This window comes from Corvus moneduloides, unplaced genomic scaffold (genome assembly GCF_009650955.1).
Source record: "Corvus moneduloides isolate bCorMon1 unplaced genomic scaffold, bCorMon1.pri scaffold_98_arrow_ctg1, whole genome shotgun sequence".
In the NCBI taxonomy this organism is placed as follows: domain Eukaryota; kingdom Metazoa; phylum Chordata; class Aves; order Passeriformes; family Corvidae; genus Corvus; species Corvus moneduloides.
Window position 1 is genome coordinate 181,793 of NW_022436939.1, and position 67,252 is coordinate 249,044.

At 53.6% G+C, this 67,252-nt stretch overlaps 7 protein-coding genes across 27 annotated transcripts in view; 4 read left to right on the forward strand and 3 right to left on the reverse strand.

The window, feature by feature from the left end:
- The first annotated feature begins 4,988 nt into the window (after positions 1-4,988).
- On the forward strand, positions 4,989-6,366 carry LOC116439085 (circumsporozoite protein-like). Its single transcript, XM_032098153.1, has one exon. The coding sequence runs from the start codon at positions 4,989-4,991 to the stop codon at positions 5,955-5,957; it is 969 nt and encodes a 322-aa protein (XP_031954044.1). The 3' UTR covers positions 5,958-6,366.
- On the reverse strand, positions 6,358-9,804 carry CENPA (centromere protein A). Its single transcript, XM_032098176.1, has 5 exons — positions 9,731-9,804; positions 9,446-9,588; positions 8,820-8,911; positions 7,592-7,669; positions 6,358-6,955 (listed from the first exon to the last, which is right to left on the reverse strand). Exons 2-5 carry the CDS (start codon positions 9,519-9,521, stop codon positions 6,821-6,823), a joined length of 381 nt encoding a protein of 126 aa, XP_031954067.1. The 5' UTR covers positions 9,522-9,588; positions 9,731-9,804; the 3' UTR covers positions 6,358-6,820.
- A 92-nt stretch (positions 9,805-9,896) lies between these two features.
- LOC116439087 (basic salivary proline-rich protein 1-like) lies at positions 9,897-20,976 on the reverse strand. Of its 13 annotated transcripts, XR_004238047.1 has the most exons (8): positions 20,916-20,975; positions 20,762-20,805; positions 19,584-20,383; positions 19,184-19,250; positions 19,042-19,090; positions 16,539-16,711; positions 13,727-15,316; positions 13,103-13,577 (listed from the first exon to the last, which is right to left on the reverse strand). XR_004238047.1 is itself a non-coding variant. In XM_032098169.1 (7 exons), coding segments are annotated over exons 1-7 (1,185 nt in total). In that variant the 5' UTR covers positions 20,925-20,976; the 3' UTR covers positions 9,903-9,980. The 13 variants fall into 13 exon arrangements, 11 of the variants coding, with proteins under 11 accessions (XP_031954060.1, XP_031954058.1, XP_031954056.1 ...); XR_004238046.1 differs by lacking the exons at positions 13,103-13,577; positions 13,727-15,316; positions 19,184-19,250 and adding exons at positions 9,897-9,981; positions 11,659-12,276 and having other exon boundaries at positions 20,916-20,976; XM_032098169.1 differs by lacking the exons at positions 13,103-13,577; positions 13,727-15,316; positions 19,184-19,250 and adding exons at positions 9,903-9,981; positions 12,168-12,276 and having other exon boundaries at positions 20,916-20,976.
- On the forward strand, positions 19,835-45,140 carry LOC116439086 (IgGFc-binding protein-like). Of its 9 annotated transcripts, XM_032098154.1 has the most exons (23): positions 19,835-19,922; positions 21,647-21,769; positions 22,665-22,726; positions 23,876-23,920; positions 27,182-28,390; positions 28,469-28,803; positions 29,026-29,596; positions 29,954-30,558; positions 30,926-31,496; positions 32,150-32,730; positions 33,109-33,676; positions 33,904-34,097; positions 34,804-34,945; positions 35,470-35,801; positions 36,485-37,064; positions 37,520-38,118; positions 38,538-39,102; positions 39,602-40,194; positions 40,791-41,283; positions 41,799-41,998; positions 42,964-43,338; positions 43,822-44,103; positions 44,995-45,140. In XM_032098154.1, the coding sequence occupies exons 2-23, from the start codon at positions 21,753-21,755 to the stop codon at positions 44,995-44,997; spliced, it is 8,922 nt and encodes a 2,973-aa protein (XP_031954045.1). In that variant the 5' UTR covers positions 19,835-19,922; positions 21,647-21,752; the 3' UTR covers positions 44,998-45,140. The 9 variants fall into 9 exon arrangements, with proteins under 9 accessions (XP_031954045.1, XP_031954051.1, XP_031954046.1 ...); XM_032098160.1 differs by lacking the exon at positions 27,182-28,390 and having other exon boundaries at positions 19,847-19,922; XM_032098155.1 differs by lacking the exon at positions 22,665-22,726 and having other exon boundaries at positions 19,847-19,922.
- Positions 45,141-59,439: 14,299 nt separating this feature from the next.
- NOP10 (NOP10 ribonucleoprotein) lies at positions 59,440-60,381 on the forward strand. Its single transcript, XM_032098180.1, has 2 exons — positions 59,440-59,549; positions 59,805-60,381. Exons 1-2 carry the CDS (start codon positions 59,496-59,498, stop codon positions 59,943-59,945), a joined length of 195 nt encoding a protein of 64 aa, XP_031954071.1. The 5' UTR covers positions 59,440-59,495; the 3' UTR covers positions 59,946-60,381.
- Positions 60,382-62,239: 1,858 nt separating this feature from the next.
- Positions 62,240-66,612, forward strand: LOC116439090 (FXYD domain-containing ion transport regulator 3-like). Its single transcript, XM_032098179.1, has 7 exons — positions 62,240-62,287; positions 63,233-63,289; positions 63,495-63,524; positions 64,187-64,210; positions 64,344-64,418; positions 66,072-66,115; positions 66,448-66,612. Exons 2-7 carry the CDS (start codon positions 63,250-63,252, stop codon positions 66,604-66,606), a joined length of 372 nt encoding a protein of 123 aa, XP_031954070.1. The 5' UTR covers positions 62,240-62,287; positions 63,233-63,249; the 3' UTR covers positions 66,607-66,612.
- LOC116439089 (leucine-rich repeat LGI family member 4-like) overlaps positions 66,519-67,252 on the reverse strand; it is a 9,165-nt gene continuing 8,431 nt past the window's right edge. The window contains exons 6-7 of the mRNA XM_032098177.1: positions 66,993-67,252; positions 66,519-66,892 (exon numbers count right to left, since the gene is read on the reverse strand). The exon at positions 66,993-67,252 is cut by the window's right edge and continues 1,263 nt beyond it. The gene's annotated coding sequence lies outside the window, so the exon portion shown is untranslated. The remainder of the gene's footprint in view (positions 66,893-66,992) is intronic.

Sequence of the window (67,252 nt, forward strand, 5' to 3'; positions counted from 1 at the left end):
CTTCAGTGGAGGTGTGCTGGTATCATTACTGATATAATTCCTGGAATGAAAAAACAATACAAATCTCGGCAGCATTAGCCTGGACAGATTACCCCTTAGTGGCTCAAGTTGTTTAATCGTTCAGACTAATGACAAAAGTCCTTTATCCCACACAGAATCTCTCGGTTCCATCTCTTTAAATGCAGTTGAGTTGAATAGTGAATATTTCTTTGGTCTTTCATGATGTTAGGCCTTGACATTCCTCAAGAGGAGTCTCAACTTCTAGTTCATGAAGTGCTTGCCCACTGCTGTTGCTGCTTCCTCCCATTTTCAGGGGTGTCTCCTGCAATTTGAGTTGTCCTCCATGGGTAGGGTGCTCTCCTAATTTGAGTTATCAGTTCCGCGAAGTTTAGCACAGCAGTGATTGTAGGTGTGGAATTGGCATTCAACTGTCTGTAATAAACTGTAAGCCACAACTGTCTGTTCAGCTCTTTCATGAGCCAGATCCTGAGATTGGTCTAAGCATGGTGCTAATAACACCACAGTTTTGGGTTCAATCTCTGTATTGCCAATTCACTTAAGAGCTGGACTTGATGATCCTTGTGGGTCCCTTTCAACTCAGAATATTCTGTGATCTGTGACATAATGGCAATGCCAACAGCAAACGTTGGCTAAACACTGGCAACCTCTATGAGACTGGAATGTGTTAAAATGATCACTGGCCACTATCCCAGACAGGAGAAATAGGAGTGTGACTGAGTGATAGTACCTTTTTTCCTCTAAATCTGTCACCACCCCATCAATGCTCAAGCACATGGGTGCTTGTATTGTGGCTGTTAGGTTTGCAGTATTGGGTACCTCAACTGGTAGTGGGGCCAAATCGGCCAGAACTTAAGAAATTCCACTTCTCCCTGCAGCAAAAATCCAGCACTGGAATACACTAGCAGTCCTTGGATCAGGGAGTGCAGGTGCCATGTGAGTGAGCGCAGTCTCTGGACTCCTTTTAGGGTTCAGGTTAATGTTCAGACATCAACACTGACACACTACCGTCAGGCAGACAACAGATTTGTTCGTTCAGAACATCAAAACCCCAAATATTTTCATTGTGATGTTTGATTGCAAAGCAAGTAGCCAATATCCACTTCTCATCCAGGAGCCATAAATTACCTTAGCAGCTTGGCAGATAACATTTGCTCCGTTTACTTCAGTGATTTTAACTCTTGGCATCTGAGTCATACACCCAGCTTCTTGGCATCCTGCTTTGTTAGTACTGAGTGTTGTGCTCCTGTATCTATTAGAAACGTAATTAATTGTTGACAAGAACCAACTGGAATCTGGATGTATGGGTCATTAGTATGTATGTATTGATAGGGTTCCACTTGTTGGATTTCAGTCTCACTTGGCCTGTGCCTGGAATGCTTTTGCAAATCAGCCACCTGAATGGACTCTGTACAACACAGGGTGAATTGGTAGCTTACTTAAGCATCACCTCTGCCTTTTCATCTTTTCTCCTTTTATTCCTGTAACTGTTTCTGCAACTGTTCAATTCTCAATAACAGAGAATTCAGCTGCTTTCTTCCTATTCCCTCTCTCAGATCGTTTCTCTCTTCTATAGTTTTCCCTATTCAAATTCTCGAATAATTGTCTTTCCTTACAGTTTGCTGAAGCAAGTAGGGTCCTAAGATGATCTTTCTCAGTCACAAGTTTATCAGCTTGGATTCTGAGTTTCTCTCCTGTCTCCATCTCAGAAGCAAGCGATGACTTTGATACCTCTTTTTCTGCATCAGTCTTATTTTTAGTGAGCCTCCTTAAATGTTTGCAGCCGCCAACCCCCAGCTCACTTACTGAGGATGGCGAAAGTTGTTTCTAAGACTCCAATTAACAATGGGGCCATAGTAATGATAGGTCGGTCTCTCAGGATCTCCAGCTCCCACATCAACATCTTTATCCTGCCTGTGAAAAGGGAGTGCAACTTTCCTTTTCCCCAGGCACTGTACTACATTCTCCAGAACAGCACTGGATAATTTATCACTTTCTGAGAAATTCCTTTCTGCAAGCCTTTTGCTCACAACCGCACTCCATCAGACACTGGGACCTTGCTGCTCCCTTTTGGGCAGTCCACTTCCTTGCTGCGATTCCAATCTCCTGATTGTTGTTCTGTTTACTAGTCGTTCAGTGAAACCCATCCTTCTGCCATAGCTAATTAGCCCCTAAGATCTCTCTCCCCACATTAAGGGTCTTTTCCCTTGCCTTCCTCTCTGCGGGGTTAATACTTGCCTCAAGCAATCCTGTAATTCTGCCACAGTGTTTTATCACATCCAGCAAACCTCTAACTATGGGAGCCACATACTTGGATAACCAGTGACGTAGGTGAGGTCTGTCCTGGAACATCTGTCATTCATCAGTTGCTTTCTGTTGCATCAGTTGCATCATGCTGCTTTCTGTACACTCTCTGTCCCATGATCTATGGTCGGGTCTCAATCCTAAGCAAATCACCCCTCTCTGATAGATCCAACCTCCTACCCAACAGGCAGCACTCTGAGTTAAAGACCACAGTTTTCTCTGGTCACCCACCACTAAAAATACTTCTGGCCCCCAGAAGCCTTGGGCCTCTGCCTCTGACAAATGATTCAATCAACCCCTGCCAGAGATACTCTCTAAACATATCCAGTTTCTGATTCCCATGAAAGTCTGCTATACTTTTCCTGGAACTTTGCTGTCTTGGCTGCTGTGTACCACACTGTTTTAGTAACAGTTTGCAGACCATGACCATCATCAAAGGTTTCATCTTTAATTAGGGGTCGTAATGTGATTTCCTCATCATCAGATGTACTGCTGCTAATAGGGTTGTTAGAGTGGGCTTTAGTCAAAGCAATTTTCCATCCCGTCCACAATTTGAGTTGTTAACTTTCTTTGAAGGTTCAGTAACAAAAGTATTCCCGACCAAGCTCAGCACCAGCACATCTGGGGAAAAAAGGGCTGAGGGGACCCCAAAGCTGGGGATATCCCAAACAAGGTGGTGGGGGGGGGGGGGTTGGGCAGGGATTTTAGGGAGGATATTTGGGGTCCCTGAGGTTTGGGGGGCTCAGAGGGTACCCCAGGGATGGCAGGGATCACAGAATCACACAGAATCACAGAATCACCGGGTTGGAAGAGACTTTCAAGTTCACCGAGTCCAACCCATGCCCTAACACCACCTCAACTAAACCATGGCACTGAGTGCCACATCCAGTCTTTTTTTAAACACATCCAGGGATAGTGACTCCACCACCTCCCCGGGCAGATGATTCCAGAACTTTATCACTCTTTCAGTTAAAAACTTCTTCCTAATATCCAACCTATATTTCCCTTGGCGCAGCTCCAGACTGTGTCTTCTTGTGCTATCAGTTGTTGCCTGGAAAAAGAGACCAACCCCAACCTGACTACAGCCACCTTTCAGGAAGCAGTAGAGAGTGATAAGGTCACCTCTGAGCCTCCTCTCCTCCAGGATAAACAACCCCAGCTCCCTCAGCCGCTCCTCACAGCACTTGTGTTCCAGACCCCTCACCAGCCTTGTTGCCCTTCTCCAGCCCCTCAATGTCCTTCCGAAATTGGGGGCCCAGAACTGGACACAGCACTCGAGGTGCGGCCTCAGCAGTGCCCAGTACAGGGGAAGAATCCCTGCCCTGGTCCTGCTGGCCACTCCATTCCTGATCCAGGCCAGGAGCCGTTGGCCTTCTTGGCCACATGGGCACACTGCTGCCTCATGTCCAGCCTGCTGTCCATCAGTGCCCCCAGGTCCCTTTCTGCCTGGCCGCTTTCCAGCCACTCTGTCCCCAGCCTGTAGCGCTGCAGGGGTTGTTGTGGCCAAAGTGCAGGACCTGGCACTTGGTCTTGTTGAACCTCCCATGGTTGGATTTGGGCCCTGGATCCAGCCTGTGCAGGTCCCTGTGCAGAGCCCTCCTACCCTCCAGCAGATCCACACTCGCACCCAGCTTGGTGTCATCTGCAGATTTGCTGGTGGTGGACTCAATGCCCTCATCCAGATCATCAATGAAAATATTAAACAAAACTGGCCCAGCACAGACCCCTGAGGGACACCACTGGTGACTGGCCACCAACTGGATGCAGCACCGTTCACCAGCACTCTCTGGGCCCGGCCATCCAGACAGTTCTTAACCCAGCAAAGAGTGCTCCTGTCCAAACCATGGGCTGCAGCTTTTCCAGGAGTATGCTGTGGGAGACAGTGTCAAAGGCCTTGCTGAAGTCCAAACAGACAACGTCCACAGCCTTTACTGCACCCACCAGGCAGGTCACCTGGTCATAGAAGGAGATCAGGTTGGTCGAACACGACCTACCCCTCCTAAACCCACGCTGGCTGGGTCTGATCCCCCGGCCATTCTGTAGGTGCTGTGTGATGGCACTCAAAATAAACTGTTCCATTACCTTGTCAGGTACCAAGGTCAGACTGACTGGCCTGTAATTCCCAGGATCTCCTTCCTACCCTTCTTGCAAATGGCTGTCACACTGGCCAGCTTCCAGTCAGCTGGAACCTCACCAGTGAGCCAGGACTGTTGGTAAACGATGGAGAGCAGCTTTGCAAGCTCATCTGCCAGCTCCCTCATCACCCTGGCATGGATCCCATCTGGTCCCATAGATTTATGAACACCCAAGTGGCTCAGCAGTTCTATGACTGCCTCCTCCTGGATAACAGGGACCGTCCTGCTCCCTGACACCATCTACCAGCCCAGGAGGACAGTTGTCCTGAGGACAAGCTGTCCTTTTGATAAAGACTGAGGCAAAGAAGGGGGTTAAACACCTCTGCCTTCTCCTCATCTGTAATCACTAAATTCCCTTCTGCATCCAGTAGTGAACTGAGCTTGTTTTTACCCTTTCTTTTGCCATTAATGTATTTGTAAAATAATTTTTTATTATCCTTCAGGATGGGCAGGTTTGAGGGGATTTGGGGTTCCAGGGTAGGTTTTGTGAGTTTGTGGAGGGTTCTGAAGTTCGGGAGGGGTCTCCAAGGCATGAGGAAGTGGGGGGATTTGGGGTTCCAGGGCAGAGCTGGGGCTGGGAGGGTCCGTTCTGGGGTCCTTCCTGCACCCCTCAGGCGCAGCACCGGCCGGGCTGCAGCGCCCCCTGCCGGTGCAGCGCCCCCGCGGGCCCCGCCCCCGCTCAGCAGCGCCGCGAGCGGCAGCAGCGGGAACAGCAGCGGCATCAGCAGCGACACCGGGAACAGCAGCGGGAACAGCAGCGGCAGCGGGAACGGCAGCGGGAACAGCAGCGGGAACAGCAGCGGGAACAGCAGCGGGAACAGCACCAGGAACAGCGGCGGGAACAGCGGCGGGAACAGCAGCGGGAACAGCAGCGGCAACAGCAGCGGCAGCGGGAACGGCAGCGGGAACAGCAGCGGGAACAGCAGCGGGAACAGCAGCGGGAACAGAAGCGGCAACAGCAGCGGCAGCGGGAACAGCAGCGGGAACAGCAGCGGGAACAGCACCAGGAACAGCGGCGGGAACAGCAGCGGGAACAGAAGCGGCAACAGCAGCGGCAGCGGGAACGGCAGCGGGAACAGCAGCGGGAACAGCAGCGGGAACAGCACCAGGAACAGCGGCGGGAACAGCGGCGGGAACAGCAGCGGCAACAGCAGCGGCAGCGGGAACGGCAGCGGGAACAGCAGCGGGAACAGCAGCGGGAACAGCACCAGGAACAGCAGCGGCAACAGCAGCGGCAACAGCAGCGGGAACAGCACCAGGAACAGCAGCGGCAACAGCAGCGGCAACAGCGGCGGGAACAGCAGCGGCAGCGGGAACGGCAGCGGGAACAGCAGCGGGAACAGCAGCGGGAACAGCAGCGGGAACAGCAGCGGCAGCGGGAACGGCAGCGGGAACAGCAGCGGGAACAGCAGCCGCACCAGCAGCCTGGCAGTGCCCAGAGCCCCCGCTAGCCGCGCTCCCTGCAACCCTCTAAGGGGGCCCCTCAGCCCTGCCCCATAGAGGGGACCCTGTTGAAGCCCCACCCCCAGAACTCCGCCCATGGGTGGGTGCAACCTCAGGGGCTGCTCCGCTGTTAATGGTGGGTTCTAAGCCCCACCCCCCGCAGGCAGCCCTACCCACTTTCAAACCACCCCTAAGCGCCGCCCCAAAAGCCGTGACCCCGCTCATAAAGCGAACCCCCTAAGCGCTGCCGCCTAGGTGACCCACCCCCCCCACCACTATAAATGGGACCCCTTAGGCTCCAAGACCTTCCTGGTCCCCATCCTGGGGGGATGCCCTCACCCAAAATACCCCCAGAGCCCCCCTCCCTGTGAGTTCTTCTCCCCTCCAGAGTCCCCTGCTGGGGTGCCTCACCCCCAAATCCCTTCCATCCTCCCTGTCAACAGCACTAAGGGGTTAAAAAATTTAATTAGTTCATTTATTGGGGTGTGGCAGAACTGGGAGGGTCCCCAATAGGGTGGAGGTCCCAGGTAGGTTCCCCTGGGGGTGGCATTCTGGTGAGGGGGTCCCAGGGGGATCATGGGTTGGGGTCCTCAATAATCTGACGGGTGCTGGAGTAAGGAATGGGACCTCCACCCTGGGATGGGTCCCTGGAGGGGTTGTTGGGCATCCTGAGGTGGGGGTCCAATAGGGGGGAGTCTGTGGAGTGGGCCGCCATGGGGGGTCTTGGGGAGGGGGATCCCAAAACTTATTAGGCATGTAAGGACAGGGCCCCAGCGTGGGGGACTTCATGGGGGTTGCCAGCATGATGGTCCCATAGGAGCTCCCAGTAAGATTAGGGACGTGAGATTGTCAGGAGAGAGCGCCAGGGTACAGGGGTCCCAGGGAGTGGGTCTCTGTACAGGGGTTCAGGGGGTCCCCCTTCAGATGCCCCCCCCCTCGAGGCCCCGCAGGCGCCGGGCCAGCTGCAGATCCTTGGGGAACAGGGTGACTCGGCGGGCATGCAGCGAGCACAGGTACGCGTCCTCCAGCAGCCGCACAGTGAAGGCCTCTGCTGCCTGCATCCCAAAACCTGAGATGGTTCCCCAAAACCCCCAGCATGCCCCAACCCCCACAGCTCCCCTGGGGGCAGCGACCCCCCAAAACACACCCCCAGAGGGCAGGATCCCTCCAAACCCACCCACGGTGGACTGGGGGGACCGAAACACCCTGTGCTTCTAAATGTGTGAGGGGGGACCAACACCCAGTGACCCACCCCCATTCCCCAACAGATCCTGGGGATAAGGGACCCCCCCCAGCACCCAGAGGTCTCCCAGAGACCCTCTCAACATCCAAGGAACTCTGTCCCAGAACCCATAGGTCCCCCCAGCCCATGGAGACCGTCCTAGACTCCCCCTCAGCACACATCAGACCCCCCTGGCAAACCTCTCAGCCCCATCCAAGCACCCAGAGACCTTCCTGGACTTCCCCAGCCCCCCAGAGGCACCCCCAGCACCCCCAGACCCTCCTGCAGCACCCACAGAACCCCTTCCCCCAACGCCCATGGAAACCTTCTCAGCACCCATGAGATCCCCCACAGCCCCCTGGGACCCCTCCCCACCCCCTTAAGCTCCCTGGACACCCCTGCAGCACCCAGAGGACTCCTCCAGCTCCTCTGTGGCCCCTTCCACCACGCCTGGGCCCCTGACCCCTACCTCCTGCAGTGCCAGCAGGGCCATGCGCTGCCAGCGGTAATCGACCCCCCGGGTGAAGAGCAGGCAGAGCTCCCGCACCTGGGGCAGGGAGGGGGTCACATGGAGGCATTGGGGTCACAGGGAGTGGGGGGACATGGGGACAACATGGAGGGAATATGGGGGACATGAGGACACCCCAGGCTGGGGCCACCACCCTGGCAACACCCTGGAGACATGGGGACACTGTCCTGGGGACATCCCCAGGACCTGGGGACACCCTTGTTGTCACCCTGGCAACACTTTGGGGACACCCCAGGGACAGGAACACCTGGGGATATCCTGGGGACTGGGGATGATGGGGACACCCTGCATAGACCCCAGGTGCGGGGCAGGGGGAAGCACCACATTGGGAACATCTTGGGAACACCCTTGGGCATGGGAACATGGGGACACTCCCCTGAGGACACCCCGATGGGACAGGGGGGACAGTGCCAGCACGGGGGAAGGGGCACAGGGAACACACAATCCATGCAGCCCCTGAGGGTGGGGGGACACAAGGATGTCTGGAAGGACAAAACGACATTGGGGGACATGCAAGGATGTTGGGGGAGGACAGGGCCACCGTGTCATGAGGATGGGGGGGACAAGGACATGGGGAGGGCTGGAACAGGGTTGACGGGGGGCCCTGGGGGAAGGGGGTGGTCCTGAGGGGCCCCAGAGGGTGATACGGGGCTCTGGGAACCTGGTAGGTCTGGAGGGGGTTGGACAGTCCCAGTGGGTGTTTGGGGCAGGGTCCAAGGGTAGACTGGAGGGTTCCAGGTTGGATTTCAGGGGTCCCAGGTCAGATTTGGGGGTTGGATTTGAAGGGGTTGTTTGAGGGGTCCCAGTGGGTAATTGGGGGAGTCCTGTGAGGAGCTGAAGGGTCCCAGGGCGGGTTTGAAGGCTCTGGGAGAGGTTGCAGGGTCCAAGAGGGTTGATCTGGGGTCTCCCAGGGTGGATTTGGGGATCCCAGGAGAGGGGATCCAGAGGGGTTTGGGAGACCCCAGATAATGGGAGGTCCTGGGGTGGATTTAGGGGGGTCATGGAGGGATTTGGGGGTCCCAAAGTAGATTTTATGGGTATCTGAGAGAATCTGTGGGGTCCCAGGGGAGCCCATGGGGGATGTTGGGAAGGTTCTGTGGGGGAAATGGGGGTGTCCGGGGATTTTGGGGCGCAGGAGTTTTCATTCTGGGATGTGGGGGGTTCTCACCAGGCGGGCGAAGGGGCCAGGGCGCAGCAGCAGGCGGGTGCTGCTCTGGTACCTGCGGATCTCCTGCAGTGCTCGCTGACCCGGGCGGCGCCCTGGGGGACATTAGATGGGGGTCTGTGGGGGCTTTAGGGGATCTATTTGGCCTAGAGGGGCACAGGTGGGGGCCTCTGAGGGAACATGGGGGGTATAGGAGATCTATAGGGCCTGTGAGGACACAGAGGGCTATAGGGGATCTGTGGGGGTCTATAGGAGCTGGGGGGACAGGGGAAAGCTGTGGGGGGTATAAGGGATCTATAAGGTCTGGGGGGACATCGGGGGTATGAGGGATCTATAGGGGCTACAGGGGATGGCCGATAATGGGGAGCTATCGGGGACAGGGAGTATGGGGGGGTTATAGGGAATAGGGTATAGGGGAGAGGGAGTGTGGGGTGACTATAGGTGACGGAGGCCTATAGGGGTATATAGGGCACAGGTTGCGGGCGGGGGAGAATAACGGGGGGAGGGTCCCTAAGGGCAGTTCTATAGTGGGGTCCATAGGAGTGCTCTGGAGGGGGGCCTAAAAGGGGGCTCGATGTGGGAGGTCCATAGCGGGTGTCTATAAGGGGAGTCCCCCACCCCTCACTCACTGCGTGCCCGCGGCCGGGGCGATGGGGGGGCTGGGGGGCGGCCGCGCCGTCGGGGGGTGGGCTTGGGGCGGGGCATGGCGAGGCCGAGCCCAACGCGGAGTCAGGGCAAGTCCAGGCGTCCGGCGGGGCTGGAGGGGACCCGGCTGGCGGGGAAGGGGGGAGTCAGGGCGGACCCAGGTGTCCGGGGCCCCCCCGCCACTCCCGGATCCCCCCCAGCCCCCCCCTCCCGCTCCCCGGCCGTGACGTCACGCTCGGGACCCGCCGCCGCCGCCGCGCGGTTCAAACCTCCCGCCGCGCCGCGCTGCTCGTGACGTCACTTCCTCCCGCGCTGCCCGCGACCGCTCTGCGCCGCCGGACTCCGCGACTCGATGGTTCTCATTAGCATAAATCTGCATGGCTCCGCCCCGGGCACCCCGCGCCTTGGCGCTCCCAGGGTAGTCTCAGTTACCGTCCCAGTGTGACCCCAGTATGGTCCGTGTAATCGTCCCAGTGTGATCCCAGTCACTCCCAGCATGGTTCCCGTTGCTCCCGGTCATCTGCATGGTTCCAGTTACTCCCAGAATGATCCCAGTTTCATCCCAGTATGATTCCAGTGCCCCCCAATATGATCCTAGTGCTTTCCAGTCACTCCCAGTGTGAGTCCAGTATGATCACAACAACTCACAGTCACACCCTCCAATGGTCCCAGTCAATTCCTGTCACTACTAGAATGATCCCACTATGATCCCAGTCACTCCCACTATGATACCAGTTGGCCCCAGTGCGGTTCCAGACACTCCCAGTATGAACCCAGCATGGTTCCAGTTGTCCCCTGTATGATCCTAGTTGCCCCAGCTGTGATCCCAGTATCCCAACATGGTTCCAGCATCTTCCATCTGCTTCCAGTGTGTCTTCCGTTGGCTCCCAATATGGTCCCAGTAGCTCCCTGTGCCTCCCAGTACCCGGTCGGGGTCAGTTGAGGGTTACAAGTGTCCATGAAATCCATTAGGAGAAGCAGATTGGGGGGTTAGTGAACCCATGGTGACCCAGGTGGGCTTTGGGGTGTCTTGGGGACATTGCCTTACAGACTGCCCAGTTTACCCCCAGTTTTCCCAGTGGGCCATCACACCCCCCATTTGACACCATCGAACCTCCCAGTTTCCAACACTAGACATCCCAGTTGTCCCCCCAGATCTTCCAGTTCCTCCCAGTCCTCCCAGTGGGCCACCACACACCCATTTCACTGAATCACTGAGGCTGGAAAATCCCTCCAAGACTGAGTCCAACCTCTGACCAACTTCCACTTTATGATTTGACCATCACACTGAGTGCCATGTCTAGTTGTTCCTTGAACACCTCCAGGGATGGGTACTCGACCACCTCCCTGGGCAGCCTCTTCCAATGCCTGACAACCCTTTCCTTGAGGAAATTCCTCCTGATGTCCAACCTGAACCTCCCCTGCCACAGCTTCAGGCCATTTCCTCTTGTCCTGTCCCTGTTCCCTGGGAGCAGAGCCCGACCCCCCCGGCTGCCCCCTCCTGTCAGGGAGTTGTGCAGAGCCAGAAGGGCCCCCCTGAGCCTCCTTTGCTCCAGGCTCAGCCCCTTTCCCAGCTCCCTCAGCCGCTCCGGGTGCTCCAGCCCCTTCCCAGCTCCATTTCCTTCCCTGGATATGCTTCAGCCTCTCAATGTCTCTCTTGCAGTGAGGGGCCAGAACAGGACACAGGACTCGAGGTGGGGCCTCTAATCACTGCCCTGGTCTTGCTGACCACACTACGGCTGATACAGGCCAGGTGCCAATGGCCTTCTTCCCAACCGGGCTGGCTCAAATCCAGCTGGCTGCCAACCAGCAGCCCCAAATTCCTTCCTGATGAGCAGCTCTCAAGCCATTCCTTCCCCAGCCTGGAGCGTTCCATGGGGTTGTCATGACCCAGCACTTGGCCTTGTTGACCCTCACACCATTATCCTTGGCCCATTGATCCAGCCTGTCCTGATCCCTCTGCAGAGCTTCCTGCCCTCCAGCAGATCCACACTTCCACCCAAGCTGGTGTGATCTGTGAACATCCTGAGGGTGCCCTCAATCCCCTTATCCAGGTCACAGATGAAGATGTTGAACAGGACCAGCCCCAACACTGAGCCTTGGGGAACCCCAGCAGTGCCCAGCCCCACCTGGTTGTGGCCCCATTCCCACCCGTCCTTGGCCTGGCCACCATCCAGGTGTTCCCAGTGAGAAGCACCTGTCCCAGCTGGGAGCCACAGGTGCTCCAAGAGATGCAAGGAGATAGAGGCAGTGCCAAAGTCTTTGCTGAGCTTCAGGCAGACACACCCACACATGTCCAACACCCATCAGGGCCACCTGGGCACAGCAGGAGATCAGGTGAGTCAGGAAAGGCAGGACCTGCCTTTCCCAAGCCCTGGCTGTTCCCAATGCCCTGGTTTTCCTGTCCGTGCCATGGGTTCCCCCCAGGGGATCTGTTCCAGGGCCATCTCGGCACAAAGACTTGGAGTTCCCTGGATCCTTCTGGCCCTGGTCTCAGTGGCTGCCAATCACCTCCAGTACGGTTCCAGTCATTCCCCGTATGATCCTAGTCATTCCCAGTATGATACCACTAGGATCCCAGCATGGTCCCAGTTCCTCCCATTCACCCCCAGTGTGATTCCCCTTACTCCCTGTCACGCCCCAGCATGGTTCCAGTTGTCCCCTGTATGATCCTGGTTACCCCAGTAGTGATCCCAATACCCCCACCATGGTTCCAGTATCTTCCAGTTGCTCCCAGCATAGTCCCAGTAGCTCCCAGTGCCTCCCTGTGGCCAGTGGGGGTCAGTTGAGGGTTGCAGATATCCACAAAATCCATCTGGGGGAAAAGTACACACAAGTGATGTGGGGGGATATGGAGGGACATGGAGGCACTGTCCTGCTGTCACCAAAACTGCAGGAAAAACAAAAACATTTTTAGTGTTAGAGAATGAAGATATTACTTTACTCTGGCCAGGATGTTGTTCTGGCCACAATGTGCAACAGAAATAATTTCATCCACACATTGCCTGGGTTGTGCAGAGAAAATCCTTCCATCACACGTGGCTCTTTACTAGATTTTTCACATACTTACACAATAAAAACCCAGAGAAATTCGTTGGTTCATTGTTCATTGGTCCCAAGTTACACAGTTAGTGTAACAGTCTTAGTATTGGTTTTCTATTGGTTATTGATCAGTTTGCCTTCAATGCTAATTAGGTCCTCATTCTTTGTTCTCTTATTGACCTTTCCCCAGACCAGGTGTCTCTGACACATCAGGAAAGATGTTTGTTAATGGTCACTTATCTCTTGTGCATCCTCTGGCAGCTCCCAGTCCATTGAGATGTCAAGCTCATCAGGCCTTGCCCAGGGAAGAGTCTCTTGAAAAGAAACTTCCATTCCCTTCCCCCGGGCAAAGACGAACAAAACCCCTGACTAAAGTTAATTTAAAATTTTACAAGTTGTATCATTTCTAACACCGCCCCTCCCCATGGACACGGTACCCTCATTGCCACCCCTGAACATGTCCCCATGTTCCCCCATCTCCCTCATGTACACACGTGTCCCCAGTGTCCCTCATGTCCCACCTGTCCCCCCATGTATCCCCCAATGTCCTCATGTCTCCCATGTGTTCCCAATGTCCCCTGTGTGTCCCCCACATCTCCACCCTACCCCCACACCTCCCAATGTCCATGCCCTGTGGCAGGAGGTGCCTGGACTCTTCCTGGCCAGCTGGGACATTCCTCTAGTGGCCCCATGTTCCTCTGGGAGACAAAAAAATAGAGGGAGGGAAGACCCTGAATACAGGGGGGGACCCCAACAGTGTGGCAAACAGGATGGGGCAAGAGCATACTTCCTCCCCTTCATTTTTGGGACCCTGCCAATGGGACAGAGGACACTATCCCCCTTCATGGAATGAGACCCCACCCAGGGATCTGGGCCCCTCTGCATGGGATTGGGACCCCCCTGCTCCAGTTAATGGCCTTGAGGCCCCCACATGTAACTGGTTTACCTTCTTGGAACTGAAATCCTCTCCATGGGATTGGGACACACACCCCCTCCTTCCATGGCATTGGGGGACACACACCCCCTCCTACCATGGCATTGGGGGACCCATCACTGGACTGGACACCACCCTTCCTGTAAGATTGAGCACCCCCTGAAAGTGGGACATCCTCCCCATGTGACTGGGCACAGAGCTCCATCAGCCCCTGCTCCCCCTCACCAGGGACCCCCAGGGACCCCCTGGAGCTGAGGGTGGCACTAATCAAGGTGGCCACCAAACCCACCTGTGTGGACAGGGGGCCACAGGGAGGCCAAGGCCCCACCTGGGGCAGCCTCAGGGCTGGGGGCCCAAAGAGGGACCCCAGGGCTGGGAATCTGCTAACAGAGGAATGGAGAAGAACGCATTGGCAATGCAATGGTGGCACTTGGACTCCAGCTCACACTGAAGTTCCAGCATGTCCAGCATGGCAGCACTCAGTGACAGTGTGACTTTGTTCAGGCCATGACAGTCCACTGTCAGTGTCCACTCTCCGCTGGACTCAGGCATGGGCCATGTGGGGCTACTGATGGGCGAGCGAGTCCTGCTGAGCACGCCCAGCCCTCCAGTTCATCGATCATCTCATGGATGGGGTCCTGAAGTCCCAGTCGGTGCCATGTTGCCAATGGGACACTTGTGCTGGCCATTGGTACCTGCTGTTCTTCAACCCTCAGAAGTCCCACAGCAGAAGGGTCCTCCGAAAGACCAAGCAAGGGATTCAGCTGTCTTAATTTCTTCTGTCTAATTCCACAGCAGCTCTCCCAAAGCCCAGTGATGTCCTTTTGGGTCCTTGAAATACCTCTATGAGGTGATCTATGCCAAGGATACACGGAGCGTCTAGGCCAATCACAGTGGAGTGTTTTTGCCCTTCATTCCCAGTCAGGAGCACTTCAGCTTCCAGTACAGCCCCTGTTGGGATCCCCCGTCATCCCAGAAACAGAGATGGATTCTGCCCCTACATATCTTGACGGCACCAGTGTCAAGTAAAGCCTTGTGCTCCTGGGGCCCTGCTGTGCCAGGCCATGGATCCACACAGTCCAAGAGATCCCGCTGTCCTTTTTCCACACCTGGCTGGAGCCAGGACCCCTCTAGTTCTGGTCACAGTACTCATTGGTCAGTGCTTGTAAACATGACCTGGAGGTCCCTTCAGGAGGATCAGAGGTAACATCAGCCCTTCAATTCTGCCTGAGGACTTGCCCACTGGAAACTGGAGTGCCATTTTTCCTTGAGGAATTTTCTGTGGTGGTTAATTTTTCCTGTCAATTCACATACCCGTGCTGCCAAGGCAGAGGTGGGTTTTCCATCCCACCTCTTCATGTCTTCACCATGGTCAGGCAGGTAAAACCACAGGTAACCTCGTGGTGTGCCTCCTCTCTCTTGGGCAGGAGGCACTTGTTCCCCATAGACTCTGGTCTGTACTGGTGGGGCATGGGGCACTTCTTTAAATTGCTGGAGGTCCTTTCCACAGACAAGATGCAGGTTCATAGGTGGAAGCGGTACTTTCTTCACATTGCCAGAGTTTGGTAACCAAATTATCTACTCTTTGTTCTCCTCCTTTCCACAACATCACTGCCAATGAGTTGGTATATGGCGATGGCAGCTCAGTAGGAACTTCCACCACATGGTTTGTGTACACTGAACCTCATCTGGATCTACAGGGGACTGTAGGTCTGGACACAATCCTGTGCCATGTGCGCCAGGATGATTCTGCCTGAGCAGCGAGGTTGGACCAGATGACCTACTAGTCTCTTCCAATCTAACTGATTTTGTGATTCTGTGCAGGAACAACTCACAAGTGATGATGGAATATGGACAACTGGTGGAAAGGAAATTCTGCCTGTCACAGGGAGGAGCGATGGCACAGGGAGCAGGACAGAGCAACAGAGAATAGAGGAAAAGGAGCATGAGATAAGCAGGGAGGAAGGCAGGAAGAAGGTTCCCCACTGGACTCCGTAAAATTTCATCACAGAACTGATCTGATTGCCTTTCACAACAAGACAATTCCTAGATGGACGAGGGGAGTGAAGTGGGTGCAGGCTCCCTTGGCAGCCCTTTGGAAGGACTCAGGAGGTGGGAGAGGTGGGCAGGGAGGAGCCTCACTTGTCCTGCCACATCCCACAGGGCTGGGAGACAAAAAAAACAGCTGAGAGCAATCCAACTGCTCCCAGTTCTGTTTCCTCCCAACTCAAACCCAGAGCAAAATTCCATCCATCCCTTCAGGGACACAAATTAGGTTTCACCTCCCCAACCCCAAACATTCCAGGGTGAGGAGATTGTGCAAGACCAGGACATTTTGTTGGCTGATCTCCAGAGGCCCTTAATTGCAACTATTCTTTAACTGCCCAAAACACAGGCAAGGGCCTCAGGCCACATTTTGGGTAGTTTTGCTCAGCTTCTAAAGTTTCCTCATACTTTTCCTTTGCCATTTCAGAATCCACACTTAGAGAAAAATGAGGTCTCAGGACCTGCTGGATGTCCCCAGATTCCATCCCCGAAACCCTGCAGCAGCTGCCAGGAGAGAACCTGCCATGGCTGAGTAAAAACACTTTATTTTTAATAAAAAACATACAAAAAATGCTGCTTTTATCTCTAAACCCTCCAAGTCTTGCCTGCCACACCCGTATCACTCTAGAACAGGGGATTTATAAATCTTAAAATCCTTAAGAAAAATAACATTCAGTTTAATTTAATTTTGGTGCAATCAAGACTCTGGTCATGTGGGATTTGGTGATGGTCACTGGGAATAGCTCAGCAGAGGGAAAATTGTGAGCAAAGGAAGGGTAAATTCTGCATAATTGAAGTCTTGAGAGCAAAGTCCCTGCCTTGCAGATGTGCTGCAAGGGAGCCTAAATAAGTATCATCATCATCATCATCATCACCATCAGCTCTTTATTTATAAAAGGTGAAACACTGACCTCTTGCATAACACAGCCCAGATGAATTATGGAAAGTAAACCAACATTTTAAAGCAGCAAATCCATGTTCCAGAGAATTCCCTGACACAGGAGGAAATCCATGATTTACTCTTAAATTCACTTTCTGGTTAAAACCAAACCCACCTGATCTCCCGTCTGAGTTCACCTGACACCAGCTAGAGCTTGGGAAATGTTTCTTGCTCTGCTGATGCCTCCTTTGGTGCCAAGTCCCTTTCACTGCTGTTGTCTCTCCTCCCCGAGCAGATCCCCAGGTGAGGAGGTGCTGCAGGTGCCAGAGCAGAGATTCCCCTGCAGCCCTGGAGAAGAACAGAGTGAGGCAGATGCTGCCTCTGTGCCCCAAGTGCCTCCACCTGAGGGACTCACCCCATGGAAAGGGACCTGGAGCAGCTCCTGAGGGACTGACACCCCTCCAACCCATTTCCCCCAGGAGCTTTTTCATCAGGTTTTCTCTTCCTGTCTCTTCCTGAAGCGTGAGTGATGGAGCAGCCTGGAGGGGGGCGCCCGGGGTCAGCCAAGGTCACCCACCCCAAACCTCCACCAGTTTTAGCATGCCAGGCTGGTTTGGGTTGGAAGGGACTTCAAAGGTCATCTCAATGCACCCCCTGCCATGGGCAGGGACACCTTCCACCATCCCAAGTTGCTCCAAGCCCTGTCCAACCTGGCCTTGGACACTTCCAGGGATGGAGCAGCCACAGCTTCTCTGGGCACCCTGTGCCAGGGTGTCACCACACTCACAGGGAGGAATTTCTTCCCAATAACCCATCTAACCTTGCCCTCTGGCAGGTGAAAACCCTCACCCTCCATCCTGTCCCCTACCTACATACATATCAGCCCAAAAACTGGCTCAGGCAGTCCCTGCCTAGCTGTGGCCATCTGGGGTAGCCCCTTTTGGGGGGCTCGGGGGAGTGCTGGGCATTTGGGCAGATCTATGGGTTGTTTCAGGGGGTCTCAGGGGGTTTTAGAGGGAGTTTGGGAGGGCCCTGACGGTTTATAGGGTGTGCGGGGGGGGGGGTCTCTGGGGTATTTTGAGGGGACTCCAAGGGTATTTGGGGTCTAGTGGGGAGTTTGGGGGAGTATGTAGGGGATGGTGGGGGTCTCTGGGGTTTTGGGGGGCGGGGCTATAGAATGTATACTGCAGGTCCCCAAAGTCCTCTCAACCTCTCCTTCACGTGGCAGGATTTGATCTCCACCTGTCCAGGAAGCTCACCACAGATTGTTCCCGACTCCCATGAAATTTTTTATGTACGCAACACGCAGGAATGCTTTTCCTGCAATTTCCCCGGCTCCAAGAGGGACCATGGGAGCGGCACGAAGAGGTGGGGGGCTTGTCCATCCCCCACATGGGCAACTGCAGTTTTAATTCAAATTTTAATTAAAGGCTGAACTGTTGCCGATACTGCGATAGGGTCAGGCTCTTTCTCACACCGCTGTCATCGCACCGATTCCCCGGGCGCTTGACGGGCCCTTGGAGGGCAGTTGGGGGTGCTTGCGGGATCACTTAAGGGTCTGGAGGGTCACTTAGGGGTCGGGGAGGCAACTGGAGTGCACTTGGGGGTCCGAGGGGACATATAGAGGGCATTTTGGGGGCCAGTAAGGGACCGGGGGCGGGCAGGCTTAGGGATCGCGGAGGGCACTTGAGGATCAGGAGGGGGACATCTGGGGGCACTTACGGCTCAGGGAAGCACTTGGGGGCACTCCCGGCCCCGACCGGGCTCTCGGGGGCCGCGGAGCATGACGGGAACCGCGGAGCATGACGGGAACCGCAGTCCCGGCTCTACAGGCGCGTTACGGCGCCCCGAGGCATTTCGGGACTTGTAGTCCGGGAAGTGAGTAAACTGGCGCGGAACCGGGGCACCGCCCCCAACGCCGCGTTCTCGGGCGCCGATTGGCTCAGAGCGAGGACGGGCGGGCGCGACGGCCAATGGAAGGCGGCAGGGCCCGAGGGATTTGGGGGCTGTTTCTGACGCCCCCCATGACCCCCCACAGCCCCCTCGGGGGCAGGGGGACACCAGAACCCCCCGGCGCCACGTTGGCCGTGAAGGTGAAGAAGCCAGGTGAGCCGCCCCACACGGGTTTGGGGCTTCCCCTGCCCGATACGCCCAGCAACCCCCCCAGACGCCACAGTGTCCGCCCCTCGTCCCCACAAAGCCCCCAGCCCTTTCCTGGGCCTCCCAAAACATCCCACAGACCCCAGGACAGTTAAAGACTCCCCCCCTCCCCACCCCCCCAAAGCCCAAGGGTCCCCCCAAACTCCTTCCTGGACCCCCAACAACTTCCACAGACATCCCCCAACCCCATAGAGCTCTTCTGGACCCCCTATAGACACCCAGTGCCCCTCCCAACCACTCCCGATTTCCGGCGCTCCCCATACACCCCCAAACCCCTTTGGGCAGCCTCAGAGCCCCTGCAAACACCCCACACACCCTCCTGGACCCCCTAGAGACGTCCAGCACCCGACCAACACCCTCTTTTGAGCCCCCAGAATCCCCCAAATGCTCTTGGGGCCATATGGGGGGAGAGGGGATTGGGGGCAACGCCAAAGGTGGGGGAGGAAAGGGAGGGGATTTTGGGGGTCTGCCCACCTCCCTGGTGCAATTTTGGGGTGTCATTGCTTTATTGAACCCACCATGGGTTGGGGGCGCCCTGGTGGGGGTTCCAGGAGGGTCTCGATGGCCCTGAGGGGAGAAGGGAGAACAAATGGGGGGTTAGGGGGACCTGGCGGAGGCGCAGGGGCAGACCCCTAAAACTTGGGGATGGGAGCGTCCTACCGAAGCCGTCCCCTTATGGCTCGGCGGTGGCATCGCAGCATCCAGAGGAGGGGGTCCCCCAAACAGCCTGGGGGGCCTGCGTGTCACAGGGGGTGGCAGTACCACAAGTGTTCCCCCAGCCCCACAAGTGACTTCCTGACCCAGAAGTGCCTCCCCAACCCACAAGTGGTGCCTCAGTCCCTCAAGCGACCCCCATGCCCACGAGTGTCCCCCCAGCCCCTCAAGTGAACCCCTGACCCAGAACTGCCCCCCCCCCCAGCCCCGCAAGTGCCCTGCAGCCCCACAAGTGACTGCCCTGGCCTACAAGTGCCCTGCAGTCCCAAGAAGTATCCCCGTGGCCCCCAGATGACCCCCACCCACAGACGCCCCCCGGCCCGCGCGGGCTCCTCTGCTCTCTCACCCAGCGGCCGCTGCAGCGGCGCCCCCTGCAGGGCATCACGGGCACTGCTCCTGAGTGGCTGCGGCGCCTCACGGGGCTCACGTGACCTCAAGCCCGGCCCCCCCCGGCGCAGGGGCTCAGGAAGCGCCTCCCTTGCGGGCCGCAGGGCATCCTGGGAGTCACGTGGCCGCAAAGGTGACGCACACCGCAGAGCCTCGAGGCAGTCAGGTGACCCCCAACATGGCTCCTGCCGCAAAGGCTCATGGGACTCTCGCTTCCCACAGGGTGGCGCCCCCTGGTGCAGAGATGCCCAGCAGCTGCGGCTGACTGGCGACAGGGCCTCGCGGGAGTCACGTGACTGTGAGTACAGCGCCCCCTGCCGAGCACCCAGAGGGCCGCTCCCCGTTGCCCAGAGGGCCCCGCGGGAGCCGGGCGGCCTCCAGCAGGGCTCCCGCCGCAAGGGCTCCTGGGAGCCGGCCTGCGCTGAAGGCGCCCCCTGGCGCAGGGGCTTGCAGAGGTGCCTCCTGATTGGCCAGTGACCCCCGGGGGGATCACGTGGCCCCCAGGGCACGGCCCCCTGCAGGGCCCCGGGGGGGTCATGTGACCTCCCCCGTGGCACCCCCTGCAGGGCGCCCTGGGGAGCGGCAGAGCCCGGCAGGGCCCTGCCCGCCGAGGGCGCGTCCAGCGCCGGCTCCTCCCTTTGGCACCGCCTCAAGCGCCACTGGACGAGGGGGTCGCCGAGGGTGGATCTGGACGGGGCGGAGCCAAACGGAGGCTTCGCCCTTTCTGGCCCGCGGGGGCGGGTGCTGAGCAGGGCCTGGCTGGAGGGGGCGGAGAGGGTTGGGGAGGAGGGAGGACCCCCGAAATGCTGGCCCTGCACTGCCCCCCGCGGGGCTGGTGGTCCCGGACGGCATTTCAGGGCCTGCGGGGGCGCGCTTACGGGCAGAATGGGGGGCCTGGGGCACCGCTTGGGATCGGGTGGGGTAGTTGGGGGTCCCCGGGGCACTCTTGGGGATCACCTGGGGCAGGGGAGGGAACTGGGAGGCACTTAGGGGGTCTGGGGCGGTATTTGGGGGTCTGGGTAGCCCTTGGAGTCCGGGGCAACACTTAGGGAACGAGGGAGCAGATTGGGGTCCCCAGGGTCACCTGGGCGCACTTGGGGATCTCGAGGGGCACTCGAGGCCCGGCTGCTCTCCCACCTCCTTTGCACCAGCCGCTCCGTTCGCTGCTCCAGACTGAGCGTCTGCGGGGGGGATGCGGGGAGTGACGCGGGGCCCCCTCGAACCCCCCAAATTCCCCCCCGGGATCCCCCACGTCCCCGCCTCGGTCCCCTCCGGACCCCTCAGGCCTCACCCGCTCCATCGCCCGCGCTCTCGCTTGGCTCCGCCCCAGCGCTGCGAGCTCGGGCGCTGATTGGTTGAGGACGGGGACGGGCGGGCGCTGCGGCCAATGGGAGGCGGGGGAAGGGGAAGGCGGGAAGCGGCGGCGCCGAGCGCGGCGGGAGAGGGGTGGGGTCCCTGAGAGGGCTTTGGGGTTCCTGGAGAGGGTGTGGGGATTCCCTGGAGGGGTTTGGGGGCTCTGGAGGGACTGAGGGAGTCCCTGGAGTATAAATGGGGGGAACCTTGGAGGGGTTTGCGGGTCAGGGGGCACAGAGGGATGCCCAGGGAGGTTTGGGGCTCACTGAGATGGTTTTGAGGGTCCCAGGGAGGTTGTTGGGGATCCCCAGGAGAGGGTTTGGGGGGGGACGGCGGCTGGTGTGGTTGTGGGCGTCTTAGAGGGGATTTGGCGGTCGAAGGGGTCCCCATGTGGTTTGAGAGGTCCTGGGTGGGGAGCCCCTCTCTGAAAGTGGCAGAGAGCTGGGATCCCACTGACAGAGACCCCCAGTCTCCCCCACAGACCCCCCCACATCTCCTCTAGAAACCCCAAACCTTCCCAGGGACCCCCAAGCCCCGACAGGACTCTCTCAGCTCAGCTCCCCTTAGATCCGTAAGCCCGTCCAAGGGAATCATACCAAAATTGGTTGGAAAAGAAACTTTCTAACACAATTTGCAGCATTAGAAAGCAGGCATTCTTTATCCGCGCAGGACACACTGAGGGATTTCTCCTTTAATCTGATGTGTGCGGTGAAACTACAACAGGGTATGGTCCTGGAGGAACCACGAAGGGGTCTCTGGTGGTCATATTCACTGAATGCTTCCATATTACAGGTGACCTTTCCTTGAACTTTTTCTGTGGCCATGCGCAGTTGCTTCTTGTTACATAACTTGCCAAAACCCCACTGTATTCCTCATTAACTATTTGTCCACTGGTTCCAGCTATGCTTGTGATCCTGTGTGCATACCTTTACATCCTTTCATCTTTTTTGCAGTTAGTCTTTAAGCTCCATCCAGCACCTTCAGGGGAACTGAAAATTTCTCTTCTCCGTGTCATTTATCAGGAACCCCAAAACCCTTCCAGGGACCCCCAACAGCCCCGGGGACCCCCATCTCTCTGCAGGGACCTTGTGGTTTGGGGGTTCAGAGGGCTGAGAGTATGCCTGGGTAGTTTTGGGGCATCCCCATGTGGCTTTTGGCGTCCCTGGCTGGGTTTGGGGGGGTCCCTGTCTCTGGACATTTTTGTGGATCTCTGTGGGGTTCAGGGATTCCGCATTTTTATGTCTTCATTTTAAGGCAGAAGCCCTTTAATTCCCTGTTTTCCATCGTCTCTCCTGGCTCCAGCTGGTTTTCTTCAGCTTTTTCAGGCACTTGGGCCAGAATTTCCCATTCCCCGGAATTCCCCGCTGGGTCTCGGATCATTAATTTTGGGTAAAAAACATCCGGATTTGGGTCTGTCCTTCCCCTGGGATCATGGGGCCAGAGGGCGCCGTGGGGGCAGCGATTCTGGGAGTTCAGGGAATTTGGCAGGATCGCCCAGGGTACCCCACCTGTCACGACATCCCTGTGGCACTCACACCTGCCGTGACATCCCTGTGGGTTCCGCTCCCGTCACGTCCCATCAGTGACAGGATCCAGCTGCCAGTTCCCAAATTCTCGGGAACTGTGGGTCATGCCCCCGGCCCCTCCTCCCATCCAGAAATTCTGCTGAATCTGCCCAAATCTGCAGGTTTGGGCCCAAATCCGCCCCCAGGAAGCCATGCCAGGAGGCTGTAGCCGAGGCCCATTTAGGTATAAAAAGAGTGATTTTGGGACAAACGCTCTGTGTCTGCAGAGTTCTGGGAATTCAGGAGCTGAGGGGCTGGTGAGTGGGGGACGACTGGGGACACTTCTTTCCCTGTTTTTTCCTGGTTTTCCTCATTGTTTGGGGATGGGCAGAAATTAAGGATTTTTTCTGCCCAGATTTCAGATTCTTTACTCTTTTCCCCTCCCCAGTTTTGTGGCTTTTGCCCTCTTTTCCCCTACAAGCTTTATGATTTTAACCCTTTTTCTTCCCAAATGTTGGATTTTAAACACTTTTTGTGTCCAAATTTCTTTTTTCGTTTTTCCCATTTCCCCCCCAAATCTCAGGGGTTTTCCCTTTTTGTGCACTTTCCCCCCAAATTTCAGGTTTTTCCCCTCATCATGCCCAATTTTTGGTGGTTTATTTCCCCCTGTTTGAGGGCAAATTGAGCATTTGGGAGGGTTTGAGTGGGACAAGGTGAGTGAAGGGTTGTCCTGGATGTTGAGCCCCATTTTGATCCAAATTTGGGGGGTGTTGGGCAAAAACCCCCCCATTTTGACCCAAACTGAGGGGATCTGGGGCAAAATTCACCCTTTCCATAAAGTTTTAGTGTGGATTTGGTGGAAATGGGGTATTGAGGTGGCATCAAAGGGAGGGGTTGTCAGGAGGGCTGTGCCAGCATTTTAACCCCATTTTGACACAAATCTAGGTGATTTGGGTTCAAATTCATCTGGTTTTGGAGTGAATCTGATAGAGGTGGGGACTCTGACGTGGCCTCAAGGTGGGGGGGAGGATGGGGGGAGGGATGGTTGCTTCAGCTGTTTAATTCCATTTTGACCCACACTGGGGGGATTGGGGGGAAAATACTTTGATCCAAAATGGGGGAATTGGTAAAAAAACCCCCCATTTTGACCCAAATTTGGGGAATTTTGGACAAAGTTTGTAGAGTTTGGAAGGTTTTGGGGTGGATTTGGGAGCAGTGGGGGCCAAAATAAACCCCACGAGGTTTCCATGGGGTGAAAAAAGGCACCTTGGGGTAATGAAAGGCATTTGGGGGTAATTTGGGGGTTATTTGAGGGTTCTGGAGATACCTCAGGGCTCACATGGGTTTTTCTGATAAAACAGAAATTTTTAGTGATCTTGGGTGTTTTTCACAGTGATGGCACAGGATGGGATCTGGTGGCTCCTCCTTCCCTTCTGTGGTAAGCAAAATCCTGGTTTTCCACACAAAATCCCAGATTTCCTGGATTTTGTACTTATTTCCAGGCTTTTTAGCACAGAAAATGAAATCCTGAATCCCTGGGCTTTTTTGCCCAAAAATTCCCTTCTTCCCTCATTTTGCATTTCCTCCAGCAAACTCTCAGCTGCAGATTTATTAATTTTAACCAAAAAAAACCCTTTAAAAATATTTTTTTTTAATACAAAAGCCCTTAGAATCGTTTTTTGTGGGTTTTTTTTTCTCATGAACCCCCCATTAATTTTCATGGAAAAATCCCCTTTTTCCTCACTTTCACTGAAAAAAAAGTGCACTTATCCTGGTTATTTGGGGTTACTTTTTTGTAGTGGTTGCTTTTTTGTTGTTTTTTTGTTGGTTTTTTGGTTGGGTTTTTTGTTGGTTTTTTTTTGTTGGTTTTTTTGTTGGTTTTTTTTGTCGGTTTTTTTGTTGGATTTTTTTTGTTGTTTTTTTGTTGGTTTTTGTTGTTGTTTTGTTTGTGGTTTTTTGTTATTTGTTGTTTGTTTTGGATCTAACATAATCAGTTTTAGTGTTTTTCCAGGAAAAAAACCCAAGATCTATATGCTGGAATTGTGGGGTTTTTTCAGGAAAAAAAGGTCTATTTTGAAAAGTTTTTTAATGAAAAAAGTCCTTTTATTTGCTCTATTTTAATAAAAAAAGTTGGTTCTTTAGGGAAAAAATAACCTTTTATTCCTTATTTTCCTGACCTTTTTCTAATTTTCATGAAAACCTCTTATCAACCCAATTTTTTGTAGTGTTTTAAAGAAAAACTCTTTTAATCCCTTAATATTTTCTTGTTTATTCCTTTTTAAAAATTTTTTAAAAAAATTATTTATTAGGGGAAACAAAGCCCTCTTGAACTCTGTTTTAGGTTTGGGGCATTTTTAAAGAAAAAAACCTCATTCACTCTGTTTTAATTTTTAAAATCCCAATTGCTTATTTCCCTTTTGGCTTTTCTTCAAAATCCCCCCTTTTAAGAAAACCCCTTTTTTATATATTATTCAGAAAGCCCCCTTTAATCTTATTTTTTATTCACAGTCAAAGCTCATTTTTCCCTATTTTTCCCCGAAACACTCAAATTCCATTTTTTTCAGAAAAAATCACCAGAATTACCTTTTTTTACCCAGCATCCCCATTTCCCTATTTTTTAAATTTAAAACAAATTCTTATAGTGAACTTTTCATATATATACTGAGTTTTAATAAAGTTTTATCACATTTTCATGTGGTTTTCCCCCAGCGATCTCAAAGCTTCCTTCAGAAGAAACCCACTCTTTTTAACCTGTTTTGGAGCAAAAAACGCCTTTTTTGTTGTTTTGGAGCATTAAAAAAATCCTCAAAAATCTATTTTTGATCCTTTCAAAGTATCTTTTATTTGTTTACTTTCCCTTTTATAGATTTATCTGTATTTATCTATATTTATCTATATTTATCTATATTTATCTATATTTATCTACATACACTTTAACTTGTACAAAATACTTAAAATGTTAGTTGGCTAATAATGACATTAAATAGTGTAATTGAAGAACATAGTATTGATTAATAGGACATTAATTGCTTATTAATACTTATCTATATTTTTATATGTTGTGGATATATTAATTATATTTATACACTACAATAGTTATATATGAATGTATAATATAATCTCTACTGTAATTATATAAAAATACAACGTATGATATATTCTGCTATAATTATGTTGTTATTATCATTATTCTTGATTTGCATTTTTTAGTGAAAATTCAGTATAAAATTATTTCAAAGTTTATATGGATGTACAAGAGATGTGAAATATAAAAACATGTAACATATTTTATATTCATATTTTATATTAGTGTATTTATTAATATAGCACACTATATATTGCTATTATATATAGCTACATCTATTGAGACGTAATTATAAAAGATAGAATAGATACAAATTACTATAAATAGAATTATATACCATTCTAGATTATTTTACGATGTAATGTGACAGAGTTGCATTATATTACATGAATGACTTTATGTTATTGTATTATAATATATTATAACTTCATGTAATTTATGAGTATTATATTTAGTACTGTAATTATATATTATTTATCTTTTGTGTTATAATGTAATATCCATTATTATAATTGTTATATGAATTACATATAATGGTAGATTATAATGCAATATAGTATAATATAATGGTATGTTAATTCTGTTCTGGTCTCTAATATATTCTCTACCGCTCTAATTTAGTTCCTTATTGCTTATTTTTCCTTGATTTTTAACATTTTTTCCAAGCCATTTCTATGAAAAGAAGAAATAAAATTATTTTAAATCATTATCTGTATAATTTTTTTAGAGAAAATATAAAGCATCTACTGTTGTATATAATTATAAAAATAACATGTAAATTTATTTTCTACTGGGATTAATACGAAAATAAATTCAATAACTACAGCAGTTATTATTATATTACTTTAATTATTTTTAATATTTATTGGTTTGGATTAATTCTTTGCTGATATTTCTATTAAAAATAAGTACAAAATCATAGAAAAAATACTACTATATATTTAAATGTAAGTTGTAAATTACAGTGTTATAATTAATAGATCTGTATAATAACATGGAAAACTATATAAGTTATATACTGGATAACAGATATAATAATATAATAACAGGCTAAAAAAGTAATTAACATATTTTTACTGATATATGAGTCCTCTATTATTAATTTATTATCAGTGTGCTAATAAGTAGTAATATACTGGAGTATATTACATAGTACTATTAATATATCAATAACACAGTGTTTAGTAATATAAACATCTAATAACATTGTTATATTAAGGAATGGTATTTATTATAATTAGTTAATAATACAACGTTCTTTCATATTGTTAACACATTGGTATATTATTATTAATAATTTGTTAATAGAACATATAAATAAGAGTTTACTATTTATATAGAATTATTTATAGTTTTATTAAAATGTTGTTTATTAATATAATAAACTGTAAATATAATTTCTATTTTGATTATATATAAAAATAGACTTTATAAATTAGATACTGCAGTCATATCTTTAATGTAATTTCAGTACAATTCCTCCTATAATTCTATATAAAACACATATGGAATGAATATAAAAGTATCAATATAAAAATACAAAGGCCGCCTTCATATAACCCCCTTGGTTAATATAAAAATTAACCAAGGCCCCCTTTTCCCCTGTTTCCCCAGCACTCTCCAGTGCCAGCTACCGGGGCCGGGAGTTCCTGGCCGTGTTCCCACAGAATGACGACGAGTCCCCCAGCGCGTACCTGCAGCTGCTGCTCACATCCTATGGCCCTACCGACACCCAGGTGTCAGTGATGCTCCGCGGTGGCTCCGTCACCCGCAACGTCACCCTGGGGCCGGACCTCACTGTGCCCCTGTCCCTCCCTGCTGACCTGGAACTCACTGGAAGCCGCACTTCCCATAAAACCTTGGTGGTCCAGGCCAGCGCTGATATCTCCGTGGTGGCCGTCAGCACCAAGAGCTACACCGTGGGTGCCACCGCCCTCCTGCCCGTGGAGAGCCTGGGCACCAGGTACTACGTGGTGACACCCGTTGGGAACTACACTTACGGCCTGACTGAGTTCGTGGTGGCCGCTGGCGCCGCCACCACCGCTGTCAGCATAACCACCACCGCCACTTTCCACTATGCTGGGGCCACCTACGTCCCCGGCGCTGTGCTCTGCCTGTTCCTGCAGCCCTACCACAGCTTGCAGCTCCAGAGCAGCCAGGACTTCACTGGCACAGCCGTGGTGGCCGACAGCCCTGTGGCTGTCCTCAGTGGCCACACCTGTGTCAAGGTGTCTGCTGGCTTTGACTTTGTGGTGGAGCAGCTCCTCCCGATAACAGCGTGGGGGAGGAACTACGTGGTGCCACCCAACCCACTGCAGACAGACATTGACTTTGTGTACGTGGTGACGGATGAGGACAACACCATCACCTACAACACCGGGAGCAGGAATGCCACTGTGGTCATGGCGGCAGGGGAGGTGCAGAGGTTCGTGGTGAACCCTAACTCACACCTGTACATCAGTGCGGTGGTGGCAGTACAGGTAGTGTTTTTCTTCAGTGGGTCGTCTTGGCAAGATCCCTTCCTCCTTGTTGTCCCACCTGTCACCGCCCACTGCACTGCATTCCGCTTCAGCAGCGTGCCCGGCCAGTATAACCATGCCATCCTTGTTGCACCCACCACTGCTGCTGCCAACACCACCCTCAACCATCGGCCCGACAACACCGTGGCATGGCAGGCCATTCCTGGCACAGATTTCTCCTGGGCCATCATCACCATGCACGCAACAACACAGAGTGTTGAGAACTTGCAGGTGCCCATCGGGCTTCTGGTGTTTGGGTTCCGGAGTCAAACTGGATATGGCTTCCCTGGGCTCTGTGCCACCAGTGAGTACAGTCAGTCCATTGTTGTGTCACCCTGCTGTTTTCTGGTTGACCATTCATGGGTTTTCCCCTTTTTTTCAGCCCCCACACCTCTCTCCTGTGAGGATTTGGTATGTGAGGAGAGGTGTGAGATGGTGGATGGACAACCAGAGTGCATCCAGGAGACCTTCTCTACCTGTTGGCTTGCTGGTGGGCCACACTACCGCAGTTTTGATGGAAAAGCCTTTGATTTCATGGGAACATGTGCCTACACCTTGACCACCATCTGCAGTCCCGATCCCACCCTTCCTGCCTTCTCTGTTGAGGTCAAAAAGGAGGAAAAGGAGAACTCCAAAGTTTCTTCCATTGGCTCCATCACCATTCATGTTGACAATATCACTGTCACTGCAGTCCGGTCAGAGAATGGGATGGTGAGGGTAAGCAAAAACCATCATAATTCCCAAATTCCAATAATTTTTTGGAATTTCACTGAAATTACGTATTTAGCAATGAACTTGAGAGTCTTTTCCTAAATAATTCAAGGATTTGCTGGTGTGCAGGCAACCCCTGCATAAAAACACTTCAGATCTTCTTCAACTCCATTTATTGCCTTATTTTGATGGGGTTTGGTTGTTTTGATGGTTGTTGTTGTCCTGCAGGTGAACAACCACCGCTCGCGCCTCCCCATCTCCCTCTCCCATGGGAAGCTCCGCATCCATCAGAAGGGTAAATCCATGCTGATCCAATCAAGTTTCAACCTGAAGGTCCTCTACAACTGGGATGATCATGTGGTGGTCAAACTTCCGGCTGCTCTTTCTGGAAAAGTCTGTGGGATGTGTGGGAACAACAATGGAGACCCCCAAGATGACGCTCTCACTCCTGATGGGAAACAGGTGTGGGATATTGTGGAGCTGGGGCGGAGCTGGAAGGTGACCAGTGAGAGTGGCCACTGCCAGGACACCTGCGTTGGGGACTGTGGGCGGTGCAGATGGCAGCAGGTGCTGGTATACAAGGCAGAGACCTGGTGTGGGATGCTGTCCCAACACTCTGGGCCATTCCGGTCATGTCATGGCACTGTCAGTCCCAATATCTATGTGAAGAACTGTATCTACGACCTGTGTGCCAATGAGGGGCGTCTCGATGCACTGTGCCACGCCCTCCAGATCTATGCTGACGACTGCCAGGAGGAGGGGATCAGCGTTTCCGACTGGAGGACAGCAGCGGGATGTCGTGAGTGAAAATACTCCTTGGGGTGGGCAGAGCCTAATTAATGTGGGACTGAAGATCCATGGGATCATGGGTTGGGAAAGGTTGTGGCAGCAGGTTCAAGCAGGAAATCCATGAAGTCCAGGGAGATTCCAGACAGCCCAAGTAGAAAGTCCATAAAGTCCATGGATTTTCTAGAAAGTCTGAGCAGGAAGTCCAGGAAGTCTGCAGAGTTTCCAGAAAGTCCAGGTAGAAGGCCCAGGAAGTCCATGGAGACTCCAGAAAATCCATGGAGACTCCAGGATATCTATGTAAATAGTCGAAGAAGTCTGTCCCACCATGTGCTGCTCCACCCTGACCACTGTCTCCCTCCCTGTCCAGCTCTCACTTGCCCACCCAACAGCACCTACAGCACCTGTGGCCTCGCCTGCCCCCCCACCTGCAACGTTCCCGCTGTGTCGTCCAGCTGTGCCACCGCCACCACCTGCACGGACACCTGTGTGTGCCACGAGGGCCTTGTCCTTGAAGCCAACACCTGCGTCCCCCCCTCTGAAAGTGGCTGCATCTTTCAGGGTCTCTTCCATGGCCTTGGTGAGGAATTTTGGGGTGACCTCACCTGCACCCAGCGCTGCGTGTGTGACACGGAGCAGCGGCAGGCGGTGTGCCGGGATTCTGGTTGCGGCACCGAGGAGGAATGCCGGGTGGAGAAGGGAATCCAGGATTGTTATCCCAAAATTTTTGGGGTCTGCACCGCTGTTGGAGCCACCCACTACGAGACCTTTGATGGCAAGAGGTTCATCTTCCAGGGAACATGTGTCTACCTGTTGGTTGGATTGTGTGAGGACACCCAAAATTTGGTAGGATTCCAGGTGTTGGTGCAGAATGGCCACCAGAGTGACAACCTCATGTCATCCATCGCCGTGGTGACAGTCAAAGTCTACAACAAAACCATCAGCATCAGCAGGGAACACCCTGGAAAAATCATGGTGAGTTTAGGAAATGATCCCATATCTTTTCACCACATTCTCCACTTCATCCCAAACCTCATCCCATTAATGAGTGATTAAATCTGAAATGTAATTAAATCAACATCATTTGGGTGTTCCAGCTGTTGAAGGCAGAATTGGAATTATCCATCAGACCGAAATCGTATCAATTTTTATGGTTTTCTCCCCAGATCAATGAGTGGTTGGTCAGCCTCCTCTTGGGACTTGGACCTTCTCATAATCTTAAATCCCAAATTTATTTCAATTCAAAATTTAATTAAATCAATGCCTTTTGGTTGCTCTGGCTGTTGAAAATAGTTTACCGTCAGACCACAAATTTGATCACTTTTTATGGTTTTCTCCCCAGATTGATGAGCAGTTGGTCAACCTCCCGTATCACTACAGTGAAAGGAAGATTGTTATCTATCGTGATGGGCAGGATGCAGTGGTAGAGACCAATTTTGGCCTCGTTGTCACCTACGACTGGTACAGCCACGTCACCGCCATGGTGCCCAGTGGCTTTGCCAATGCCTTGTGTGGGCTCTGCGGGAACTACAACGGTGCTGCCAGCGACGACATGATGATGAGGAACAACCAGGTGACATCAGACCCAGATGCCTTCGGGAGCAGCTGGAAGGTCACAGACGTCCCAGGATGTGGTGAGAGGTCAACAGTGGAATGTTCCAGCACTGTCGCACTTTCCCGGCTGCAGCAGGAAGTATCTGGGATGGGGTGTGAAATTATTTTGGAAGCAGATGGACCCTTTGGAGCATGTCATGGTCATGTTGATGCCCACCAGTACTTCCAGAGCTGCATGCATGACTCCTGCCTCTTCCCTGATCAGGAAGAAGGGATGTGTCCAATCATTGCCCGCTACGCCACCGCATGCCAGGCTGCTGGTGTGTCCATCGGAAGGTGGAGGACGGATAATTTCTGCTGTAAGTTGGGATAATGGGAGGGTTTTTCCTTCAGCAGTATCCAAAATATCCTCAAGTCTGCTCCAAATCCAAGTATGAACAACCCAGATGTGGGTGAGAATCCAGTGGGAATTCCATCCAAAGTCTTGGTTGATCCCATAATCCACCCAAAATGAACCCTTCCCAAGGAAAATGCTGTCTCATTTGGAGTAATTTACCCCCTCAAATCTCCAATTTCTTGGTGTTGGCTCCAAAATGGATAATTTAGAGGGAGAACCACCAAAAAATGTACCAAAAATAGTGGAATTGGGTTAAAGGGATCCAGCCTGGAGGTCAGTTGAGGACCCAGTGTGGAGCAATCCCACTCTTTGAGGGAATGTTACATTTTTCTCCATGAAAATGGGGGAAATTGGGTGGTTTAGCGGCAAGAATTCCTATTTTAATTTGCCTGGGATATTCCTTATGGATGATCATTGGATCATCATCAGATAATCATTGGATCATTATTTGATGATGTCCCTCATCACATCCACAGGGAGGAAAATTGAGGGTTTATCATGAAACTGGGCTAAAACACTCTGTATTTGATGAAGTTTGCACCTGAATTCCAGGAATCTTCCAGGTTTCGGCTTGGAATTTCCTGATTCCTCATGAATCCCATTGTCTCCCGGCAGATATTCCCTGTCCTTCCAACAGCTCCTACGAGCTCTGCTCCCACACCTGCCAGCACACCTGCGGTACTGACTCCACCACATGCCCACGGCGGTGCCGCGAGGGCTGCGTGTGTCAGGACGGCTTCATGCTCAGTGGCGATGAGTGCGTCCCCATGTCCCACTGTGGCTGCAGCCACCACGGAGTCTACTACAAAGAGGGGGAGACATTCTACCCCACAGAGCAGGAGATGTGCCAGTGCCTCTCCGGTGGCACTGTGGAGTGCCAAAATACTTCCTGTCCTAATGGTGGCCCTGGGAAGGTCATTGATGGTGTCTTCCAGTGTCCCTCTCAGGTGTCTAGCACCTGCGTAGCCACAGGTGACTGCACCTATATCACCTTTGATGGGATGGTCTTCAACATCACTGGTACCTGCTCCTATGTCCTCACCCAGACCTGCACAGGTGACAACTTGACATCATTTATTGTCACAATTCAGAAGGAGGCACGGCAGAAGGGGAAGGTCTCCAGGATCCAAGCGTTGTCTGTGGAAGTCTATGGGGTCATCTTGACCTTGAAACAAGGAAAAGGGGCAGATGTCATGGTAAGGTGGCACTTTATGGTCCAAATCTCATGGGATCTCCCCTAAACTGGGTTTCCTTGATGGGAGGGACACCTCAGCCCAACTTCAAGCCCAGTCCATGCTCATCCCAACTTTTCTTTCTAAGCAAGGTCACTAAATGCGTTAAAACTTTGGTCGGAAGTCGTTTTCCCTAAATTTCTCGTTCTACCTCAATCAACCCCAAAACTGTATTTCCTTGATGAGGGGAGCCCTCCCCCACCTCCAGGACTAATTCATACTCATCCGAACTTTTCTTTCCAAGTGGGATCCGTAAATCTATCAGAATATTGTTGGGAAGGTGTTTTCCCCAAATTTTTGGTCCCATCTCCTCACTGGAGGACTCTTCCTTCTCTATCCCAGGTGGATTCCATCTCCCACCACCTCCCCACCATCCTGAGGGAGGGACAGGTCCAGGTCTACCCACATGGGACAGGTGTCCTGCTCCGCACTGACTTTGGCCTCGTTGTCCACTATGACCTCGTCCAGCACGTGATGATCACGGTGCCCCAGATCTACATGGGGCACTTGCGTGGCCTCTGTGGCAACTACAATGGCCAGCGCAGTGATGATTTCCAGCTCTCCAGTGGCCAGCTGGCTCCAGATGCGACAGCCTTTGGATCCGCATGGAAAACAATGGACACACCTTGCAATGACACCTGTCCCAAGGATGAGTGTCCCACCTGCACAGAGGAAAAAGTGGCAATCCTCCAAAAACCCAACTACTGTGGCCTCCTCATGGCCCCCGAAGGTCCCTTTGGCTCTTGCCATCGCATCATTGACCCAATCCCGTATTCCCAATCCTGCATCCATGACCTCTGTATGACTGGAGGGGACATGCATGTCCTGTGCCAGAGTATCCAGAGCTATGTCACCGCATGCCAAGATGCTGGAGTCACTGTGGGGGGTTGGAGGACGCCATCCTTCTGCCGTGAGTTTGGGAGGGCACAGGGGCAAATGTCCCCTGTTTGGGGTTGGGAAGATCTCCAAGTGAGATCCCACCTGGAGCACCGGGAGTTTGGGGGGCACAGGTGGGGAATGTTCCTTGTTTGGGTGTGGGTGACAGTGGTGACACACAAGACATGGGATGATGGTGATGGGATGAGCTTTAAGGTCCCTTCCAGTCCAACTCAGTCCATGATTCCATGAAAATTCCAGCCCTCACCTGCCCGGCCAACAGCACCTACTCCCTTTGCACCAACACCTGCGCCAACACCTGTGCCGGAAATGCCACCACCTGTCCCCAGACCTGTGCAGAGGGCTGCCAGTGCCACCAGGGCTCCGTCTTTGATGGACAGGGATGCGTTCCCGAGGAGCACTGTGGATGCTTCAGGGATGGGGAATACTATAAGGTAGTTTTTCTGGCTTTTCTTCCTGTTTTTAGGTATTTATGTCTTTTTTCCCTTCATTTCCCCCGTTTTTATACATTTGCTTCCTTTTTTCCTTCTTTTCCCTGTTTTTATGTCCTTATCTGTATTTGCCCTGCATTTTTTTTCCTTTCTCTCATATTTTTCTGCATTCACCTCTGTTTTCATGGTGCTTTCTTTTTTTCCTGGCTTAAAAACATTTTAAAAATTAATTTCCCCCCTTTTTTCCCCCTATTTTTATGCATTTACACCTTTATTTCTTGCATTTTCCCCTATTCTTCTGTCTCATTTTCCCAGCATTTCCCCCTTTCCACCTCCCTATTTTTATGCTGTATTTTCCTTGCATTTCCTTTCTTTTCCCCTATTTTGAGGCAGTTACATTCTTTTTCTTGCTGGTATTTCTCCTGATGTTATGTATTTGCATTTCTTTCTCTGCATTTTCCCCATTTTTACTATATTTATGCTTTTCCCCAGCACTTTTCCCCTTATTTTTATGCACTTACGTATTTTTTTTCCTGCATTTCTCTCTTCTTCCCTATTTATAGGGAATGTATGCATGTACATCCCTTTGCCTTGCAATTTGTTCACTATTTTCCCTATTTTTCTGCACTTACGTCCCATTTTTCTGCATTTTTTTCCTTTTATCCCCTGTTTTCATGGATTTCCTTGTCTCCCTTCTCTCTCCCCACAGCCCCATGAGATGCTTTTCTGGGATCGCTGCCAGCGCCGCTGCACCTGTGTCCCTGGTCAGGGCCTTACCTGCCATGACCATGCTTGCACTGAGGACGAATCCTGCGAAATCCGGGAAGGCATCTTGGGATGCATCAATAAAAGTGAGGAAAAATGGGAAAAAAGGGGGATTTTAGAGGCCAAGCAGGTCTGGGGATGACTGGGGGATTGATTGGGAAGAAAAGGGAAGGGGGGGTGGAGGGAACAGAATCCTGTCTCTGGCACTAAGGGTCAAGGATAGGGCAATTCTTCCCATGGTTTCTCCCAAGGTTTCCCACATGTTGTTTTCCCCATCCCATGATTTTTCCTACAGTTCCTCCCATGGTTTCTCCCATACCATGGTTTTTTCCATGGTCTTTTCCATGGTTTTTCTCATTGTTTTTCCCATGCTTTTCCCATGGTTCCTTCCATGGTTTTCCATCCCATGGTTCCTTCCATGACTTCTCCCATAGTTTCTCCCATCTCATGATTTTTCCCATTCCATGGTCTTTCCCATCTCATAGTTTTCTCTATGTCATGACTTCCCCCCACTTTTTTCCCATCCTTTTCTCCAACCCGTGGCTTTTCCCAATCTTTATCTCTTATTTCACCCAGCCCATGGCTCATCCTGCTCCACTTCCCCTCCCAGACCCCTGCAAGTCCCTGCGCTGCCGCCCCAAGGAGCGCTGTCGGCCCCGCGGTGCCCAATCCCAGTGCATCCCGGCTCTGGTCGCCACGTGCTGGGCTTGGGGTGACCCACACTTCCGCACCTTCGATGGCCTTGACTTCGACTTCCAAGGAACCTGCACCTACACCATGGCTGAATCCCATGGGAATGACCCTGGGCTGGTGCCCTTCAGGGTCGAGGCCAAGAATGACATCCGTGGTGGAATCCAATCTGTGTCCTATGTTTCCTTGGTCAATGTTGATGTCTATGGACAACGCATCTCCTTCCGCCGGAATGAAGATGGAAAAGTCCGGGTGAGTTGGGTGGAAATGTGGAAAATTTGGGCTTTTTCCCAACTTTTTGCTTCATCCAGCTCTTCCCTGCCTCCTTCTTCAGCCAGCCAGTGCCAATGTTATTTTGAGGTAAATCAGTCAGATTGGGAGGTGGATTGTTGAAATGTTGGGATATTTTGAGAATAAAATCTTGGGATATGTCAGGAATAAAAAGTTGAGAAATGGTGAGAATAAAATATGGGGAAATAGAATATCTGGAAATGTCAGGAACAGAATGTTGGAATAAGATGTTGGGATTTATTGGGAATAAAATGTTGGGCGATGTCAGGAATAAAACAGGATATGCCAGGAATAAGATGTTGGGATAAACTGGGAATAAAATATTAGGATATTTCAGGAATAAAATGTTGGGATGCAGCAGGAATAAAATACTGTGGGGTGTTTGTATATTTTGGGAATAAAATATTGGCTTATACTGGGAATTCTATGTTGGGATATGTCAGTAATAAAATAGCAGGAATAAAATGTTGGGATATGTAAGGTGTAAAATGTTGGGATATGATGGGATTTAGTGTTAGAATTTGCTGGGAATAAAGAATTGGGATATGTGGGGAATAAAATATTCAGATACATTGGGAATAAAATATTGGTGTATGTTGAGAATGAAAACATTGAGATAACTGGGAATGTTGGGCCTCTGGCAGGTGAACGGGGAGGTGACGCTGCTCCCGGTGCTCCTGGCAGACGGGAAGCTGAGGGTCCGTCCCAGTGGGCTTCGTGTTGCTCTGGAGACAGATTTTGGTCTCCGGGTCTCCTATGACTGGAACTGGCACCTCCTGATCGACCTCCCCAGCAGCTACTTCCGCCATGTCCGTGGCCTCTGTGGGAATTTCAATCTCAAGCCCCTCGACGACATCCCCGAGGCTGGTGACAACATCACCGCCATTGTGACATGGGCCAAAAGCTGGAAAAGTGCTGACTCTGAGGCTGACGACCCGATTTGTTGGGATTATTGCGATGGAACATGCCCAGTGTGTGATGAGGAGAAGAAGGAACTTTATGGTGGGAACCACTATTGTGGGATCTTAAAAAAATCCTTCCAGGGGCCCTTCAGAGCATGTCACAACATAGTGAAGCCTCACGACTTTTATCGTAACTGCCTGTCTGACCTGTGCCTGAGCAATGGGGCGAGGTCAATCCTCTGCCAGGTGCTGGAGACGTACGCGGCAACATGTCAGAAGCATGGGGCCATGGTCCATGACTGGAGGACACCATCGGGATGCCGTAAGGGCTGGGGTTTTCTTTGGGAAGGGGAGGAACCAGAGTGGGGGAGGATGGGTACAAAGTGGGATCCAGCCTTCAAATCTCTCAGATGGTCCTTGGAAGTTCTCCAGAACTTTCTTCTGGTGCTCCAGACCCTTCTTGTGTCCCAGACTCCATCCCATCTTTCCAAGACTCTATCCCACATTTTCCAGATCCTTCCCACATGTTCCAGGCCTTTATCCTTGTGTCCCAGACCCCATCCCGCACGGCCCAGACCCTTGCCACATGGCTCAGACCTTATCCCACTTGTCCCAGTCTCTTCCCACATTTCCCAGACCTTCCTCCTTGCATTCCAGACCCTTCTTGTTTTCCAGACCCTTCCCCATGTTTGAGACGCTTTCCCAGCCCCAGGCTGCTGTGTCAAATGCTGTCTACTCCCCTAATCCCTCCCTCACCCCACTTTCCTCCCCCTGCAGCCTTACCTTGCCCTGAAAACAGCCACTATGAGTCCTGTGGCAACGCCTGTCCGGCCACCTGCTCCAACCGAGACAGTCCAGCCACCTGTGACCAGCCCTGCGTGGAGACCTGTGCCTGTAACACTGGCCACGTGCTCAGCGGCGGGCAGTGCGTGCCGGTGTCCCGCTGTGGCTGCACCCGCGACGGCCGCTACTACCGCCCTGGCGAGGAGTTCTGGGGTGATGACACCTGTCGCTCCAGGTGCAGGTGTGACACAGAGCTGGGAATGGTGGTGTGCGAGGACTCGGGGTGTAAGCCGGGTGAGGTGTGCACGGTGGTGAAGGGAGTGCGGCAGTGCACAGCCAACAGCCGGTCTATCTGCGTGGCCACCGGTGACCCCCACTACACCACCTTCGATGGGCGCCGCTTTGACTTCATGGGTACCTGTGTCTACCTGTTGGCTGGGCTCTGCTCCACTGACCCCACCCTCATCCCCTTTGCTGTCACTGTGGAGAACAATCACCGTGGCAGCCACCTGGTCTCCTTCACCAAGGTGGTCACCGTGGAGGTGTACAACATGTCCCTCAGCCTCAGCCAGGAACATCCCCAGAAGGTCAAGGTAGGGATGAAGAAGGTGATAGGGGTGGTTCAGAGTCATTGCATGGTATCTGGGGAGGGTTCAAGATCATGGTATAGTCTTCAGGTGCACTTCAAGGTCATCACATGACACCTCGGTGGAGTTTCAAAGTCCTTTTAAGGTGTTCAGGTGGGTTTCAAGGTAATTGGGTGGCATCTGGGTGGGCTAAAATGTCATCTTGGTGGCCTTCAAAGTCATTGGATGGTGTCTTGTTGGGCTGTAAAGCCCTTGTGTGGCATCTGGTTTTCAATGCGTTAAGGTTTCAAGGCCATTATATGGTTTTCAGGTGGGTTTCAAGGTCATCATGTGGCATCTAGGTGGTCTTCAGGGTCATTCTATGACCCTTGGGTGGGTTTCAGCTTCATTGCATGACCTCATGCCACCCACGACTCTCTTTCCAGGTCAATGGTGTCCTGTTGGACCTTCCCTTCACCCACAACCACCAGATCCAGGTGTCCCTCCGTGGTGTCCACGGCTTCATCACCACTGACGCGGGTGTCACTGTCACTTTTGACTGGTACAGCTATGCCCGTGTCATCATCCCCAACACCTACGCTGGCGCTGTCTGCGGCCTCTGTGGCAACGCCAATGGGGACCCCCACGACGACTTTGTCACCCGTGATGGCCACCATGCTGACAATGAGACCCACCTGGGCGATAGCTGGAAGGTCAGCGATGTCCCTGGGTGCTCACCTGGGTGCAGCAAGGGCTGCCAGGTGTGCAGCGACGCCCAAAAACGTGCCTACCGTGGGGACAAGCACTGTGGGCTGCTGGGGAAGAAACGGGGGCCCTTTGCCGCCTGCCACGACGTCATCGACCCCGCCCCTTATTTGGATGACTGTCTCTTTGACGCCTGCCTGTACGAGGGGCACCAGGACACCGTGTGCCAGGCCATTGGTGCCTATGTTGCTGCTTGCCAGAGCCAGGGCGCTGCTGTGCGGCCATGGCGCACGGCCGCCTTCTGCAGTACGGGGGGACTTGGGGGGCTTGGGAGAGTACAGGGGGGTTTTGGAGGGCAGAGAGAAACACAGAGGTTGGGCAAGGAGTTTTGGGCTGTCCATGGAGGATTTTGGGGTGTCTGGCAGGGGGAAGGGGGGTTGGGGCTGTCTGGGGGGGCTTTGGGGTGTCCATGTCAGGTCTGAGGTGTTCCCAGGGGTTTTTGGGTCTCCATGGGGAGCTTTAGGGTTTCAGTGGGGGTTTTGGGATCTACACAGGGAGTTTTGGGGTGTCCATAGGGGGTTTGGGGTCTGCACGAGGAGGTTTGAAGCTTGGATGGCGGGTCTTGGGGTTCAGACAAGGGAGTTTTAGGGTGTCCATGGGGAGTTTGGGAATTTGGGGTCTGCATGGGGAGTTTTGGGGCATCCATGGGAATTTGGGGTGTCCATGAGGGTTTTGAGGGTTTGCAGGGAGTTTTCTTGTGTCCATGGGGGTTTTGGTGTTTCCAACTCCTCTCCCTTCCTGACAGGCCCCGTGTGCCCCCCAAACCAGCACTATGAGCTCTGTGGCTCCCCCTGCCCCCCCACCTGCCAAGGTGAAGCTGGACCCCAGGACTGCTCTGATGCCTCCACATGCTCCGAAGGTTGTTTCTGCGATCCCGGATTTTTCCGGAGTGGGGATCACTGCGTGCCCCTCCCCCAGTGTGGCTGTGTTTTGGAGGGCCGCTACTACCCTCAGGGAGTGCAGTTTTACCCCGAGCCCCCCTGCACCCAGCGCTGCGTCTGCTCTGAAAATGGGGGGCTGGAGTGTCACCCCGCTCCAGGCTGCTCCAGGGACGAGGAATGCACAGTGCGGGATGGGGTGCTGGGGTGTCACCCCCGCACCTGCAGACAGTGCCAGGTTTTGGGGGCAGGGGCTTACAGCACCTTCGATGGGCACCTGGGGAGTTTTGGGGGATCCTGCACCCTCCCGCTGCTGGAGTTGGAGAGGGGTGAGCCTGAGGAGGAGCTGGAGCCCATCACGGTGGCCTTGGAGCAGGAGGATGTGGAGGTGCAGCGGGTGACGGTGATGGCGCACGGGGTGACTGTGGTGATGCACAGGGGACAGCAGTGGGAGGTGATGGTGAGTGGAGGGCCTGGTTTTGGGGGCAAAAAGGTATTTGGGGGGCAAAAAAGGGGATGGAAATGGGGTTTGGGAGGTGCAGCAGTGAAGAAAGGCCGGGTTTAGGGAGAAAGCTCTGACTTTGGGGTGCATGCCCTGTTTTGCGGGTGCAAGCCATGTTTTGGGGGCAATGCTTTTGGGGGTGAAGGCCTGGTTTGGCAGGTACAAACCCTGCTTTGGGGGGTAAAAAGGGGTTGGGTGAAAAAGAAGGGGGTGAAAATGGGGTTTTGAGGGACATGGCAGCAGGGGAGGGGTTGTTTGGGTGTGCAAGAGCTGCTTTTGGGGTACACACCCCACTTTTGGTGTGCACTCTGGGGTGTACAGACCCTTTCTGGCATGATAACCCTGGGTTTGGGGTGCAAACCATGATTTTGGGGTTGAAAACGCTCTTTTCGGAGTGTAATCACCCCTTTTTGGGATGTAAACCATGGCTTTGAGGTGCACAGAAGGAAGTGCAAGACCCTGTTTTTGGGGGTGCAAACCCTATTTTGGGGGGTTAACCCCACCTTTGGTGGTCCGACTTCCCTTTTGGGATCCTCACCCCTCTCTCCCCCCAGGTGGATGGCGAGCGCCACTTGCTGCCGCTGTGGCTGCGGGGGGGCGCGGTGGGGGTGGCGCAGGTGGGGTCCCACCGGCTGCTCCAGGTCCAGGGGGGCCCCAAAATCCTCTACGACGGCAAGGCGTATGTGGTGCTGACGCTGCCCCCCCCGTCCCGCCGCCCCCGGGGCCTCTGCGGCAACTTCAACGGGGACCCCAACGACGACGGCCCCGATGGGGGGGCTCTGGGCAGGCCCCCCCCGAACTGCACCCACCTGGTGCCCGCCCCCAGCTGCTCCCCGGCCCAGGCGCGGCGCTGCGCGGTGCTGGCGGACCCCGAAGGACCCTTTGCGGGGTGTCACGGGGTGGTTCCGCCCCGCACGTACCTGGTGACCTGCGAGCACCAGGTGTGCAGGGTGGGGGGCGACCCCTGCCCCGGCTTTCAGGGCTATGCAGCCGCGTGCCAGGCAGCCGGAGGTGCGCTCCGGGAGTGGCGGGAGGCCACGGGTTGCCGTGAGTACATGGAGGGGTTGGGAATTTTGGGGGGGTCGGGAATTTGAGGTGACAGGAAGTTTGGAGTTGGGACTTTGGGGTGGTGAAGTTTTGGGAGGATGGGAATTTGGGGGTCAGGATTTTTGTGGGGGCAGGAATTCTGCAGGGAATGGAAATTTTGGTGGGGGTGGGAATGAGCAGGGGCTCATTCCTGCATGGAAAAAGGGGTACATGTCCGTATTGCTAAGCCCCCATCTGGGAAATGCCCCAATGAGACCCCCAAAGGGGACCCCCCGCCCCCAAAAACGGGAAGCCTGTGTCCCCCAGTGGAACCCTGTGCAACCAGTGGGGCCTCCCTGATGCCCCCAAATGGGAGCCCCACAGGACCACCCATCCCAAAGATGGGATGGCACTGATCCCAGAAGACACCTACTGACCCCAGATGACCTCCCATTTAGCCCCACTGCCCCCCTTGGCCCCAGATGAGCCCCCATTGACCCCACTGACCCCCTTTGTTTCTTCCCTCCCTCTCCCAGCCCTCACCTGTCCCCCCAAGAGCCGCTACCAGCTGTGTGCCCGCACCTGTGAGCACACCTGCGCAGGTGTGTCGGCCCCGCCCCCCTGCAGCGAGCGCTGCTTTGAGGGGTGTCAGTGCGCCGAGGGGCTGCTGTTCGACGGGGCCCGCTGCGTCCTCCCGGGGACCTGCGGCTGCCTCCACCAGGGGCGCTACTTCCAGGTGGGTGTGGCCCCAGTGCCTCCCACTACAGCCCAGTTCCAGCCCTAGCTCCTTCCGGGCTCCCCATGCTGATCCCAGGTCCCTTCGGTGTGCCTCCCACAGTTTCCCCAGTCCCTCCCAGGAGGCCGCAGTTCTCCACGAGTCCTTTCCAGTCCCCCCCAGTTCCCTCCAGAGTGCCCCCCAGTGTCTCTAGTCTCTCCCAGTGCATCCCAGTTCCTTGCAGTGTGCCCTCTCCAGTGTTTCCAAGTATTCCCAGTTGCCCCAGTCCCCTCCAGTATGCCTCACAGTCCCTCCTCAGTCCTCAGTCCCTCCAAGTGCACCACAGTTCCTCCCCATCCCTTCCAGTCTCCCTCAGTTGATCCCAGGTCCCTTCAACGTGCTTCCCACAGTGTCCCCAGTTCCTTCCAGTACACCCCAGCATCCCCCCGTGTCACCATTTCTCCCCAGTGTGTCCCACTTCCCCCAAACACATCTCCCAGTGTGTCCCTCTTTACCCCAGCATCTCTCCAGTCCCCTCCAGTCTCCCCCAGTATTCCCTGTATTGTCCACAGTCCCTCCCAGGGAGTTCTAATCCTCCCACACCTTCCCCCATAGTGTTCCCAATCCTTTCCAGTTTGTCCCTGTTCCCCCCACCAGTGCCTCCCAATGCATCCCAGTCTCTTAGTGTGGGGACTTAGTGTCCTTCCCAGTGTCTCCCAGCATGTTCCAGTGTCCCCCTGTGTCTCCACCAGTGTTCTCAGTGTCCCCCAGCATGGGGGACATGGGGATCTGGGGGGGCATGGGGACACCGGGGACATGCTGGTGGTCCCCATGGGCACCCATTGGGGATATGGAGACACATTGGGGTTATGGAGGACATGGACCTCCCTTCCCCCTCCCATGACACTTCACAGCATCATCATCCCCATTTTTTGGCCATTTAGGCCACTTTTCCCCACTTTCCACATTTTATCCATGGAAAACAGATTGCCGAGACCGTCCTGACTCCTGACTGCTCCCAGTCCTGCACCTGCCGGGGGCCCGGGGGCCTCCAGTGCCGCCCCTTCACTTGTCCCTTTGGCCACACCTGCGGCCTCCGTGACGGCACCCGCGCCTGCATCGCACGCCCGGGGCGCTGCGCCCTGTCCCCTGCCACCCGCTTCGTCACCTTTGACGGCGTCACCGGGGCCACCCTGGCCACCGGCATCTACGTGGTGGCCAGCGTGTGCGACCCCCAGGACCCTGCATGGTTCCGGCTGCTGGGGGACGTCAGGGACATTGGGGACCAGCCAGCAGTGGTGGCACTTCACCTCTTCACCCCCCACAGCTTCATCACTGTGCGGAGGGACAGGAAGGTCTGGGTAAGTTGTCACCATGCTGGGTGGCACCCATAAATGTTGTCACCACCGTGTTGTCACCCTAAACATCCTCAAGACCTTCATTTTAATTAAAAAATCAATATTTTTTTCCCGTATTTCACACCAGGTAAGAGGGTTGTCTCATGCCACCAGCACCACAGGATGTTCTTACCTTAATTTTGCCCCAAATCGCTCCTTTCCCTCCCCAGTTTCCTACAAGTAAAGCACCTGTGTGGGTGATGGTCACTAAGAGACACCCATAAATTGATGCACCCCATCGTTTTGACTAAAATTGCTCTTTTTCCCCCCCAGTTTTCTGCTGGGGAAGCACCTACATGGGTTGTCCCTCATCCTGCCGCCACCATGCCTGGACGCATCCCATCATTTTTCCACAAAATCCCTCTTTCCCACCCAGATTCCTCCAGCTACCCTTCACCTCTGTATCACCCCAAATTCCCTTTTCCCCTGTAATTTGGTGTTCTCCAGCTCAACGGGGTCCCCACCCCCCTCCCCGCGGAGCTCCCGGGACCGCTGACCATCACAGAGACACGCACGACCCTCCGGATCAGCCGAATCCCGGGATTTCTGGTGGAACTGGGCGCCGCGGGGGTGACGGTGGAGGTGCCCAGGGAAGCGCGGGCGACGCTCTGTGGCCTCTGCGGCGACTACGACGGTGCCACCAGCAACGACCTGCGAGGGCCCGACGGGAAGGTGACGAGCGACGCGCAGGCACTGGCCAAGGCCTGGCGGGCGCCCGACTTCACCCAGGTGGGTGACACCGGGGGACCCGGGGGGGGGGCTGGGGGGACTTGGGTGTCTTGGGGGTGGCACTAGGGGGAACAGTGTCTAAAAAGGGGGGGGGAATGGCCCAAAAAAGAGGGAAAGAGTTCCCCAAGAAGCGTAAAGAAGCCCCAGAGGATGGAAAAGAGACCAAAAAGGGAAAAAAGAGTTCCCCAAAAGGGAGAAAAGAGCCCCAAAAAGATGGAAAAGGAGATCAAAAAGAGGGGAAAGAGCCAAAACTGGGGAAAGGACCCCAAATACAGGAAAAGAGACCAAAAAAAAGGAGGAAAAGCACAGAGAGGGGGAAGCAACCCCAAAAGATGGGAAAAGGGACCCATAAATTAGGAAAGGAACCCAAAAATGGGGGAGAAGAGCACAAAGAAAGGGAAAAAAGACCCCCCAAAGAGCAAAAGAACTGAAACAAGTGGAAAGAGATCAAAAAAGGAGAAAGGAGGGGGAAAAAAAAGGTGGAAAGAACCCTCCAAATGAGATTAAAAGCTCAAAGAGATGGGAAAAGACACCACAAATGGGTGAACGACCCAAAAAGGGGGGAAAGGAATGTTAAAATGGGAGCAAGAGCCTAAAAAAAAGGGGGAAAGAGGCCAAAAAAAAGAGAGATAGCAGAAACAGGGGAAAGGACCCCCCACGAAGGGGGCAGGGGGTGGGAGAGAAGCACAAATAAAAGGGGGAAAAGAGCCCAAACCAGGGGAAAAGTGAATGAAAAAGGGGTGAAGAGCCCCCAAAGTGGGGAAAGAGACAAAAAACAGAGGAGGAAAGAGTCCAAAAATGGGGAAAACAAGCCAAAAAAGGGGGGAAAGACCCTAAATTGGGGAAAATTGTCCCAAAGTCCCCCTCGATTTTGTCTTTCTTCCCACGCAGTGATGTGGAAAATTGACATTTCACCTGAGTGGCCGCACCCCATCGCTGACGTCATCCTCAAACCGCCTCAGATCCGGAAAACCCGGATTTTTATAACCCCCAAAACTGTGCTTTCCCCCCCAAAATAAAACCTGTGCGAAAACGCCGTTCGCGGGTGATCTGGGGATACAGTCCTGGGAGTTCTGGGAAAACAGGAGCGTGGGAATGTGCTGGGGGGCAGCTGGGGCCGGGGAGCGCTGTTCCCACCCTGTCTTGCCGCGGGCGGTTCCGTGTCCCCCCCTTCCCCCGCCCCCCCGTCGGTCAATATTTCCCAACGCCTGAGTCCCACGGGGGGGGAAGGGCGGGGGGGCACCCGGATGTTTGGTGCGGGGGAGGGGGCGGGGAGGGGGTTCCCGGACGTCCGAGTCCCCCAGGGGAGGTGGGTGCTACGGCACACCTGGAGGGGACCCCTCACCAGTATCCCCAGTTCCTCCCAGTACGTGCCAGTACCCATCCCCCAGCCCCCTCCAGTGTGCCCTCCAGTATCCCCAGTCTCTCCCAGTGCAACACCCCCCCCCCCCGCACCCCAGTCTCTTCCAGCCTCCCTCAGCTGACCCCAGTATACCCCCATTGTCCCCAGTCCCTCCCAGTGCATTCCAGTCCTCCCCCACTCTTCCCTACGGTGTTCCCAAATCCCTCCCAGTTTGTCCCAGTCCCTCTCCCAGTGCCTCCTACTACATCCCAGTGTCAGTCAGTGTCCCCCCCAGTGCCCGTTTAAGCCTTGCAGTGTCCCCCAGTACATCCCAGCATCCCCCAGTGCCTCCCAGTCCCTCCCAGTGTCCCCCCAGTGTTCTCCCCAACATTTCCAGTGTCTTCCAGTATGTCCCACTAACCCCCAGTGCCTCCCAATGCATCCTAGGCACACTCAGTGCCCCCCCAGTGTCCCCCCCGCCTTCCCAGTGTCCCCCAGCACATCCCAGTCCCCCCCCCGCCCCAGTCCATCCCAGTCCATTCCAGTCCCCCCCAGCTGTGGTCTGGGCAGAGACGGAACTGCCTGGGGCCCTGGGAGGTGCCACCTGGGGGTGTCCCATGTCATCCCCCACCCCGCCAGCCTGTCCCCTCCCTGGGGATAAAGTGGCTGCAGTCACAGCACTGGGACAGACTGGGACCATGGGAGTGTGGTGAGTGGGGACACTGGTGGGCATGGGGGACGTGGGGACACTGGGGACATGGGGGCACATGTGGGACATGGGGGACACTGGGGAATATGGGGGACCAGTGAAGGCACATAGGGGAATATGGGGGACATGGGGATAGGCCCTAGAAAGAGCCTTAATGCCAACCCCTGCATTGGGACTCTCAAACTTAATGAAACCATTGGAGATATTTGTGCACGAAGGGTGCCCTGGGCACTAGGGGTATTGGCCCAGTGTTTGGGGTCGTGGAAGCAGCCTGTGAGGTACTTTTCTAAACAACTGGACAATGAGAGTATAGGATGACCTGGATTTTTGAGACCTGTGGTAGCTGCAGAGCTTTTAATGTAGAACGCACAAAAGCTAATATTGTGACAAAAGATTGTAATACATGTACCCTGCATGGGAACAGCTGGTTTGGAACAAAAAGGAGGACATTGAATATCACCAGCAGGATGCTGAAATACCCGGTTGCCCTACTGGAGCAGGAAAAGGCTGAGCTTAAGGTAGCCACTGCTTTAAACCTGGCCATGTTTCTCCAGGCTTCAGAAGAAGCCCAGAGACGTCTGTGCCATGACCACCTGGTAACCACTGAATAAGGGTGTTCTGACAGATGGGATCTCGAGAGCAAACCCATCCAGGAGCCAGCACTGGACCTGCACCCTGGTGGGAGCAGCGTGGTACGGATGGGAAACGGGCAGCTGGGTGTGCAGCGGGAACCTCGACCCAGGTCATAGAAGGCCAGGCTTTAGCTTTGAACACAGCAGCACAAAAAGCAGAATGAATGACGTTTCCTAGAAATCACTGAAGGAAAAAGGGTGAACATATGGACTGATTTCAAATATGGGTTTGGAATAATACACGCCCAGGGAGCCACATGGAAGGAAAGGGCACAGAGGTCTCCAGTGAGTACAAAAAGAAATCAGTCACCTACTGCAGAGTGTGCCAAAGCCAAAAGAAGTGGCCCTGCTGCCCTTGTAAAGCCCATGGGTTTGGAGACTCCCCAGGTCTCCAAACAGGGAATCCATTGGTCTCCAACAGGGAATCCATTGGCTGACCAAACAGCTCAAGAGGGTGCTGAAAAAGGTATCCTTGTGCTAGTGTGTAGGAGCTTGGGGTGGGTTGGACGGTCGGGACGGATGGAGACGAGAGATCTCTGAAGTCAGATCTTGGAACATGCGGTTTACTGCAAAGGGCGTGGGTACAGGGGCACTGCTTAGAGCTGCAGCTGGCAGCTCAGAGCAGGCCCAAGAGAGCAAGAGTGTAAAAGTAAGAGCAAGTAAGAGTGGAGTAAGTGAAGAGGAGGTAAGTAAGAGAGTAAGCGGGTAAGGGAGTAAGTAGAGTGGATTGTGAAGTCCTGGTTACAATACAATAAATCATCTTCTGTACTGAATATTCTAATTGTCACTAGCCAATCTAATACAAGATACAAATCCTATAGCATTTACATACAGCCTATAAGAGTTCTTATATTACCATGGAGTGTTACATCTTAACTCCTAAAAACTACTCTTTGGACCCCTTCTGCTGAGCTAGTAGGGTCTGCTCTGACCCTTGGACCTGCCTGCAAGCAGAGGGTATTGTTCAATCAAGAGGGGATTACCTTCAGTCGGCCATACCATTGTTTTCCAGTTGTTCAGTAACTAAGACTTGGTATCTCAAAGGTGGCCTTCATTTCGATGTCGCCTGTAGTTTTCATATTCCCAAAATCTTTTGTCAGGCAATCATATTTATAAGGCTTTCCTGTTTCATCTTCCCCAACAGATTCAAAGTATGCCTTTCGGGTAATACATACCTTTGGAAAGATCTGGGAAGAAAGGGGTTTACTAAATTCAAAGGAGAAGGAACTGATACATGAAGGCCTGATTTCAGAAGTGTTGGAGGCATTAAAATTGCCCGAAGAAATAGCTGTAGTGCATATCAAAGGACACCAAAAAGGGATGACCCCAGAAATAAGAGGGAATAATCTAGCAGACCAAGAAGCCAAAGATGCAGCAGAAAATGGGACTAAACGAATTATGTTAATCCTGACCCCAGAAAGGGGAGAATTGGAAATCCCCAAATTTAGTAAAGAAGAAGAGAAAGAATTATTTAAGATAGGGGGAGAACAAGATCAATCTGGAAAATGGAAACTCCCTGATGGGAGACAGTTACTTAATAAGCCACTCAGTAAGAGAGTATTAGAAGATATGCATCAAAAAACTCATTGGGGCACTCAAGCTTTGTGTGATCATTTTCTGAGAAATTATGGGTGTATTAGAATCTTCGGGGTAGCAAAACAAATAACTGGGAACTGTATAACTTGCCAAAGAGTGAATAGGAAAATAATGAGAAAAACAACATTAAGAGGCCGTGAGTTAGCTCTGCGACCATTCCAAAGTATCCAAGTAGATTTCACTGAACTTCCTCAAGTACAAAGATGGAAGTTCTATTAGTAATAGTAGACCATCTAACTCATTGGGTAGAAGCAGTTCCTGCTACCAGAGCTACAGCTAACGTAGTATGCAAAACCCTTCTGGAACAAATTATTCCCAGATATGGAATGGTTAATAAAATAGACTCAGATAGAGGAATACATTTTTCATCCAAAGTCTTACAACAAATAACTCAAGCCTTGGGAATAAAATGGGAATTACATAACCCCTGGCACCCACAAAATTCAGGCCGAGTAGAAAGAATGAACCAGACTTTGAAAAAAACTTTAACAAAATTAATGATTGAAACTCAAATGTCATGGGTAAAATGTTTACCTTTGGCTCTGTTGAGAGTCCGAACGCAGCCCAGGTCAGACCTGGGAGTATCTCCTTATGAGATGATGTTCGGATTACCCTTCCTTACCACTCAACATGAAACAGCCACTTATGAAGTGGGAGAAGCAAGTGTCAAAAAATATGTCACCACAATTGCCAGAACACTTGAAAATTTGAGGCTGAAAGGAATGATCCCTCAAACCACAACTTTAGAGTTCAAAATTCGTAATATCCACCCAGGGGAATGGGTACTGGTAAAAACATGGAAAGAACAATCTTTGACTCCACAATGGGAGGGTCCTTTTCAGGTACTGCTGACGACTGAGGCCGCAATCCGGACCAAGGAACGAGGGTGGATCCATGCCAGCAGAATCAAAGGACCTGTAAAAGAACCTGAAGAGTGGACTGTAATATCCAAACCAGGTGATACCAAACTGATTCTTAAACGGAGGCCAGGTGGCAACGAACTAGAACAATCTAAATAATCCAAGGGATATGCAAAGAATCACACCTAACTGAGAAGTAAAAGCCAAATTTATATCAGTGCCCCCTGGAGAAATTCTGGGACACCTTGGAGAAGAATATTCTCACTTCAAACAGGAAGGGTTGGGACTGTATCAAACAGGGAACTCTCATATTCTGATTCTAGCCTGTGATTTGTATTGAGAAGGGGGAGAATCACAACTTCCATCAGTGCCACATCATATACCCTGTTTGAATCATTCTAATACGGGGCAGGCCAGCCAGGTCAAATATAAGTAATTAATCTGGAGGGAAACTGGCATTTCACATCATCGACATCCTAGCTGTAAAAGGTGTCAAGCACAAATCAACCCCCTTATCCAGACAAAATCATAAGCAACAAAAGTAGTAACTTTGCTCCGCAGATGGGAATTACCAGTTCCTGTTGAATGAGAAATACCTAAGATACAAACAGTTAAAAAAGGTGCCAAAAGAAATTTGCCTAAAAGCTACAAAGGAAGTGACAAGGAAATAGAGGGCAAGACCGGGTTGGCCACTGTACTTGCCACCGAGAAGATCCAATACACCTGCTATGGGTTGCAACCTCATAGGCAAGGGAGGTGGGCGTATAAGCCATGCCGGACCTCTGTTATTCCTTCTTTTGTCACTTATCCTGGTCCCTTTCGGGACACCAGCAAGACCATGTTACAAATGCTACCAAAAGCTCTACATGGAAAGACACCGGGGCTTCTTTCTTATTACTCATACCCATGTCAACAGTCACTGTTATGACTCGTCCAAATTAGGTATTTGTATGCATAAAGGGGAAAAATATTGGATTACAGAAAATTCGAGAACAAGTGGAAACAGACTAGGAAGTAATTGTCCAAAAGGAGAAAAATGGATTTGTTTCACAGCTGCCACCAGGGGAACAGTCCAAGATTTGGTAAAAGAACAAGTGGTAAGTAAAAATACAAAGCCAGCACAGCAACCTCGCCCTATATTCACCTCACGCCAGGACCTGTATGCAAAGCTTAAACAACAGTTAAAAGAGGAAAACACCCCAAGGTTAGGAAAAAACCTGTTTGTGGAATTGGGGGAGAGGATGGGTAAAGAACTTAACCAACTGTTGGGTCTGTGGAGGAGCTTTGATGACAGAAGAATGGCCATGGAAAGGTAGCAGCATAGGCCCAGTAGAACTCCTTAAATGGAACTGGACAAATATAAGAGGGGGGAACCGACCTGAGGGGTCGATTTTAAGTTCAACAGTGATAGGGGAAGAATGCCTCTGGCGAACTGGGAAGAACTTTCTTAATGAAGTAGGAAACACTCCCTGTAAAAGGTATAAAGTGAGCAACAAAACTCCATCGTGGTGGGTCCCAGAAAAACCAACTTGGTATTGGGCTCAGAAAAAAGGAAAAGGCTGTATATATGATAATGAAATTAAACTCTTTCAGTGTAATGACACAAGGAAAAATCCTTATTTTGGAATCCCAGAAATATCCAAATTTTGGGAGAATATAAATCAACAAGAAGGTGATTATTGGAAAGCACCAGATGGCTTATTTTGGATATGTGGGAAAAGGGCATACCCAAGACTCCCTTCACATTGGAAAGGGAGTTGTACATTAGGAATCATTCAACCAGGGTTTTTCCTTTTACCAGAACCAGAGGGAGATCAATTAGGAATACCTGTCTATGAAGACTTCAAAAGAAATAAAAGAGATTTAATTGGAGGATTCCAAAAATGGAAAGATGAGGAATGGCCCCCTGAACGAATATTAGAAACATATGGGCCAGCTACCTGGGCACAAGATGGAAGTTGGGGATATCGAACCCCAATTTACATGCTGAATCGTATCATCAGACTCCAAGCCCTTGTAGAAATCATAACCAATGAAACAGCAGGGGCTATGGAATTAATAGTCAGCCAGCAACGCCAAACCAGAGCTGCAATATATCAAAATAGGCTGGCTTTAGACTATTTACTGGCTGAAGAAGGGGGTGTGTGCGGGAAGTTCAATACATCGGATTGTTGTTTAAAAATTGATGACAATGGGGATGCCGTTCTAGATACCGCCAACAATATCAGAAAAATAGCCCATGTACCGGTCCAAAAATGGGAATCAATGATGACTGCTAACTGGTGGGATGGCATATTGGGGAAAGAATGGTGGAAGAAGCTAGGCTTCTTCCTCTTATGTGCTACAGCTGGTCTAATATTTCTCCCTTTCTTGATCCCCTGCTTTATTCGGCTAATCACCAGCGTAGTTCAAGGCATGCAAGTTGTGACAATGCCTACTGACCCAAAGTTGGCTATGTCTGGAACAGCACAAAAAATTATGGTATTAAAAAAACAAAGTGATATAAAAGACCCTCTTGAAGAAGCCAAATTGATCTGTGAAAAGAACGAACAGACATTAGAAGCCAAGAAAAAAGAAATATTGCTCAAGCCAAATGATTTATAAAATAGAAAAAGGGGGGATTGTTATAAACATATATTATAGTATTGGCTTCTCGCAAAGTATTAAGGTAGATACTATATAATATTAGAAATGCTTTTTGCTGTGTGGATGTAGTTTTCTCTCATTTTAGCAAGAATGTTAGCAAGTGTGAGCAAGTAAGATAACCTCCAAGCGAGCAGAGGATGAGGCCCGAGAAGCTGCTAATCAACACTTTGTCCAGAGAACAAAAGGGCCCAAAGGCTGCTCTGCCCGGAGAACGGGCGGCCAGGAGGGTCCGAGAGCCGCTATCACCGCTCTGCCCGGGGGGCAAAGAGGCCCAAAGCTGCAATCAGCCCTGACTGTCTGGAGAATTAAGAGATCCACCCTACCATCGACTCTTACCTAGCGGGCCCAACCCCAAGAATCAAAAGAAATAAAACCGCAAGGCCGAAGACTACGCATGCTCTAAAAAGGCGGACCCAAAGAGTGGCCATGCAGAACAGTTCCTGGAAAAGTTTTAATATGAATAGAGAACAGACAATAAAAATGGTATAAAAAATACTCACCTCGAGCATCAGGTGTACTCTTGGCAGAGCGCCAAGGCACTCGGCCGTTATCCCTTTGCTTTATTTTATGTGTCTCTTATTGTCTTTATATTAAACTCTTTAAATTCTAACAGGAGAGTGAACCTCGTTTTTCACAAGGTGCAGCCTCACCAGTGCCCAGTCGAGGGGAAGAATCCCTGCCCTGGTCCTGCTGGCCACTCCATTCCTGATCCAGGCCAGGTGCCATTGGCCTTCTTGGCCATGTGGGCACACTGCTGGCTCATGTCCAGCCTGCTGTCCATCAGTGCCCCCAGGTCCCTTTCTGCCTGGCCGCTTTCCAGCCACTCTGTCCCCAGCCTGTAGCGCTGCAGGGGTTGTTGTGGCCAAAGTGCAGGACCTGGCACTTGCTCTTGTTGAACCTCCCATGGTTGGATTTGGGCCCTGGATCCAGCCTGTGCAGGTCCCTGTGCAGAGCCCTCCTACCCTCCAGCAGATCCACACTCGCACCCAGCTTGGTGTCATCTGCAGATTTGCTGGTGGTGGACTCAATGCCCTCATCCAGATCATCAATGAAGATACTGAAATCCACGCTGGCTGGGTCTGATCCCTCGGCCACCCTGTAGGTGCCGTGGGATGGCACTCAGGGTGATCTGTTCCATAACCTTGCCGGGCACTGAGGTCAGGCTGACAGGCCTGGAGTTGCCCAGATCCTCCTTCCAGCCCTTCTTGTGGATGGGGTCACACTGGCACCTCCAGTCCTCTGGGAGCTCCCCGGTGAGCCAGGGCTGATGGTAAATGATGGAGAGCGGCTTGGGGAGCTCATCCAGCAGCTCCCTCATCCCCCTAGGATGGATCCCATCTGCTCCCAGAGACACCTGTGAGCATCTGAGGGGCTCAGCAGTCACCAGCTGCTTCCTCCTGGATTACAGGGGCTCTTCTGCTCCCTGTCCCCATCTACCAGCCCAGGAGGCCACTTGTCCTGAGGATGACCTGTCTCAGGGTTGAAAACTGAGGCAAAGAAGGGGTTAAGTAGCTTGGGCTTTTCCTCATCTTTAGTTCCTAAATTCCCTCCCCCATCTAACAGAGAATGGAGGTTCTCCTTGCCCTTCCTTCTGCCATTAATGTGTTTATAAAAATATTTTTTATTGTCCTTCACAGAAGTGGCCAGATTCAGTTCAAACTGGGCTTTTGTCTCTCTACTTTTTTTCCTACATGACCTAAAAACTCCCTTAAACATTTCCTGAGACCCCTGACCCTCCTTCCAAAGGTGATGCACCCGCTTTTTTCCCTGAGTGCCTTCAAAAGCTCCTTGCCCATCCAGGCTGTTTCTTTTCCTTGTTGGCTCATCTTTTGGCACACAGGGACAGCCTGTTCCTGCACCTTCAAGATTTCTGTTTTGAAGCACTTCCATCTTTCCTGGACCCCTTTGTTTTTAAGGGCTGCTTCCCAAGGAACTCTCCAAATAAGTCTCTTGAATAGGCCAAAGTCTGCTGTGCCTTTTGTCCAGGCGGACAGAACAGCACACACTTGTTGTAATCCAAAGTGGTAGAAGTTTTTATTTTCTCTCCTGCTATTCTTACACCTCTTCACAATGGCTGTGGCCTATTGAGATTGGCTGCTGAGCAAACAATGACAAGGCTGTCTAACAAGCAATGACCATTCAGGCAGTAAAACAATCAGCTGTACAAGCAAAGGCAGAGCTGCTACATATGATCCACAAGCTCTTCTTTGTACACTCTCAATGTCCCATTACAAGAACATCCTCTCCTTGTGTCCAGAACATCTTCTCTCATGGATTATCTTCTTGGCCTTCTCTGTGGCTTTCACTGAAGCTGCAAAATGTCACTGTCATATTCTCACGGGTAAATTCTGACTGTCTTTAGGTCTCATTCTGTGAGGCCCCAGTCCAGCTGTCAGCCTCATCAGCCCCGCAGTGAGATTTGTGTCCCCTGGCTGTGGCTGCTGTCCCTCGCACTGAGGCCCATGAGCAGACAGCAGTTCCTGCCAGCCCCAGGGCTTGTGGCCTCCTCCCGCAGCCCACAGAGCTTTGGAGGGCTCCTGCTGCTCTCCTGCCCTCCCCATCCCACACCCCACATCCCACTGCTGCGGGACAGCCACGAGCATCCTGTGAGGCCACCGATGCCCATTGCCAGGGGATGGGGTCAGGGCTTGGCTGTGCTGCTTGGCCAAGCCCAGGCAGGGCTTTCACAGCCCCATCCCAGAGCCCATTTCCCACCTGGAGCCGGGGGTGCCTCTGAGTTCTGCTTCCCCAGCCCCAGGGACGCTCTCCTTGTCTGCTCATTGCCCCCACGGTCTCTTGGCAGCGATGGCCTCAGTGGGGGCTGCTGACATCCTCAGCAACTTGGAGGTTGCTGCTCAATTTTACTGCTGCAGGGGCTTCTTCAGCCTTCAGCTCTTCAGGTCAGGAATTCAGTGCCAAAGGACCATTAACATTCAAAACACCCTCACAAGACAAGCCCTGGGAATCATTGAGGTCTTCAATTCTTTTGTGGTTAATTAGAGCGATTCCGGAAGTGTTTTCAAAGTTAACATATTATATTAAAAAATTAATGAAATAATAACTTTTCCACAGTTTATTCTTTTCCTGTTTATACATTAACAATTCAAAACACCCTAACAGGACAAGCCCCTGGGAATCATTTCTGCCTTCAATTCTTTTGTGGTTAATTAGACAGATTTCAGAAGTCTACTCAAAGTGAATATACTGTGGTAACAATACAAGGAGAAATGATTTCTTTTCTGTGCCCTGTTTACTTTCTTCCTGTTATACACTGATATCGGGGATCTCCAGCTGATATTGATCCTGGCTCCTCCTAATGCAGTCGGAATAGATCTGAACATCAAGGCCCTTTATGGCTGACAGTCAATCACACTTTGTCTCTACCCCCACCCCACCATTTCCCTCATCCAACCCCTGGCACTCAGAGCAGCCTCGTGCAAATCTGAGCTTCCTCCACTCCCACTGAGGGACAGGACTGAGAAAGTGTCCCCAGGTTCCAGTGAGAGCAGAACACTGCAGGCAGTGATGACAGGGGGGACAAGCAAGGGCAAGGTGTCTCTGATGCTGAGCAAAGCTGGATGTGTTTCAGGAATGCAAAGGGCCAAGGCCTGAGCCCCAGCCCCTGGCAAGGCAGATCCTGTCCCTCCCTCAGTGCTCAGGGCTCTTCCCGGGGCACTGGGATGTGGGGATGTGCAGTGCCAAGGGCAGCACCATGGGGCGGCCCCTGCCAGGCTGCTGAGCAGGGACAAGGAGGCCCTGAGGCCCCAGGGCTGCAAGGGTCACTTGTCTCCTGCTGGCCTCAGGGCCAGGGCCAGCAGCCGTGGCCCAAGTGCTGCCTGCACAAGTTGGCTCTGTCAGGGCCTTGCAGCTGCTGCCCATCCCTCTGCCCTCTCCAGCCCAGGCTGTCCCACGCTGTCCCTGCCCTGCGCCTCGGTCCCTGCAGGCTGTCCTCATCCCCCTGGCTGCCCCACCTGGCTGGCCCCTTCCTTTGCTGGCATCTCTGCGTCCTGTCTGCCTCTGCCTTGGCACACAAAGCCTTGCGCTTGATACCAAAAGGGTTCATTCCATTTTTACCGTGTCTGTGAACTTTTAGCAGAGGAACGAGGCATGCAGGGGCTGCTTTCCCAGCAGGGACAGCTGGAAGAGAAGAAGAAGACATCTGGCTCAAGGGTGCAGTGCTAGAAAAAACAAGGACTGAATCTGGGAACTTGGGGTGGGTTTTAAGGAAATGGGTGAATTGTAATACGCATGTAGCGACTGTATGTGAGCGACACTTGTAGAGTCACGTGTCCACATAAGGTTAGGAGTTATCCCCTGCTGGAGCTCAGGCCTGAATAAATGATGCTCTCTTTAACACCAGATTAGTGCTAAGGAGTCTTATGCTGATATTTCAGAGATTTGGTGACAGCGGAGCCTCACAGAACCAAGGAGTCAACAGTGACACTGTGGGACCCCATGAAACCAATGGTCCATTGTCATAGTGCAGATCCAAGGATCCATGGTGGCACTGTGGAACCAAGGAGATGGTTGTTGACAGCACGAACGCTCATGGAACCATGAGCCACTGTGACACAGAGTGGCCACATGGAGCCAATGGGCCATTGTGACTCTGCAGATCCAAGGAGACCCTTGTGACTGAGGAACCTCATGGAACCAAGGGTCCATTGTGACACTGTGGGGCCCTGTGGAACCAAGGGGACCACAGTGACATTGTGGGGCTTCATGGAACAATGGAGACCATTAGGACACTTTGGGACCCACTGGAACCATGGGGCCATTGTGACACAGCAGAGCCTCCTATAACCAAGGGGCCATTATAGCACAGCAGGGCCTCATGGAATCAAGGGGACCATTGTGACCCCGTGGGGCTTTCATTGACAGTTTGGGGCTCAATGGAACCAAGGGGCCCTTGTGACACTGTGGGGTCTCATGGAACCAATGGTCTACTGTGACACTGCAGGGCCTTATGGAATCACGGAGACTGTTGTGACACCACAGGCCTCATTGAACCAAGGGGCCATTGTGACACTTTGCGGCCCCATGGAACAACGAGTCCATTGTGACACTACAAGGCCTCAGGGAAGCAAGGAACCATTGTGACACTCTGGGACCTTCTTGGGCCAAGGGGCCGCTGTGTCACTGTGTGGCACCATGGAACCAAGGAGAGCATTGTGACACTCCAGGGCCCCATGGAACTAAGGATTCATGTAACGGTGTGGGGACTCATGGAATCAAAGGTCCATGGTGATATTGCGGGGCCTCATGGGCCTGGGCAGCAATGGCAAATTGATTTCTCAGAGCTGCCCAGGAAAGGGGGAGATCGGTACCTGTTGGTGCTAACAGATTCCTTTTCAGGATGGCCAGAAGCTTTCCCCACCAGAACTGCCAAATCACGAGAAGTAACCAAAGTATTGTTACAGGAAATAACACCGGGTTTTGGAGTCCCAGCCACAATGTCCTCAGATAGAGGCCACACTTTATTTCAAAAATTGTGCAGCAAATTAACCACCACTGAGGCAGAGATTGGGAACTCCACACTCCAGATCATCCTCAGTCGAGTGGCCAAGTAGAGAAAATGAACCTTTTGATTAAGCTGCCAGTTACAAGATTAAGACAAGAGACAAAATTACCTTGGCCTCTGGTTCTTCCATTGCCATTATTACGAATTCGAACCAAGCCAAGAGTAAAAGAGAAATTGAGTCCTTTTGAAATATTGTATGGGAGGCCATACAGGGTCCAAGAAGGCATCACCCCCACCCAAGTAGGGGAGGAAACCCTACACAAATACATGATGGCCCTAAACAAACAGCTCAAAGAAATTGAAGAACATGCAGCTAGGGCTCGAAACAGAGAATTAGACGGAGCAGTACATGATGTACAACCCGGAGATTATGTATATGTGAAATCTTTTGCAGAAAAGACCCCAGAACCACAGTGGGAAGGACCATTCCAGGTGCTCCTGACCACCTTTCCTGCAATCAGGATCAAAGAACAAGCTGCCTGGATTCACCATACCCGAGTGAAGAAGGCTCCTGAAAGATTCTGGAAAGTCACGCCGAGTGACAATGAACTGAAATTAAAACTTACTCAGGAAAGTAAACAGAGTGTGGGTGAAATGTTAGCATAGCTTAACACCTTTTAAAATGAATAGTCAAATGAGCATCATTTGGAAAATGGCAATTTTTGTGATGATTGTTGTAGCCATAGCTACTGAAGGAAATGCAACATTGCATGCATATAAGGTGACTGGTGTACATAAATGCCAAAGGAAAGCTTATGACTTTCATTCTCGTCGGTCCCTGAGTCAGATGTTAAAAATTACAAATGCGACTGTTTGGGAAGGAAGGAACATCTGGGGATGTGAATATGCATTCATTCAAGATGGATTCCATGGGGCTCACCAAGAACCCGTGAAATTTACCCAAATTGGCCCAGAATGCTGTGACAAATGCTTAACTGGCTGTTCTGAGTTCAGACTTAAAATAGAAAGATGTACAGTTAAAGATTTAAAACTTGACTTTAACATAACCCAAATTTGTGCTCAAGCTGAGGTTAAGGCACCTCCCATGTTTTGGATCCAAACTGCCCCGTTTTGGCTCCAAAGTCACCCTTTTGGGACCAAACTCATCCTTTTTGAGGCCAAATTCCCCTTTTTAGGGGTCAGACTCCCATATTTTTGAATCCAAACTCCCCTTTTTAGGTCAAAACTGCCCCTTTTTGGTGCTCAAACCCCCAGCTTTGGGCCAAATTCTCCCTTCTGTGGTCCAAACTCCCATCCGGGCCCCCAAATTCCCCTTTTTTGGCCCCAAATTCTCCCTTTTTGAACACAAACTCCCATTTTTTTGGATCCAAACTGCCCCATTTTGGCTCCAAAGTCCCCTTTTTGGCCAAAATTCTCCCTTTTTGATGCTGAACTCCCTTTTAGGGGTCAGTCTCTGAGGTTTTTTTAATCCAAACTCCCCTTTTTTACGTCAAAACTGCACCTTTTTGGTGCTCAAACCCCCAGCTTTGGGCCGAACTGTCCCTTTTGGGGCCAAACCCCCCGTTTTGAGTCCAAACTTCTCATCTGGACCCCCAAATTCCCCTTTTTCAGCCCCAAATTCCCCTTTTTTGGACCCAAATTCCCCTTTTTTGGACCCAAATGCCCACTTTGGGGAGCCAAACTCCTATGTTTTTCATCCCAAATCGCCCTTCTCAGCCCCAAATTTCCCCCCTGGATCTCATTGGGTCCCCTGGGTTGAACTTTCAGGGGTCAGAGTCCCACTGTTTTAAATCCAAACTCCCCTTTTTAGGCCGAAACTGCCCCTTTTTGGTGCTCAAACCCCCAGCTTTGGGCCAAATTGTCCCTTTTGGGACCAAACTCCCATCTGGGCACCCAAATGCCCCTTTTTCGGCCCCAAATTCTCCCTTTTTGGGACAAATCTCCCCTTTTTTTGCTCCAAATTTGGCCCCCAATCCCATTGACTGCCCTGGGTTGACCTGTTCTCTTGCCATACACTCAGCACTACAACTCCCATCACCCCCCGCGGCTATTTCCGGTATCAACCCCGCCCCTTTCTCTGTCTGTGCTGAGGCAACTTCCGGTCAGGTGTGCCTGGGCTGCCGCCATGTTCCTGCAGTGCTACAACAACGAGCGCGGGGAGCGCGTCTACACCCTGCGGGTACGGGCGGGTTTTGGGGGGGCTCGGAGGAGTTTGGGGGGCCCTTGTGGAGCCCCGCGGTGCTCGGGTGTTCCAGGCTGGCGTTTGGGGGCGGTGCGGGGCGGTTTGGGGGTCCTGTGGGGGGGAGTTGGGGCCTTTGGGGCCGATCTGGGGAGGGACTGGGGGGAATTTTGGGGTCTCGAGGGGGGATTTGGGGGCGATCCGGGGGGATTTGGGGGTGCTGCCGGTGTCTCGCTGAGCCGCTGCCCCTCGCAGAAGGTGTCTCCGGACGGGGTCCCCACACGCTCGGCTCACCCCGCCCGCTTCTCCCCCGATGATAAATTCTCCCGGCACCGCCTGGCCCTGAAGCGGCGCTTCGGGGTCCTGCTCACGCAGCGGGGCCGGGCCCTGCTCTGAGGGAGCGCAGAAAACCCCCCCGAGATGGCCCCGAGAGCCCCGGAATGATCCCGAGAGCCCCGGAAGGATCCCTGCCACGAGAGACCCCCGGGAAGAGGAGAAGAGGAAGAAGGAGGAGAAAGGAAATAAAACCGAAACGCGGCGGGGAGAGAGGAAAAATTCCCAGGAGGAGGAAGAATTCGACGGAAAGAACAATTCTCGCGAAATTTTCACGATGAAATCCACGCCGGGAAAAGGTGGTGGCTCCAAAGTGCCCCCAAAAAAACCCCATGGAAGTGTCGGAAACGGCCCCAAAGGCGCGTGGAGCTGCCCCCGAACGCCTGGCAGCGATTTGTTTGGCTTCGCGAACATCCCGAGCGGCTTCCTGGGGAAAATCTTTATCCTGCTTCAGGAGGTGACCTGAATATTAAAGGTTTCGGTGCTCTGGGGTCTCTCAGTTTCGGTGTCCGAGGAGATCATTGGGTCCGTCCTGGTTTTGGGGCGGTTTTGGGACTGGGGAGGGGATTTAGGGGGGACTTGGGGATCGGGAGGACACTTGGGGGGGGCACTCAGGGATCCTGAGGGGCAGTTTGGGATCCGGGGGGGGAATTTGGGGGTCAGGGAGGGGAATTTGGGGTCCCTTTGGGGGCTCTAACGGGGCTCTATGGGGCGCGGGGCATGCTGGGAGTTGGAGGCGCGGGTATAATGGCGCTCAATGAGGCCGCGGGGCATCACGGGAGTTGGAGGCGCGGGTATAATGGCGCTCAGTGAGGCCGCGGGGCACGGTGGGAGATGTAGTCCCGGAAGTCGCTGTAAGGGGGCGCTTGAGGGCTCGGGAGGGCACTTTTGGGTCTAAGGGGGCAATTGTGGGTGCACAGGGGGCACCTACGGGGAGTCCATGGGCTCGGAAAGCCCCTGCGGGCACTTGCGGGGCTCTGGCGGGTCTCTCTGGGGCGCGGAACACGACGGGACTTGTAGGGGCGGAACGGGGGCCGCGGAGGATGATGGGAGATGAAGGCCCGGGCGCCATAAGACTCTATGGGCCGCGAAGCATGACGGGAGCTGAAGGCTCAGCGGTAATGGCGCTCTCCAGCTACCGCGGTGCATGATAGGAGCTGTAGTCCCGGAAGCGGCGTTAGGAGACAGCTCTGTGGTTGGGGGCAGTTGGGGGTCCCGAGTGGGCTCTGAGGGGGCGCTAAGGGGTCCTGGAGGGTCTGGGGGACGCTTATGGGGCACATGGAGCCGGGAAAGGGGGCTCTGGGGGGCGCGGTGCCTGACGGGAGCTGTAGGCTCGGCTCCATTAGGCCACCATGGGGCCGCGGGGCATGACGGGAATTGTAGGCTAAAAGTGAGCAAAATGGCGCCGCCTCCAGTCCCCGCCCCTAGGCCCCGTCCCGAGGCGCTGATTGGCTGCCGGCGGTGACGGGCGGGAGCTTCGACCAATGAGAGGCGGCAGAGGCGGGAACAGCGCGTTCCACCCCTCCAGTCCCTCCCAGTACAGCCCAGTACAGCCCCAGTGCCTCCCAGTACTCCCCAGTTCCCCCCAGTCCCTCCCAGTACCACCCAGTGTCCTTCCCCAGCGTTCCCAGTGTCCCCCAGTATGTCCCAGTCCATCCCAGTGTGCCCTCCGGTGTTCCTAGTGCTCCCAGTTTGTCCCAGCATCCCCTAGCATCACTCCCAGTATATCCCAGTATCCCCCAGTATCACTCACAGCACCCCCAGTTTGCCTCAGTATCGCCCAGCATCACTCCCAGTTTATCCCAGTATGGCCCAGTCCTCCCCATTTCCTGGCCCAGTCTGGCCCAGTATCCCCAGTATCGCTCCCAGTCTGGACCAGTATCCCCCAGTATCCCCAGTACTGCTCCCAGTCTGGCTCAGTGCCCCCCAGTATATCCCCCAGTATCCCCCAGTATCGCTCCCAGTATCTCCCGGTATCGCTCCCAGTATCCCCCAGTATCCCCCGGTATCGCTCCCAGTATCCCCCAGTATCCCCCAGTATCGCTCCCAGTATCGCCCCCAGTATCGCTCCCAGTATCCCCAGTATCGCTCCCCAGTATCGCTCCCCAGTATCGCTCCCCAGTATCGCTCCCAGTATCCCCCAGTATCCCCAGTATCCCCCCCAGTATCGCTCCCAGTATCCCCAGTATCGCTCCCAGTATCCCTCAGTATCCCCAGTATCCCCAGTATCCCCCCCAGTATCGCCCCCAGTATCCCCAGTATCGCCCCCAGTATCACTCCCAGTATCCCCAGTATCCCCCAGTCCCTCCCAGTCCGAAGCTCCTCTGTGGCCCCGCCCCCTCCCCGGCCCCGCCCCCTCCCAGTTCTCCTCCCCATTTCCAGTTCCCCGTGGCTGCTCTGGGAAGGTGAGTGGGGCCCCCAGTCGCTCCCAGTTCACCCCAGTAACCCCCCACTAACCCCCCAGTCCCTCCCAGTTCATCCCAGTAACATCCCAGTAACCCCCAGTCCCTCCCAGTTCATCCCAGTAACCCCCCAGTCCCTCCCAGTTCATCCCAGTAACATCCCAGTAACCCCCCAGTCCCTCCCAGTTCATCCCAGTAACATCCCAGTAACCCCCCAGTCCCTCCCAGTTCATCCCAGTAACATCCCAATAAGCCCCCAGTCCCTCCCAGTCCCTCCCAGTCCATCCCAGTAACCCCCCAGTCCATCCCAGTAACCCCCCAGTCCCTCCCAGTTCATCCCAGTAACTCCCGTTATCCCCCAGTCCCTCCCAGTTACCTCGGACTTATCCCCAGTCCCTCCCAGTCCATCCCAGTTACCCCCCACTTCCTCCCCAGTTGCTCCCAGTAGCCCCCAGTTGCTCCCAGTCCCCCCCAATTCCCCCCCCCCCCGCCCAGTCCCTCCCAGTCAGCTCCAGTCCCCCCCAGTCCCCCCCAGTTTGTCCCAGTCCCGCCCTGCTCAGGAATCCCAGTGACTCACCCCCCCGCTCCCAGTTCCCTCCCAGTTCCCTCCCAGTTCCCTCCCAATCCCCTCCCAGTCCCTCCCAGTCCCCTCCCAGTCCCCTCCCAGTCCCTCCCAATCCCCTCCCAGTCCCCTCCCAGTACTCCCCAGTCCATCCCAGTCCCTCCCAGTTGCTCCCAGTTAGCTCCAGGCCCTCCCAGTAACCTCCCAATTTCCCCAGTCAGTTCCAGTCCCCCCCAGTTTGTCCCAGTCCCGCCCTGCTCAGGAATCCCAGTGACTCACCCCCCGCTCCCAGTCCCCCCCCAGTCCCCCCCCAGTCCCCCCCCAGTCCCCTCCCAGTTCCTCCCAGTCCCTCCCAGTTCCCTCTGGAATTTCCCTTCCTCCCCCAGGGGTCAAAGGTCACAGAATGGAGCGGGAAAGCCTCGGGGCACTGGTGATACTGGGAGGTACTGGGAGGGACTGGGACCGACTGGGATGGACTGGGAAGGGATTTGGGGTGAAATGGGAGGGACTGGGAGGGACTGGGAGGGAACTGGGAGGGGACTGGGAGGGACTGGGAGGGACTGGGTTGATTTCAGGGGTTACTGGGCGGGACTGGGCCCAGTGACCGCCCCAAACTGGTTTAACTGGTGCCCCCTTCCCCCACCCCAGTTCTGTCCCTGGCCAGAGGGGACCCCCCCGGTGAGTGACTGGGACAAACTGGGAGGGACTGGAAGGGACTGGGAGGGGGAGGGGCTGTACTGGGAATGGCCTGGGTCATACTGGTTATACTGGGGTAGAGGAGCCATACTGGTTTATACTGGGAGGGGGAGGTCTGTAATGGTTTATACTGGTTTGTACTGGTTTTTGCTGGGAGGGGGGTCCACACTGGCTTCTACTGGGAGGCCGGGGTGCATACTGGTCCCCACTGGTTTATACTGGGAGGGGGTGTCCGTACGGGTCCGTACTGGTTTATACTGGGAGGGGGTGTCCGTACGGGTCCGTACTGGTTTATACTGGGAGGGATGATTCATACTGGTCCGTACTGGTTTATACTGGTCTGTACTGGTTTACACTGGGAGGAGGAGTCCATAGTGGTTTATAATGGTCCATACTGGTCTATACTGGTTTATACTGGTCCACAGTGGTTTATACTGGTCTGTACTGGTTTACACTGGGAGGAGGGATCCATAGTGGTTATACTGGTCCATACTGGTTTACACTGGGAGGAGGGGTCCATAGTGGTTTGCACTGGTGTGTACTGGTTTATACTGGTCCTTAGTGGTCTATACTGGTTTATACTGTCCCGTACTGGTTTATACTGGTCCGTACTGGTTCCTCTGACCCCTCCCTTCCCCCCACAGATGCCCCCAGTCCCTTCGAGTATGGTGAGTGCGGGGAACTGGGAGGGACTGAGAGGGGACTGGGAGGTTACTGGGAGGCACTGGGAGTTACTGGGATGAACTGGGAGGTTACTGGGAGGGCCCGGGCACACCCCAAGGTGCCGCTCTGTGCCCCCAGACTGGTGCCAGCTGCGCGTCGGGGGCCTCGTGGTGGCCGCGGTGCTGAGCGTGGTCGGCATCATCGTCCTGCTCAGTGAGTGCCACCTGGGCCACCCCCTGGGCCACCCCTGTGCCACCCCTGTGTCACCCTGTGCCACCTGTGCCACCTGTGCCACCCGTGCCACCCTGTGTCACCCCCTGGGCCACCCCCTGTGCCACCCTGTGTCACCTGTGCCACCCGTGCCACCCTGTGTCACCCCCTGGGCCACCCCCTGGGCCACCCCTGTGTCACCCTGTGCCACCTGTGCCACCCTGTGTCACCTGTGCCACCCGTGCCACCCTGTGTCACCCGTGCCACCCTGTGTCACCCCCTGGGCCACCCCTGTGTCACCCTGTGCCACCTGGGCCAGCCCTGTGTCACCTGTGCCACCCGTGCCACCCTGTGTCACCCCCTGGGCCACCCCTGTGCCACCCCTGTGTCACCCTGTGCCACCTGTGCCACCCTGTGTCACCTGTGTCACCCCCTGGGCCACCCCCTGTGCCACCCCTGTGTCACCCTGTGCCACCTGGGCCAGCCCTGTGTCACCTGTGCCACCCGTGCCACCCTGTGTCACCCCCTGGGCCACCTGGGCCACCCCTGTGTCACCCCCTGGGCCACCCCCTGTGCCACCCCTGTGTCACCCCTGGGCCACCCCTGTGCCACCTGTGCCACCCTGTGTCACCTCTGTGCCACCCTGGGCCACCTGGGCCACCCCCTGGGCCACCTGTGCCCCCCCTGTGCCACCCCTGTGCCACCCCTGTGCCACCCCTGGGCCACCCCCTGGGCCACCCCCTGGGCCACCCCTGTGTCCCCTTTGGGTCCCAGTGCCACCCTTGGGTCCCTGTGCCACCCTTGGGTCCCTGTGTCCCCTTTGGGTCCCAGTGCCACCCTTTGGGTCCCAGTGCCACCCTTGGGTCCCAGTGCCACCCTTGGGTCCCTCTGTCCCCTTTGGGTCCCAGTGCCACCCTTGGGTCCCTGTGTCACCCTTGGGTCCCAGTGCCACCCTTGGGTCCCTCTGTCCCCTTTGGGTCCCGCTGTCCCCTGGGGGGTCCCTGACGCCCCCTTTGGGTCCCCTCAGGTGGGAAGTGCAAGTGCCGGAGCAAGGCCAGGTGGGACTGGGGGCACTGGGGGGCACTGGGGGGCACGGGGGGGGCACTGGGGGGCAGTGGGGGGGCACGGGGGGGCGCTGGGGGGCACTGGGGGGTACTGGGGGGCACTGGGGGACATTGGGGGGGCACTGGGGGGTACTGGGAGGCACTGGGGGATACTGGGGAGGCACTGGGGGGCACTGGGGGACATTGGGGGATACTGGGGGATACTGGGGGACATTGGGGGGGCACTGGGGGGTACTGGGGGGAACTGGGGGATACTGGAGGGTACTGGGAGGCACTGGGGGGGGCACTGGGCGGACACTGGGGGGACACTGGGGGGCACTGGGGGGCACTGAGGGGCACTGGGGGGATACTGGGGGGACTGGGGGACACTGGAGGGCAGTGGAGGGGTACTGGGGGACTTTGGGGGATACTGGGGACACTGGGGGGACACTGGGGGGCACTGGGGGGTACTGGGGGATACTGGGCGGATACTGGGGGGCACTGGGGGGGGCACTGGGGGATACTGGAGGCACTGGGGGGCACTGGGGGCACTGGGGGGATTTGGGGACACTGGGGGACATTGAGGTGTCCCCTCCCCCCCCTTCCCCCGCAGCCGCCGCCGCCCCCCCCCGGAGCTGTCACCGCTGGCTGGGACAGGTGAGCGTCCCCTCCCCCCTGGGGACACTGGGGGACACTGGGGACACTGGGGGGGCATTGGGGGGACACTGGGGGGACATTGGGGGGCATTGGGGACACTGGGGATACTGGGGGGGCATTGGGGGACATTGGGGGACACTGGGGATACTGGGGGGGCATTGGGGACACTGGGGGACATTGGGGGACACTGGGGGGACACTGGGGGGACATTGGGGACACTGGGGGACACTGGGGGACACTGAGGGGACACTGGGGACACTGGGGGGACACTGGGGACACTGGGGGGACACTGGGGGACGGTGCCACCCTGAGCCCGCCCCGTCTCTCCACAGGAGCCGCCAGCTCGTGCTGAGCTGTCCCCAGGTGTCCCCAGGTGTCCCCAAGAGGTGACAGCGGGGGGGGGGGGAGGGGCCGGGTTTATTTTGGGGGCTGAACCCCCCCCCAAAATGTCCCCAAATGTCCCCAAAAGGACAATGAATAAAAAAGAGTGAAAAGAAGGGGGTTTGGTCATTGGGGGAGGGGACACAGGGACATCGGGGCCATGGTGGCACTGGGAGGGGACATCGGGTCAGTGCTGGTGGCCTTGGGGACATCGGGGCCATGGTGGCACCTGGAGGGGACATTGGGGTGCTGGTGGCCTTGGGGACAGTGGGTTGGTGACAACATTGGGTCACTGGTGGCCTTGGGGACATCAGGGCCATGGTGGCACCAGGAGGGGGCACTGGGGTGCTGGTGGCCTTGGGGACATCAGGGCCATGGTGGCACCAGGAGGGGACACTGGGGTGCTGGTGGCCTTGGGGACATCAGGGCCATGGTGGCACCAGGAGGGGACATTGGGGTGCTGGTGGCCTTGGGGACAGTGGGTTGGTGACAACACTGGGTCATTGGTGGCCTTGGGGACATCAGGGCCATGGTGGCACCAGGAGGGGGCACTGGGGTGCTGGTGGCCTTGGGGACATCAGGGCCATGGTGGCACCAGGAGGGGGCACTGGGGTGCTGGTGGCCTTGGGGACAGTGGGTCATTGGTGGCCTTGGGGACATTGAGGTGATGGTGGCACCAGGAGGGGACACGAAGCCAGTGGTGACACCGGGTGCTGGTGGCCTTGGGGACATCGGGGTGACGGTGCCACCAGGAGG

Coding starts and splice junctions, on each gene's coding strand:
- LOC116439085 (XM_032098153.1), top strand. CDS start 4,989: ATGAGGAAGTGGGGGGATTTGGGGTTCCAGGGCAGAGCTGGGGCTGGG.
- CENPA (XM_032098176.1), bottom strand. CDS start 9,521: ATGCCCCGCCCCAAGCCCACCCCCCGACGGCGCGGCCGCCCCCCAGCC. Junction 8,912..9,445: donor GCCCCGGCCGCGGGCACGCA/GTGAGTGAGGGG, acceptor AATGTCCCCCAG/GGCGCCGCCCGGGTCAGCGA. Junction 6,956..7,591: donor CCCTGCTGGCACTGCAGGAG/GTAGGGGTCAGG, acceptor TTTGGGATGCAG/GCAGCAGAGGCCTTCACTGT.
- LOC116439087 (XM_032098164.1), bottom strand. Junction 19,091..19,583: donor GCCGCTGCAGCGGCCGCTGG/GTGAGAGAGCAG, acceptor TTCTCCCCTCAG/GGCCATCGAGACCCTCCTGG. Junction 16,314..16,394: donor TGGGCTGTGTTATGCAAGAG/GTCAGTGTTTCA, acceptor GCTCCCTTGCAG/CACATCTGCAAGGCAGGGAC.
- LOC116439086 (XM_032098154.1), top strand. Junction 32,731..33,108: donor GAAAAGGGGCAGATGTCATG/GTAAGGTGGCAC, acceptor TCTCTATCCCAG/GTGGATTCCATCTCCCACCA. Junction 41,284..41,798: donor GCGGGAGGCCACGGGTTGCC/GTGAGTACATGG, acceptor TCCCTCTCCCAG/CCCTCACCTGTCCCCCCAAG.
- NOP10 (XM_032098180.1), top strand. CDS start 59,496: ATGTTCCTGCAGTGCTACAACAACGAGCGCGGGGAGCGCGTCTACACC. Junction 59,550..59,804: donor AGCGCGTCTACACCCTGCGG/GTACGGGCGGGT, acceptor TGCCCCTCGCAG/AAGGTGTCTCCGGACGGGGT.
- LOC116439090 (XM_032098179.1), top strand. CDS start 63,250: ATGGAGCGGGAAAGCCTCGGGGCACTGGTGATACTGGGAG. Junction 64,211..64,343: donor CCCCAGTCCCTTCGAGTATG/GTGAGTGCGGGG, acceptor CTGTGCCCCCAG/ACTGGTGCCAGCTGCGCGTC. Junction 66,116..66,447: donor GTCACCGCTGGCTGGGACAG/GTGAGCGTCCCC, acceptor GTCTCTCCACAG/GAGCCGCCAGCTCGTGCTGA.